At 43.5% G+C, this 71349-nt stretch overlaps 2 protein-coding genes across 2 annotated transcripts in view; one reads left to right on the plus strand and one right to left on the minus strand.

The window, feature by feature from the left end:
• Positions 1–990: 990 nt before the first annotated feature.
• STK26 (serine/threonine kinase 26) lies at positions 991–54950 on the plus strand. Its single transcript, XM_067548013.1, has 12 exons — positions 991–1255; positions 1363–1480; positions 32041–32271; positions 40461–40517; positions 42335–42443; positions 42555–42712; positions 49040–49225; positions 49863–50011; positions 50742–50835; positions 51347–51409; positions 51497–51633; positions 53046–54950. Exons 2-12 carry the CDS (start codon positions 1439–1441, stop codon positions 53068–53070), a joined length of 1251 nt encoding a protein of 416 aa, XP_067404114.1. The 5' UTR covers positions 991–1255; positions 1363–1438; the 3' UTR covers positions 53071–54950.
• Positions 54951–62615: 7665 nt separating this feature from the next.
• Positions 62616–71349, minus strand: part of FRMD7 (FERM domain containing 7) — a 24172-nt gene continuing 15438 nt past the window's right edge. Inside the window, exons 5-12 of the mRNA XM_067549670.1 lie at positions 68955–69052; positions 67386–67500; positions 67053–67200; positions 65201–65296; positions 64827–64990; positions 64233–64301; positions 64070–64145; positions 62616–63650 (exon numbers count right to left, since the gene is read on the minus strand). Of these exons, the coding sequence (XP_067405771.1) occupies positions 62616–63650; positions 64070–64145; positions 64233–64301; positions 64827–64990; positions 65201–65296; positions 67053–67200; positions 67386–67500; positions 68955–69052 (1801 nt within the window). The remainder of the gene's footprint in view (positions 63651–64069; positions 64146–64232; positions 64302–64826; positions 64991–65200; positions 65297–67052; positions 67201–67385; positions 67501–68954; positions 69053–71349) is intronic.

The following is a 71349-nucleotide window of genomic DNA, read 5'->3' on the forward strand; positions in this document are numbered from 1 at the left end:
GAAGAATGAAAGTTGGGGTTTACTCTTATGTTGGAAGCAGCGGGTCAAGCAGAGAAACTGAGCCACAACAAGGTGAGCATTGGCTTCCCCACACCTGCAGTGGCTGGCCAAGGAGCCAATGAGAAGAGAGGACATTGCCAACTCTGCATCCTCCTGTAGGGAGGCTATGGAAGAACTGGGGACCAACAAAAATAGTGGATGAACAAATCAAAACAAGATTTTGCACCCTTAAATGTTACCAGGGTGTCAAGTTAAATATCCACATAGACAAGTTACATACAGGGAAGCCTGTATGAAAGGCCACAGTTACTAAGCAACCTCTCAAAGGATTGCCTACATCTCCTCCATCTTCATGAAGAGACCAAAGGCCATGGAACAGCTGAACATAGCAGGTCTTCGGAGTGGTCATGGATGAGAAGTTTCCTTGCACGGCGAGGGGGCAACACTGAAGGCTGGTCTTCAGGGTGGTCATGGATGAGAAGTTTCCTTGCAGTGGGTAAATAGGATCCCTCGGGAACAGCAGACGGGTGCGTCCTCGCTGCCTCACCTCATCTCTGGGCACGGCGAGCGGGCCCCTGACCGCTGGCCAGGTAGGAAGGGCTTGGCTGGCTCGCTCTGGCTGTGGTGGGCTGAGTTCAGCTCAGGCACGCTGCACCGCCCCAGCCAGGGACCCACAGGCCTGGCTCCTCCGAGGCCAGAGCTGCTTTGGTGAAGGCCCAGGCCAGCGCTGGGCACACCAGCGGGTGTGAGGGGCTGTCTCCTGTCCCCAGGGAGGTGAGGAGTGCTGGGGGAGGGAGAGGGCCACCTGCCCCCCCAACCCCACCGAGCGCCCCCAGGCTCCATCCCCCGGCCCACCACAGCACGCCGGGGCTCCGTCCCCCTCACACCGGCCGGGCTCCCCTCCCCGTGGGCGGCCCCCGGGGGCGGGGGCGGGTGACGCGGGGCCGTGTCCCGGCGGCTCCACCCCGCGCGGCCGGAGTGTGTCGGAGCCGAGCAGACGGAAGCCAAGGACGGAGCCGGAGCCGCCGCCGCACCGCGCCGCACCTTCCCGAGCCTAACATGGCGCTGGCCGCCGCGGCCCCCTGAGCCCAGCCCCGGCCCCATCGCCGCCCCGCGCCCGCCCGCAGCCGGACCTTCCCGCCCCGCCGGGGGCCATGGGCAGAGCGGGCGGCAGCCGCCGGCCAGGCCGGGCCTAGTGCAGCCCAGCGGGCATGGGAGAGCGGCGCTAGGCGCCCCGCAGAGCGACCCCCGCCAGGTGAGCCGCGGAGCCGGGGGTGGCCCGGGGCGGGGAGCGGGGCCGAGACCAGCCCGGCCCGGCCTAACCCGTCTCCCCCCTCCCACCCCCCGCCTTTGTCCTTGCAGGCCCCGCCGCAGGCAGCCCTTCCCGGCCGGAGCCGGAGCCGGAGTCAGAGCCAGCCTCGGGCGGCGCTCGGCCGCCATGGCCCACTCGCCGGTGGCCGTGCAGGTGCCCGGCATGCAGGTGAGCCGGGCCGGGGCCGGGCCGGGCGGGAAATGGAGGCCGGGGAGCGGGGCCTTCTCTCCTCCCCGGAAGCGGCGCTGCCGGGCCCGGGCGGGGTGGGGAAGCTCTGGCAACTCAGCGCCGGGCGTGGGCTGGAGGGAGGCTGCGGCCTGCGTGTGGCGGGGCCAGGCCGCTGCTGGGGCGGCGGGCCCGACCCGACCCGGCCCGGGAAGTCCGTGGGCAGGCCCTTGGCTGGCGAGCCGGGCGGTGTCGCCGGTGTCCCTGGCCCCCGGAGAGGCGTTTCCAGCCTCCCTGGGGGGCGCGGGGCTGGAGGCGCCGGGGCTCCCCTCGCTGCTGGTGAGCGGGGCTTTGGTTTGCCGGGAGCATCTGCCAGGCCGGGGCGGCCCCCTCAGCGCTGAGGCGGGGCCTGGCCGAGCCCCCACAGGCGGCCGCCGCCGCCGCCTAGTCTCCGGCGGCGGTTCTGAGGTGCTCCCAGGGGAACGTGGCCCGAGTCTCGGGGTGGCTGGGCGTGCCCGGGGCGACATGTCAGCCCCGTTGGCGAGCGGCCCTCGGACAGGACTTCCCGAGCGAGCCCCTGGCCCGCGGCCTGTGGTGCAGGTGCCCAGCAGCGCCCAGGCTGAGTGGAAAGAGGGGGCGAAGGTGAAGCCCTGCCCTGGTACAGGCCCGGGGTTGTCATTCTGTGGGCAGCTGTTCACCGCCGGGCCAGGCTGGGAACCAGACTTCAAGGTGTAGATTTCTGTCTATTGGTGGCTGCGGCCCCGCTTAGCGTCTTTGACAATCGATCCTTTTCGTGGCCACTAAGGGCGAGGTGCCCATGACGGTCACTTTCTAGCCTCAGAAAACAGATGGAGGGTGGGATTTTCAATTGAGCCTAGAGGAGTCAGGCACCAAATGCCCGTTTCGATGGGATTTGGGCATCAAACTCCTTAAACCTGTTTTACGCTGGGAAATTAGGTGGTTATAACGACGTCTCATGGGGTACGAAAAATCCACACCTCTGGGGGACTCAGTTAAACCGACCTAATGCCTGGTGTAGACAGCGCTAGGTACCGCCACTCAGGGAGATGGAGTACCTGCTCCTACTGGCGAGCCCCTCTCGTAGGCATAGGTAGCATCTTCACTGAAGCACTAGAGCGAAACAACTGTGGCTGTTTCTATGTAGGCATACCCTTATTTTCCTTTGAAAATCTCAGCCTTGTAATTTTCCCAAATGAGTGCAATGATGCAGAATATTGATGCTAGAATATTTTCCAGACTACAAGCCATTTCAGTCCTTCACTGAGACTTATTATTGGTATGTTTTAGTTTTTGTAAAATAAATAAAATTTGCATCCTGATAGTTACATCTAATGTTTCTAGTAACATCTGTTTCTTTTTTCTCTGTATATAGTTTAAATATCACTTGTTTATTACATTTATTTTTAAGTGATGTATGAAAAGTAAGAGAAATCTTCTGAGATGGTGCATGTCCATAAACTCTGGAAGGCTTTGTGCCAGAATCATAAAAGGCATAGCTATAACAGAAAATACTGTGGCGTAAAAGATAGAAAATGCAATTACTAGTTTCAGATTTTCTCTTCATTTTGCAGTCATGCCTGTGAAATCAAGGAAGCAATTAATACAACAGCTTTTAAGATGTATATTGAATAATTCTCTGTAGAGTAAAGGAGATTTCAGAACTGCTAGTAACAATATCTTGAGTGTGATTAAATGCAGCTTGTAAGTATTTATGGAATGTTTAGCAAAACGCTATAATTGTACATTTCCCAAAAATGGTGAAAGCTAATGAACTTTCAGTAAATTAGGCCAGGCTAGTGATAACATTTATAAAGATAAAGTTAATACCATTATTTCTAATGATTTGCACAATTTTTATACTTTTTCTAAATCTGTTGAATTTCTTTTCAAAGAAATTGCATCACCAGTTTTCTGTTGGTGCAAACAGATGTGAAACCATACTTTCATAACTATTTGCCAAACCAATTTAACCTGCCAATTCACTTGATCTCCATGTTTCAACAATATTATTGATGATGTGTTTTTAAAAATTAGAAGCAAGTGAACTTTGATGGAAAGTGACTGAGAAGTCTTAGTTTGAGAGTTTTCTTTCAGTTACGTCCCATAGTGTGACTTCTTTTCAAATAATTTTCCTGTATTGCTTTGATAAGCGTTTTGGACACTTTCTATCTAAAAATTCTATAATCTGGTTGCCTATTTCTTTATCTTAAAAGCTGTTTAATGTATTGATATTCTACTTTCTTAGGCTGTAGCATAGTCCAGCAAGGCCCAGAAATTAGTTAAAGCACTGTTTCCCATTATTAAACTTCATATAATGGCACATTTCCTTCCACTACTGTGTAGTTAGTTTAACCCAGACCCCTTGATGTATACATGTAGATTTAAAGCACATTTTCCTTTAGTGTTCATAAGTACACCTGAGTAGAATTGATGTTTTCTTTTCAAAGCTTTTTTTTTTTAATGAAGCCAAGTATATGAAACATAAAAAGAGTTTAGTGTGAAATTGTTCTATATGTTATTCCCCTTTGCACGTTTTACTGTTCTGTGACTCTCGTTAAAGAAACTATGAAAGAAGTCATTAAATGATTAGGAGATAGGAATGGTTTTCATCCATTTTTAAATTTTTATTTGTATTATTTAATCAAGGTCACCTAAGTAATTATAAAGTGTTACCTGCTTCTGCTCAGTGTTGAAAAAAGTGCATGACGTTTGATTTAAGAAAGTGTAAGCAGATCCGAATTTGATGGAACAAGATCCAAAAGTTATGTTAAAATTAGCACGGTGGGAAAGTTTGTCTGTAATCTCAAACTGTCATCTATGTAATGTGGGAAAGACTTTGTTGTTGTTGTTGTAGTGTAGGAGTTGGAAACTGAATATATGGTAGGAAATATACTGTAGTTATAAAGTTTTCAGCTGTATTATGATCATAATTTTCCTTTCTGTCCCTTATTTAATTATACATAAAAAGCAATGTGATATAATAGATTATCACTTGCATTCTAATTATGAGACAGAAACTTTGTTAACTTAGTGTTGAGGTCGCACAGTCATTTCTTCTGTTCTTATTAGGAAAAAGCCCTTAAAGTGTTTCTGTTTAAAACAAACAAAAAAAAAAAAATCCAAATGTTGGAAACAGTGGAAAGCACACACAAAGGTCACCAAAGTAATCCTAACTCTGTTCTTATAGTACCACTCTGACAATAGTAGGAGACTCTGAGATATTATTCATCACACAGGTTTATCTCATGAGTGGATACAGAAACAGTGAGTTATACAGTGGGTGCATAGATGCCAATATTTTGTACAGCTTTTACTTGGTTCATGAAAAAACGTGTAATCAGGAATTGCTAAGTATAAATAGCCTGCTAAGTACATTCACTTCTGTAGGTTCCATCTGCACAGATACAGAGCTTTGTTAGGTTTTCTATATATTCAGATTTCTAAGCCAAACTAATAAAATTGTAGCACATAGATGAGAAGAGTAAAGGCTAGCATGGTGATGAAGCATTATGCTTCATATTGAAAACGTGTGTACAATACCAATGCCTTGGAGGTTCAGATTTTCAATATTCTGCCTGCAGATTATATAAAAGTATGTTCTACAAATTAAAGATTAGAAGGGAAAATGAGAGGTTAATGGAGTTACAGGAGCACAGTTAAGGTTGTCATTCATCTGAACTCTAGTTTTCCATGGCTTCCAGGGTGTGTTTTGGGATTTGTTTTATAATGTAACCCTAACTTTAAATTTCCATGCTCTGTATTTTTTTTTTTAATGGAAGGAAGAGTTTAAAATAGCTTTCTGCTGCTAGAATAATTTAGTGTCTCTGTGAAATCCTACTCCACTGCCCTCCCCACAGAAGACCCTGAAGTGAAGTGCTTCTAGTGTATAGATTGTGAGAAGAGGGTTGTTGCACTGGAAGCTGTCTTGCAGTCACAGTTTGGGGGGGGAGAGGAGAGGAGAGGTAGGAAGTTGGAAGAGGGATGTGAGGAGCTGCTAGGAGGAGGGCTCATATCCTACTTCATTTCTTTAACTTGGCAAGCCAGATATGTATTTGGAAGGGTCACATCAAATACAGATGAGCGAAGGGTTTAATATCTCTGCTATACATTTCATTTCAGATGAGTGCAGCCCTAGATGAGCCTTTGTTACTGGGCAGTATTTAATATTTTACTATGAAAATCATTTGAAGTTGGTCTATCCAGCTTTGATTATTTTCTAAGAGTATAGATGGATAACCAAATAGTAACTTGAGGTTGAACCGTGAGGACATTTAAGAATTAACAGTAAAATTGCCTTTAAAGTTCCTTATTGATCATTTGTGCTTTCCAAAGGCAGTCCTTAAACCTTGTGTGGAAAATACAGGTTTCCCTGGTCTTTGTGACTCCCCTTTCCTCCACCAATGGAAGCTCACTTGAGAAATAACATCTCTTAGCTCGAGGAGCAGTTGGTGAACTTTTCCTTTCCTGATTCTATTTTGTGGGTTATCTGAATTGATCTAATATTCAGCACTAGTGAAAATGGCTTGGAATATTCTGTCTATTGGGTACAAGTAATAAGGGGATTACGTGGAGGTGAGGATGTTGTGTGAATTATTTATAACTGAATTTGAGGTCTCCACATCTCTCTCAGGTGGGAGAAGCGTACTGGAGAATATTTGGCTGATTGTGTGTCCTAAGAGATGGTCTGTTTGACATTGTCATCCCCATGTATTATTAGATCATGCTTAATTATCTACCTCCTAGTTTAATTTTTGGTGGAAAACACATTAAAGGTGTCTTTTTTTAAAATTTTAGTAATTTATGGTGTTTTCACTGCTTGGCATATGGGTGTATTACATATAAAAGTAAACATCAATAAAGCAAAAAATTGGAAGTAAGAAGAGAAGTACCTTAGAGTAGACCAAGGGCTCACATATTGTGGAACCACATCTTAATAAATTGTCTTGTGGGCCACTTCTCCTTCTAATCCCAATCATGCAGACAATGTCGGTAATCAAACATCCTTGTTTGGCAAGTACAGCAATTGCATGCATGCAAAAGCAATATTAGAAAAGTAGTCTCCTTTGGTTCTTCATTTCATCTCTTTTTGTGTTCCTCTTTTCCCCTGTACGTGTGTCTCTGCCACCTGGTTCCAGTCTTTCTTTCCCTGCATATCCCTGTTGTCTATTTTTCCCACTGGCCACGTGTTTGCTGGTTTCCCTATGCCATAAATATTCCTCTCCCTGGTGGCTCCTTTGGCATCTTCTGGTCGTTCTCATTATCCTGTGTAGTAGCAGCTTCTGGTGGAGGCAGCAAGGCTGGGCTTCCCCTTGTTTTCATCTCCTTTTACAGGCATGCAGGTTTTCTTGCAATGAAGAGCCTAACTTCCTGTAGAAGCAGGTTAGAGCAGCCAGCTCCATGTGACCTGTCAGCTACTACACTGTGGTCCACAATTTGAGGACTGTTGGACTAATTGAAAGCTTGGCTGAAAAGATGAACTGTACTCTCTGCTTTGAAAATTAACAAACTGGCTCAGCTGGACGACCAGGTCAAAGTATTCTGTGGCTGGAAACTGGGGAGCCTCCAATGGGAACACTCATCCTCCAGACCTTGAGTGCCTGGCTAGGGATACTCAGAAGAGGTTCAGTTGATCTCAGGCTGGGTACAGGAGGATAAGAAGATGGATGGTGACTGTGTTTTGCAAACTACAGCAGAGTGTTATAGATTAAAATTAACACCTTGAACCCAGAAACAGATGGGAAGTCAATCCATAGCATGAAGAATGGGTGTAAGGAGACTTTACATTTAGTAATGAGTAAATGGGGAAAATATTTTAACACCTTAAGCAAAAGCAGGTTCCTTATCAGGTTTGGGCGTTCTATGTTTGGAAATGTGTCAAACTCTTAGTAGCTCTAATGCATCTTGTAGTGTCCTTATACATTGCAGTTATGGGAATATTTTCACTGTACATATGCCTTCCTACCGAGTGTGAGCAGTTTTGGATAAAGTATGCCAATGTACAATGCCTTCCTTTAAACAAACATAAAACTGGAGAAGGATCCAGTCAAATATCTGCTAATTTATTCCTGTGCTCAGAAATTAATTGCATTCAGATGGTTCCATCGTGATCTTGAAGCAGCTTTTAAACTGTTATTGCTTCAGCTTATACTGAGCGCTGTAGAAACCAGAAATTTATCTTACGAAAACTGATACGTCTAACCCTTTAGGACACCAGGTTTTTAAACTCAGATTTTTGGGGTCAGTCAAGAAGTCTCTCCAGTACTATGGTTATGAGTGCCATAGATAACTTTAACTGCTAGCGCTGCAAACTCAACTTGCGTTCTAATAGCCTAGCTGGGTTCTTTCCATCTTGTGCATCACCAATAATAAAAGTTCTCCAAGACAAATCAGGTTTCAGTAACACCTGTGGAGTCTTACTGTCCTCAAATTATGCTGTCAAGCAACCTCCCTGCAAAAAGTAATTGTCTACTCTGGAGTTGTACTCATGTTGCTGATTGGAACTTCGCCGACTGTGCTGTTTATGATGCATGAGATGGGATAGACTCCAAAGCACTCTTATCTGTGGTGTTCTTCAGATTTAATAGGAGTAAAAAGCAGTGAAAACTCACTTGTCAGCAGCAGATCTGCCTCTGAATTCAGATGGGGAGTGGGGGGTTGGGTCTATTAAGTAAGATGATGGTGTTTGTAGAGTCATTTTTCAGGGTGCCAGCTGCATTAATGGTTCTTGGTTGAGTTGCCTCAAAATACACATTTTGAAAAATGTAGACTGATAGAAATGTTTTCATTGCAGTTAAAAATATAACAGTAAAGGCTTTTTAACTAAATCATTCCCAAAACATTGCATCTACGCTACATGAGAATCTGGAAGTGTGCAACTGAATGGTTATTCATCTTATTCACTACATGAGAGAAATGCAAAAATTGTGCAGCATAAATAGCAGAAAGTAAATTAGGATTTATAGTAAATTATTTCAGTGTCCCTTATATAATAATGGAAGTAACCACATATCTAATCTTGAACTTTCTAGTCTGGCTTTAATGAAGTATACAGATTTCTCTCTTCTGGTTTATAAAAGTAAGGGAATCTAAGGCCTTGTCTACACTTAAAAAAAAAAAAAAAAAAAAAAAAGTCAACATAACATAGGCTGACCGCCAGCCACCGCTGTAATTACTGAGGTAGCTGATGTCCACACTGCCCTCCTTGGGTCAGTGGAGTGCGTCCTCACTAGGAGCACTGCTCTGACCTCAGGGGCAATGTGGGGAGCTGAGATATGCGGCCCACAATGGTGAATATGTTGAGAACCACTGCTCTCCAGAATTAAGCTGCGTGAATCAAAAGAACATTTGACTTGGCATGTACATGGTAAATCAAAGAATATGTACAAATGTTTTCTATTCATGGCATTGTAGTGAAAAATGGAAGTTTTCTATCTGAAAAAGTAAACTATTTTTGTAGATCTGCTCTTTATTTTGTTATATCTGTGTGCACATCAACTCTGTGGAAGGGGTTATATTAAATATCTACCATTTGGTCAGTACTTAACATATATTTTGGCATTCATGGATCTTTACACATTTTATCTCTCATTCTGACTGGTAAAGCCAGTACAGGCTTTGAGGGCATATAGACCCTGATTTAGAAAAACATTACTAATTTGGAAGGCTACTCAAGAATATGCTTAAATGCTTTCTCAAGTTGGGTCCCATTTAGTAGATATGGGTTAGTCTTGCGTATTGGTTGATTCTGAATATGAAATTAATTTTCAGTTAGATATTAGGTTCCAATTGCTTACTGAAAGTATGAATGTCTAGGGATTGCCAGAAAACATTATTTTTTTCCCATGTATTTAAAAAGTGTAACTTTATTATATTGACTAAAGGTAGTTTTCATGAGAGGTCTTGGATTGACAGCCTCAAGACTGAAAACTTTTATGCATGGAACAGATGCCATGCAAGCTTTGCTTCAGCCTTGACATAGAGCAACTCTCACTGGAGGTGAAAGGGAAGTGCAGTCCCTAATCTCATTCCGGTCTTTGGCATCTCCGATGTCTCCAATAGGGTGTTAATGGTGATGATTATTTATGTGAGGTGGAGACCTTTAACCGAGAACACAATCATATTGTGTAGGCCCCAGAATATCAAGCACAGAAGTTAATGTTGTTCTGTTGATGGTTTAAGAGGAAGAGGCTTTTCTATGTACCATGCTTCCTTGTACACAAAGAAAAACAGATGCTCATATTGTGTGTCTGAAGCATTTTTTATTAGATGGAGGTGAAACAATTGTGTCTTTTTGTACATCTTCAGTCTTTACAATTGATAGAATGAGTTACCTTATTTCATTTAGTTGGCCTGTCTAGGTTCCTCAGTACCAATTGGGGATCAGGGCTCCATTGTGCTACACACTGTAGACATTGTCAGAGAGAGTCTGCCTTGTCTATTTAAACTATAAACTTTGAGGCAAGGACTAAGAAAGCAATCATATCTCCACTTTGCACATGGGAAATTGAAGCGGAGAGAGGTTATCTGACTTGCCAACCAGGAATTGAATCCAGATCTCCCTACAAATGCATATTCACCTGTATCACTACACTGTTTTGCACCACCTTCCTTTATCAGTTTAGGCCGGGAGATAATTTCCTCAAGAAAGATAAAATTTCCCATCTGAAATTAGGATTCCCACTTCAAGAATGCACTATTATTGTTACAGTATTCTCTAGTGGCTCATCTCATATTCCTATAAAATGTTTGACACTGGTTGTGTTTTGAACTATGGCAAATGTTTCTAATTCTGACATGTTTACTAATTACAATGAGTAGTTTTTTCTATATTTTCTTGGTTTTGCTTTAAAAGGAGGGAATATGCCCTGTAATAAATGTAGCTCAGTAGCACATTGGAAAAATCTTTCATTCAGTTTAACAGTTGACCATTAAACAAGCAATATTGTCACACACTTACATCTAGGGTGGTGGTTGTTTTGGAATGAATCCAAGTAATTTTTTGCTCTTACACTTCATTATATAACTGGTCATCTCCTTAAACAGAGTAGTTTAATATTCATTTAGATATGAATATTTCTTGGTTCTCTCAATTGCTGACATTTTGCAGTATGCCAAAAGCAGGAGTTCAGAGACGGTCAGTAGCTACTTCATACCAGTATTTCGATTCCTTTGCAAGTTCAATATAGCAGGGGGTCTAGTGAAAATTTTCCTTGCAGCAGATGTTGCAGTAGTAAAAATCTTTACGCATCCTTTTTTTGGGTAACTTCTCTGTAAGAGAAAAAACCTAAAATTATTGCTACCTAGTAACATATTCTGAACTAGCAACTAAATTTGTGCACATTGTTAATTTTATTGAGTAATTCTGTCATTAGTTGTCTTATTTTTAACCATTTAAATTTGCATCTAGATGTCTTTAATTTTGGTGACCATCTGTGGAAAGTAGTGAGCTAAATTTCTGTGGTATCTGTAAAAAGCCAGTAGTTTAGCCCCACTTTATCTAGTGCTTTTCCGACTGCATTTGTGCCATGTTTCAGCTTCTAAGCTTGTACTTAATGCACATGTACTATTCAAATCATCTGCAGTACTGTGTACATTTAAAAAATTATCTTTATGTCCATCTCTTAATGATTTCTAACCTGTCTTTGTGGCTAGTAGCTTGTGGCACATGGTGCAGTGTTTAAACTGGATGGGTCTTTAGCTGCTGAAACACTTGTTATATTATGATAGATGCCTCTCAGATATCTAAGCAATAGTTAAAAATAAATTTCAGGGCTCTGTCTTGAAAATAAATCTTTGTCTCACCTCTCTTAAAAGATGAATTGTAAAACTGATTATATGCTCAGTATGCTCTTCAGATATATTTAAAATGAAGTACTGAGAAAGCAGTAATGGGCTACCGTTTCATTAATTTACTTTAATTCTAGTTAAAGATGGGATTTAATAATGGTCAGAAAGATACCGGAAGATTTTTGGATGTTTTTTTCTTTGTTTGTTCAGTGCAAGTCCACGGTTGTAGGGCTTTTCTGCCACGTAGACAGAATCTTCTGGAAAGATCTGACGAGAGCTGCATGCATGCTCTCTTGTAGAACTAAACAGCTGATGAAGTATTATGTAAGGAGCTGCTGCTCCAAGTGCTATTACTTCCTTCCGACTGCCAGTCGGTGAGGTCTGAGCTCTTTGCTTTATTGGCTTTCTAGATTAGCTTTTCATGCATGTATTTTAAGGATTAAAATTTGTTGTTTAAATTATAATTTTGTGTTAGCTCTCATTTTTCAGGTCCGTTCTGTCGGCTGACATAGGGAGCCCATCTTTTAGTGTTTTATGTAAGCCCTGTGTCTTAGCACTGAGAGAGAGAAATCTGGTCAGAGCACCACTTTTGAATGATGTCCATCTTGCTATATATACATATAAAATCCATTCCCTAAGTCTAAACAGACAAAACAAACAAAAACCGCATATTTGGGGTCGGGAAGAAATTTTCCCCAGCGTCAGATTGGCATTGATGCCTTGGGGTTTTTTCCTCCTCCCTTTGCAGCCTACAGTATGGGTCACTGCAGGTTTAAGCTAGTGTAAATGGTGGATTCTCTGTAACTTGAAGTCTGTAAACCATGAGTTGAGGACTTTTGTAGCTCAGCCAGAAGGAGTGAGGTTCTGTGGCCTGCAATGAGTAGGAGGTTGGACTAGATCAGGGGTAGTCAATTATTTTTCATCAAGGTCCAAATTTTTTGGTCAAGGTATAGTCAAGGTCCAGACTCCAGAGAAGAAAATAATAATAATAATAATAAAAAATCAATATTGACAATAACAAGTAAATAAAAAAAAGTCTGGATCTGTTCAAAAGCGCCTGGTGGTCCATATTTGGCCCGCAATCTGCCTATTGACTACCCCTGAATCACGATGGTCCCTTCTGACCTTAGTCTATTAGTTGCTCATAAGGAGGTATTGGTGAAAAAACCAGGGAACAAGATGCTAGTAGTTGACCTGTATGCATAAGTGCCTGTGAGGCCATAATTTTTCAGAAAGACTTAACACTGCTAGTGTTAAGAAAGCATGGGATTCTGCTCTGATCCCTCCTCGTGAAAAAGTTTGAAGACTTGTAAAGCTGAAACGGTGTGATTGAGGTCATGTTTGGTCTTTTCGGTTCCTAGTGCTGTGGCAAATCAAAATCTGGACCTGAAAAAAAAGAGCCCTGATTGAAGTCCCAAGGAGTAAGCTGACTCAGATCTGCCTGGATTCCATTTGCCACAGAGGAGTAGAGAGAGGAAGGAAAGGAACTCTTTTCTTCTGGGTCCTGCTCAGGCGCTGGGAAGAAATCTGGAACTCAAGTCCAGGCTTCAGAGCAGGTGGCCTTTGGAATCAAGGAAAATGAGCATTAAACCCTTCAGTTCTTAAGAAAGTTACTAGCACACTCTCTTGTGCAGGCCCCCCACCTTTGGATTAGAATATAGTCATATATCCTGAAAGCATGTAGTAAAATGACTTTGATCAGTGAGTTTGGGAGGCTTGTCAAAGGGGAAGTGGTTCAAATACTGATAGGCAATATACCTGTATGCAGTGGTGGTGTAGCCAGGTCGGTTCCAGGATATTAGAGAGACAAGGTGCATAAGGCAATATCTTTTATTGACCAACTTCTGTTGGTGAGAGAGACGAGGTTTTGAGCTAGACTGAACTCTTCAGGGAAAGGTACTAAGAATGTCACAGCTAAATATGGCTTCAATACAACTTAACTCAGGCAATAATACACCTTGAAATGACAATATTGTCCTTATCAAATGATTCAATATAAGCATTAAGAAGAAAAATAGATCTATATTTTAAAATTCTGTCACTAAAATACTGTATATAGATGTTAAAATACATTGAAAAACTTAATATTTTTATCAGCTATTATTAAACCTCTGGGAGGAAATGTCTTCTGTACTCTTACTTTGAGATTCTTGTGCTTTCTATTCTTCCTAAGCTATAAAAATTCAGATTGATCTGTTTATTAAGCAGTCTCCCTACCACAATTGAAGCACTTCTCTGAGCTGTTAAAATGCCACAGAGCCGCTTCTGCTTGTTTGACACCATCTTTTAACAGTGGTTGCTCAGCTCTTCAGGTGCACGTGGGAGGCTTGAGGGGTTGGGAGATCACAATTGCTTAATTTCCCCTCTGACAATTAAGTCAGATGTTCTTTACTGTTTGAACTTGTATAGTTTTACAGTTCTTTTTACACAAAGACCTCTCATAACCAGTTTTGGTCAGTCATATTTGGTAATGGGCTTTCGGTACTGACGACCAGTGAAGATTGTTATGCTTCTACTTCTCTAGTATCATGGCCACAGTCCGGCTTGTGAACTGCTAGAACGAAATCAACTTTGCAGTTTAACTGGATTCTATAGCATGCACTACATTTTATGTAAGGAAGAAAATCTTTGTATAATAATGTATTAAGTCTTTTAATATAAAAAAGAGTGATAAAATGTCTTCTAAAATAACATGTCTCTGCCTGCAGAGACACTTCTGTTCATGTAGCAATAGCCATTTTACTGCTGAAATGTAAACTTCTTAAGTATTCAGAAAATATTGCATAAATGTCCTGACTGGGTAGTTTTTTCTTGTTGGCAAGGCTTCAATGTTGCTGTCTCCTGGATTTGAAGCTATTTAAGAGGGTGTGGCAAAAGTAAAAGAGAGCCTCTTGTGAACCGATAAGCACTGTCTGCCAGCTGAAAGGAAATATGTTGCTGTTAAAAGTAAAAGGCAGACTTTCTGTTCCATGCGTCATTTTTCCTTTTATATGCCTTTGCTAGTAGAAGTGGCTTCTGTAATCTGTCAGTATAGTGGGATTTTGAAAGTAGTGCATAAAATGGAGAGAATAATGAGAGAAATTACAGCCAGCAGTTCTCTTATCTTCAGACTTCTGATTTGGATATATAGTGTTCGAATAATTCATCGAGGTAGGCGAACTAACGGTTTAAACATCCTTCTGTTCGACAACGGTCAACAAATGAGACGAATGTTGTTTAGGAAGAGAACAATTTGCTGAATACTGTAAGAAACTGAAAACCAAGTTCAAACGCTGGTGTGGAGGAATCTGTCATTAGATTTAGACCAGGCTGCAGTCTGAAATGACAAAGGGCAGTTAACTTTTTTTAGCTTATAATGTTACTAAATTAATCCATTCCAAATCATCATAAAGATCCAGTAGCATCATTTGCATGTTTTTCATTCCACTCGTTCAGCTACCAGGCAGTAGTCTCCTTAAGATACGAATTTTCAAGGTCCATGATCAGAGGTCAGCAGCATCTGAACAGTAGAGGAGATGTCATAGGTCCAGTAATAAAAAAGGTAATGGATAGATATCTTCCTTTTTTCATGTGTTGGTGTCAAATTATATTTCTGTTTAAATTCAAAGTCAAATTATTACCAAGAACATGCCCCTTGCATCAGAACTCCTTCCTTTGCAACTCCCTCCTTTCTACCTTGTGCACACTGTACAAGCAAAAGCCATTAAGCAAGACACATTTGTGGGGATTTTTTTCCTGGCCAGTCTCTAAAGAACTGGGTGTTTTGGTAAGCTGATCCTCCTGCCTTTTGTTTTTGGTCACTTTCTACTGATCCCCAAACCTCTCCTCCGTCTGCTGCTAAGATGGAAGAATAACTTGGGGCCAGAGAAAGTTATTTGGGGCTGGAAACAGAAACACCTCTTTCATGACCCCAGTTTGCAGCCAACAACCTGTATCTACCCTAGAAAGGTCAGAAAAGTTTTATCTTCCTGTGAAGTTCTGAGAGCAGCCTTGAGTGAGTGCGCTGCTCATTTTAAGAAAACAGTGGTAGGGTGTCATCAGTAGAGTTTTGAAACAGTGGAGCTCTTCTATGCCTGCAGTTGTCTCAGTGAAAACAAAAAGAGTTTTCCGGTATGCAGAGCTCTTTTACAGTGACAGTAAAGCAGGGCTTGATTGCCCAGGAGCCCCACTGTGTCTGCAGTCTGCAGCGATCCAAAGGTCAGAGTATGTTGGAGTTCAGATCTGGTTGCCTATCCGCTATCGGTGTGTGTCTGACGCAGAAACGTGGCGTGAAGCCAGAAAACATGGGTAGGCCACAGTTGCTATGGAAAGTGTATAATTTATTTCAGAATCATCCATCTTTGGAAGAAGATGACCTAAGCCTAGAAGACGAGAGGTTATGTTTACTCTAAGATGGGTCTGACATTTAACACTGCCTTTTTAAAAACCTAGAAAATTCTATACAAAACACCTACATTAAATTAATGTTCTTAGGTTGCAAAGTCAAGCACTTGACAGATAGAAATGCCAGAGTTACAGTTGTTCATGCAACCTGAGTTCTGCTTCCTGGTGCATCAATGCTGTTCATTAAACAAGGCAGTGAGCCTGTGGAAACGCGTAATTAGAGTGTTTCATAATGCATACACAAGTGACAAAATCAAAGGGAATGGGGGGGGGGGGGCGGCGGTTCCTGCCCTCTGTGGTGTCCCCAGAGAGGAGGATGGCTGCTGGGTCTGGAAGCTAGTTCGGGAACGGTGGGAGGAAGGAAGCCTGACTCTCCTCCTTTCTCTCTTCCACTACCTCCAGCTTGTTGCCTTTGGACTAGTGTTCTAAGTACTGTGTACCTAGTGGGTGGTTATCTTTCCCTGTGGTTCTATGTTCTCACTTTAGAATACTCTCTCGGGAACACTTCAGGTAGATAACAATAAAGCCCTTGGATTTTCTTCAGAGAGGCTTAGTCCTTACCTTTTCTTCTGCTCCTTAGGAGAACAAATTGATATTGTGAAGGGTCAGTTTTATTTTATAACATAAGGATGCTAGCTACTGAAACCAGAGTATCTATTCATCCCTGTTAACGGGCAGTTCTAGCCTGAAATGTGACTTTAATGTCAAATGTGCGTTGTTCACCGGAAAAAAAAAAAAAATCTTCAGTTTTCACCCTAGTTCTAAGAGTCAGGCTGGGTTCTTTACTGGCCATGATGCTTGAGAGGAATCTTAGCTATGTTAGCTGTGCTTTGCGAAGAGAAGTAAAAACACCTTTGTGTGTCTAAAAAAAAGTCTATATACAAGGAACACATTTTCTGAGTAAGATTTAGAACCGTTCTTCGCAGTAGAATTGCACTATCAGTTTTCTTTCCGTCTACTCAATCTGATTATCTTTTAGACCTGAAAATTGCTGTTTGCTTTCATTTAAAGATGGGGGAAATCCTTTCCATGAACTTTGTTCATTTTGATACTGCTTTATTAATTTTTTACCTTTATTTGAAGGTATGGATATGCTCAACTGGGGGCTCAAGAGTTGTTGCAGGTATTTTCAGGGTCACCTACGCACTTAAAATAGACTGTAGTGATTCGGTGAGTCTTAAATCCATCTTCAGTTTATGCCAGCTTTACTCACACTTAATGGCAGGTAGTTACTGTTGGAGACCTAGTTTATTTTCTGTATTACAATACTTATAAAGTGCTCTAGGTACGAGGTATGTAGGATATATTAAACTTTACAGGGTCATTGGGAGGTTTGGTTTATTAATGTGGGTATTCTCTCCACTTTAGACAAGGAATGGAGCCACAAGACACCAGGCATGTCTACATGGGGATAAAAAAAACCTGTGGCTGGCCCGGGTCAGCTGACTCAGACTCACAGGGCTCAGGTTCTGGGGCTGAAAAATTGCTGTGTAGACACCCGGGCTCGGGCTAGAATTTAGCCTCCGGGATCTCGACCCTTGCAGGGTCTCTGGGCTTGCACTAGAGCCTGAGCCCAACCCCAGATGTCTACAGGGCAGTCTGTAGCTCTGCAGCCTGAGCCCGAGTCAGCTGGTTGGGGCTGGCTGCAGCCATGCTGCAGGACTGTTATCCCGGTGTAGATGTACCCACTGTGGCCACCTACAAAGTCTGGGCTCTCTGGGTCTGATGCTGTTACAAATCTCATGGTAGTGTGCGTTAGCCACAGACCGTCCTTCCCTCACTTGCTGTACAATACAGATAATAGATTACTGCCGCATCGCTAAACATTCAGCTTTGACTGAGAATCAGATTTCTTTTCCTTGCTAGTTATTGATTTTATCAGAGGCTTGCAGTATGGGAACCATCTGTTAGGCAGCCGCAGAGAAAGATGATAGTGACTTACTACAGTAGCGTCCAAAGTTCCCAGTTTGTACTGGGGCTCTATTGTACCAGGCATGTCACAAACATAGACAAATGGGCAATTTAGTTCTCTAACCAAAATAACAAAACTTTGAGCTTCTGGATGTATTTTATAAAATCTTTTAAATCTGGTTTTTGAGTAATGTCTCTTTATGTAGGTGAACTACAAGCTCTAGTAACTGAACCACTCCTGTATTATAAGGGGGTTTCTGTTAGCGATAAAACCCAGGAGATATAAAAATTCAGAAGATGCAATAGCTTCTCTGGGCGGGGCGTGGGAAGTATTATCAAGTCAACAGAGTAAATGAGGTGATGTTTGGACATCACTCTCTGAAGGGGTCTCATGAGAGTAAATGATACCCAGTTTTTACAAGGCTTAGAAAATGCATCCAGCTTTTGGTTTCATAAGATCAGCCTGTATTTGAGACATTTTGGAATGGTTATTTTCTTGCACTTCTGTTTGCTAGACTTTGAAATTGACTTGAAGACCATCTTGGAGGGGGAAAGTGCATTCTGTGAAGTATCGGTGACAGCAGCCGGTTTCAGGATTGTTCTGCTTTGGGGGATCTGCAAGGTCACCACACAGAGTGCCTTACGTACTTAATTAGACATTGTTCTAACATGAGTATTCTGAGCAGAGGTCTAGCTTTCTCCCTGTTGCCTGTCTGTGGACTGGGTTTTTTGTGAACAGTTAACTCATGTTCTATAAAATTTATATCCTTCCCCTTTTCTTAAATATTTATCACAAATACATGTTACCTTAAAAAAGAACAGCTGATATCCCATGACCAGTTTCTTTTTAAGAGTAGGAACACACCATATTGGGAAGCTACTGGAAGAAGGGAAGCAAAAGGTTGGAAGACTAGCCAATCAAGGCCTTGGGGGAGATTAGGACCTGGTCTACACTTAAATTTTGCAGGCATAGCTATGTCTGTTTAGAATGTGAAAAAAATTCACACCCTTGACTGTCATAGCTATGCTGGCAGAAGCCCAAGTGTAGATGAAGTTGTACTGATAAAAAGTAATTTAGCTAGAATAGTTTTTCATTCAGGGAACTGGTATGAGCTGTACTTGGAAAGCTGCATCTACACTGGGAGGCTTTGCTGGGATAGCCCTTTCCTCTTATTCACAACCCTAACCCTCGCAGATGTTCTTTTCAGGAAGGGCAATGGACTGCATGAACTCTGAACATTCATTTTTATTCACTGTCCAACAGGTATGATCCTTCAGTGTCAACATTTTTTTAAAGAAAATATCATACAGAACACATTGAAGCTTGCTAAACTTTTTTCTATGTGCATAAAGAGCTATGAAAGAACATACCAAATTACTCTTTAGAGTATTAATACTCTTGAAATTTTCCTTTTAATAGCAGTTATACCTTTGTAAAAACTTAGTGGGCAGTATTGCTGTATGCAAATAAAGCTTTATATCATTGCACTGGAATGCTTTGTGCATCTAAGGTTTTCTGAATGTCGCTTGGTTAAAATACTTTCTCTCCATAAACAGTAACAAAACATTGCTGAAAAGTAGTAGCCTGAAAGACAAGGAAAATGAGAACTGGAAAAGGCAAAAGCAAGGCTGTAGCTGCATGTTGCTGAACTTAATACAACCAATGATCTAAGATTGTATCTCAAATAATCCAAGCATGCTTGGTAATTTATTTAACATGGAAAGGCTCGCCACCTTGTGTCTCCATACTTGGCCATAGCTGAACTGGAATATTGGGCCTGAACTGTGCTACAGCTGCTTTTGCCACACCGTGAGCAATGAGAGGATCTCCTCAGCACAGGGAAATCTTTTGAATTATCCCCTCGCCATGCTGCATAAATTGTGAGCACCCATGCAGACTGCGGTGTAGGGGGAATGGCTGGGAGAAAACAGACATGACTGGAACGTCCTTGTACCCTGGCCATTCCCAACTACTGCATCCACCTGTCTGGCTTTGGCAGCTGGTGCGAGTTAGAACAGCCTCTCGGGCTGTTTTAGGTCACACTAGGGAATTAGACCTGCACATAATTGGTGAAGGATTGGGGAAGCCCAGTGGTAGTTTGTGACCTTTGTGCACACAACGTCCCACCCTTCCCCACCTTCAATTGCTTTTTGGACTTCAGTCATGTACAAAGATCTGGGCCACTGGCTGCAGGCATTGAGCTCGTCTACTGTCAGATCCTGCAAGCCGCTAAGAACTCAACTCCTATTAATGTGAATGGGAGTAAAGGGGGCTCTGCATATTTAAGGATTGAGCTCAGGTTGCTGAAGTTGAAGGCCAATATTTATCAACTTGGCAATAATTGAATGGTAAATTGTGCTTGGGAATGGTCAAACCTCTTCAAAATGCCAGAATTACTGTACTAGGTTATATTTTCGTTTTGTTCTTCCTGGTTTTTTTAAAATGATATCTGAGGTATTATTTGCATAGAGCTGCTTCCTGCTTTTAAACAGGTTATTTTAAGTGATTGACTCAAAATATATTTAAAAAAAAAAAATCCTCATCTTGGAGATGTAACCTTAACTAACCTCTCTAGAAATAAATGCTTTTCTGTTAATGAGGAACCCATAAACTTGGGCAGACTTGAGGACTTCCAACAATGTTTGCTTGCTTACACAGTACCCAAAGCCCTACTCCCCTGCTTGATTGTTTTTGCAGTGTATACTTCTGCTATGGCTTCAGTTTGTCATCACAAATTCAGTATTGTGAGCTTTCTGGAAGGAAAGTGAGATCTCTGGATGCGTAATAAAAGTGTGAATGTAAGCCCCTTGGGGCATGGACTGTCTTTGTTCTGTGTTTGTACAGCATCTAGCACAGTGGGGTCCTAAGTGCTTCAGTAATGCAAATAATAATAATGTCTGACGTACTTTACTGGAAACTCTTTTATCCTGCAAGGCTTTATGGCAACTTAACAGCTGCTAACTTCTCATAAGAATTTTAGGTTGCACTCCTTTATGACCTGTCCTTATTCTACTCTGCTAAATGGATTGTTTTGTGCAGAACATTAGTGGTAAACCTCTATCCACAAGGCTGAGACGGGAAAGAATTGACTTCACAGCCATGTAGCTGACTGAACTGAGTAGAACATTCAGAAGGCAGTATTTATAGCCCGTAGTTGGTGATGCATCATGTCACTTGACCTTTGACGCAGCAATAGGGTAAACATTCTTTAAGGCCTAAAAGGGAGTCCACTAAACTTGTGTCAAGGAGCTAAGATCCCCTTCCCTTGGAGGAAGAATCTTCTCAGATGATATCTTCAGAGAAGCAGAATTGAAAGCAACCTGCTTTCCCTTCCAAGATGGGCTCCTGAGAAGCCTTTCCCACCCATGAACTGTGGGGTGAGTGGAAGGGGAGATCTTGGCACTTAGCGAGGAACAGATATCGAAGAAGCACGAGCAAGCCCATGCTTCACTGCCACAGCACACAGGAACTGGGATTTCCTCTCTACTTTGCTTACAGCAATATTGTCAAGTGTGCATGTGAACAATCTTGGTTAATGGTTCCACTGGAAAGTCATGAAAGTTTACAAAATCCAAAAAATTATCAATGACCCATATGCCTAAATTTGATTGAGCAATAGTAATGGAAGAGAAAAGCATTTATTCTAGCCGAGGGATTCTTTCCCAAAGTGTAGATGGATAGAAAAATAAATCTCAGCAGAAATTATGCATCACCTACCTGGTTTCTGTGAAAAATTCTGTGGAAAAGAGAAGCTTCTCATGAAGAAAATAGCTCCCAAGCTTTGCTGAAGATCTCTTGAGTCTCATCCTTAGGCCTGAGGTATATTTCAGACTTTTTTTCCAATGTAGCTGTGTTGGTCAGGGGTGTAATGTATGATTTCGAGGTGCCACTGAGCTGGCAAAACCCCCCGCCTAGTGCAGATGTGGTTATACTAGCAAAACTGCACTTTTGCAAGTTGACTTTGGAGGTGCGGGCAAGGAGGGCTGAAACATACTGTGCTTTTACCAGCACCGCTTTGCCACTATTGGCTGTTCACACTAGGAGTACTTTGCAATAGATATATCTAAATGGGCAAAGCCTTCCAAGTGTAGACATGACCTTAGTGGAAAGTGTCCCTGTGGATTTTATTTACTTCTGCTCTGATCAGTGGCAAGGAACAGTGACCAAGATGGACCTATCACTTTGCTAAGCATGCAAATAAAAAAACTATATGGCAGTTTCTGACCTCTTCTATCAGTTAGGTTCTTATGGTAATCGCTCTGCAGGAAAGATGCACATTCACTCTCATCTTACTCCAAATGTGACAAGGAATAGTACAAGGCATGTAATAAGAGCAGCCTTTCATTTTGTACCTGTGTCTCTGCCAGGTTCCATAGCATCCAGATCCTGGGGAAGATTTGACAGCAAGATTGAGAGTTGGAAATTTCCATCAGGATTTTTAGCCTCCACACACCAGAGGAAACTGAGCTTCATGATTATCAGGTTGTTTCCTAAGGGGGAACAACTTGGCAAGCTGGGATTGTCACACAATCATATTTCTTTGCAAGTTAGACTATGCATTTTAAATACACTGCTGGCCTTTTTTCATAATAGGAGGAATGCTGCTTTTTAAAAAGAAAACCAGAACTTGTGACCTGTATCTCCACAGTTTTAGAGTAGTAGAAACCAGAGAATTTAAATAAACCCATTTCTTAGAAATTATACCTCCTCTTCTGTTTTCAACCATAGTATATACATGTTCTATTTATATAGACATGGAATGCAAATGTGGTAAATGTCCTGTGCTTTATTCATTGATCCCTGTGGTACAGGACCTGGTTTCCTGACACACATTCCTTATACAAAATACATTCCTAGTTAGGAGCATTGGAGTAATTGACTGTTGGTGTTTAGAATTATCTTGTGAAAGAGTAATTATAAATGTACTATTTTTGGCATAATATATGTGAATATATAATCTAGCATGAATATATTGAATTCTAGACTGAAATTTAGAAGGAATATCTCAAATGCTATGAGCATACATTAAATCTTGTATTTCAATAGCTGTTGGAGTTTTAAAGGACATGTAACATTCTGAAATTTAGAATGTTTTAGAAAGTATCAGTTTAGGAACTGCATTAATATTTAGGATTATATGAAGTTAACACTGAGGAAAACTATTGCCCGATCCTTTGCATTTGGGTTTCTGGATAAATATATTCGTGTCAGTTGTCTTTTGACAGGGAGGGCAGCTAGTTGTTTACTGACAACTGTTTGTTTCTTGTAGAGGCTCTAAGAGCTTGAATTCCTCTGGAGCTTGTCAAGAAGGTGACAGTGTGCAAGGCCGTACATCTGGAAAGATTGTGTAATAGCAGGAGGAGTTAGGCGTGGAAAGAAAGTTTGGAGAAGTAAATAGAAAAGATTCCAGCATGGAGGCACGTTTACTTTACATCATGAGGCATTTGACTTTTTTCAGAAATGTACCCAAAGCTAGGAGCTGCTTTTTATATCCTGTTGTGGGTTTTTTCTTGCTTTTAACAAGTCCGTGGGGAAAGGCTGCTACCTTCATCTAGCCGTAGTATGGTTCACAAGTCCTTTTCAAGTAGTCTTGTTAGTAGGGGGAGACACCTAACTTCTTTGAATTCTTAGGCACTTGTGAAAATAGTCTATTTTAATTCATTTGGACTGCTTCCTTTTAGAGATTTGCTGCTGTGGGTTGTCTTCTATGTGCTGTCAGTGAAGGGAAACTTACTAAGCAGCTGTTCTCTGAAGTGCAGCATACTGGTCCTGCAATAACTGAATGAAGCAGAATACTGTGATTCCAAGCATTTAAGACAGGAGATGTGCTGTGTCCAGCTGTTGCCTTGTCTGATCTCATGAGCAAAGCAGGATCCAGCCTGGCCAGTTCTAGACCGATGGGAGTTCCCCCTCCTCCACCCACAAAAGGAAGCAAAACCAAGGTACTTCAGGAAATGCTGTTTGTGATTCAGTAGATCACAAACTCTGAGGCCAAACAGATTTTCTAGATGATTGCTGCTGGGGGCAGGTCTCTTTGGTGAGGCATAAAGTAGAAGTCTTGACTAATTGTGATATAAGTAGGGGTTTCAGATGGTTCTGAGGAATAACAGTGTTTCATAGATAAGCCACACACTATTAATGGTTTGGTAGAACAATATTTTAATCTTCTCTCTTCTCTTCCCCCCATTTTATCCTCACGGGTCACAATAATATGCAAGTGAGCTGACCCTGAAATTCGAGGGAAGGCAGCTGAAGTGCCAATGGAAAGAAATCTCCGGCTGAATCAGACTGGTTGTGATACGGAAATTTTGAAGTTCTATGCCATGGCTGAACAGGAGGGGAAGAAGGGCTTCTCCATTACAGCCATAGCAAATGCAAAGTGTGGATCAGCTGAACTGTTCCAGATGGTGGCTAGCCTCCTTAATTCAGGTGGTCTCTGCTTGGTGACAGCCAAGTACTGTATTCAATATTATCTGAAGTTTTTGAGCTGCTTCACGTGTAAGAATGCTTTGACCCCAAGTGAATTATCTATCTTTGTGGTAGCAGAACCATATTAAGGGAGGAGGAGAACACCAGATAATGCTCATTGAGATCCTGGAAAGTGCCAGGAGAGCTTCAGAAAGCTGGACTCTTATCTTTTTTGCTGGTGCTGAGCCTGATATTAAAGGAAATTTTTGTTATCCCCCTCTGTGAGGGCAATGAATAAGTATTACTTACGAGGGTGATTGATCATCCTCTACTCAGAAACTTTCTCTTGATGTTAACATTCTCTTCCATCTTTTTACTCTCTTGAATCTCCTTTTTGGAGGGAAGGTTATCAAGGAGTTTGTAATGTGGCAGCTTTAGTTGTACGTAAAGTCTCTGGTTTCTTTGACCCATTCAGCCTGGTGTTAAACTTGGCTATGGTACAGAGCTTCTTGGTGTCAAGTGATCAAGCTTCTGTGGTGTTTCTCTCATGCTCTGTTTGTCAGGTCACTGAGAGATTATACTGCATTGCCTCACATGTCCAGGTAACACCCAGCTCTGTCTCCATTTTATCAGGTTCTGCAGCTGAATGCCCTCATCCTGTATTGTGGTCTGTGGGGATGCACTGCTGCACCCACACAGCTCCATTCCCTCCTTGTTTCACCTGTGTGGATCATAATGCAAGACGGGGGCTCTCAGTGTGCGATTGCAGCTCAGGCTTGGATAGCAGAGGTTATCTGGCAGGAACTCAATACAAACAAGACTCTGATGTGAAGTGAGGAGTTGGTAATGTTTATACAGAGTTTTCATCCCTGAATCACAAAAGAAGGGTCAGCATTGTTTTACAGATGGGAAATGGAGGCACAGAGGGGAAGTGACTTGTGAAGATTGTCTGCCTCACTATAGAAGGAGTTTGTCTGCTGTGTGTTTAGATGAACCTGAAATTGCACTGGAAGAATCTCTCATAAACTTCCCTAGTGTGGACACAACCTTAGTTCTTGGGCTAATGGGCATCAGGTGATTTTTTTTTTTTTTTTTTTTTAAATGTGTCTACTTGTATTGTGCACCAGAGTTGTATCTGAATTCTGTGTTCTCATATGCCAACCCAGACTGGTTGATGCAGCTCTCCTTCCAGCTGACGGAGTCAGGGAAAGGGCGTTTGCTGCTGTAAAGGACTTACTATCTGCCAGTCTCTCACGAGTGGAATAAAACTTCTGCTAACTGCTCTGAGGTTTAGGCTATTTCCTTTCTCTTTAGATTCTAAAACGTGCTATCTCAACTCTCTTCTTCCAAAATATCGAAAGTATTTACATTGCAGCTTCATTGCCTGCCAAAGGCTATCTTTGAGTTACAAGAATACAAAATAAGTGAATGTCAGTATTTTGTGACCAAATGAGACTTTCAGAGAAATCTGAATCACAGAAATCACAGAATTCCTCTGCAAAACACATCTTTTGTATCACAGGCCTTGTCTACACTCAAAAACCAAGTCGAGTATGTCGACTTACAGCAACCGGTGGCTGACGTCCACACTGTCCTCCTTGGGTCGGTGGAGGGCATCCTCACCAGGATCATTTCCACCGACCTAAGAAGGGCCATGTCAGCTGAGAGACCGGGTTCTCAGTGCCCTGCTGGGAGTCCCACAGGCAGGCTCCTGTGGCAGGGCTGTTGTCCTCCCTCCCTACCCCCGTTCCCATCAGGAGCCAGCCCTGGGCTTCTCCCATCCCTGTTCCCTGTCGGGAGCCAGGAGAAGCCTCCAGGGGCTTCCCTCCTCCCTGTTCTCAGCTGCCCCCACTTCTCACCCATTCCCTGTGAAATTGACAAGGTTGCCTGGTCAGAGAAGCTGCATAGGGCTTATTCCTCCCTGCCCGGAGGCGGACTCCAGCCCACCTGTGACTTCCCCGGTCTCGACTCTCAGCTGGGGGACAGGCTCCAGCCTGCCCGTGGCATGCAGCAACCCAGGCTTCTCCCCACAGAGCAGGAACAAGCCGCCCCAGGCTTGGGCCTTCTTGTCAGTTTCACACTCCAGCTGTGAAATTGACAAGAATGACAGTCCACCTCCCATGTAAGGGGAGACAGTGTCTACACTGACACTGCCTCGCCCTAGCTATGCCGACAAAAGCCCTACACCTCTTGTTGAGATGGTTTTATTGTGTCGAAAACACAGGGCAGTTTTGTCGGCAGAAAGTGTGGGGTGATTGCGGTGTGTACACCAACGCTGCTTTTCAACAAAAGCTGACTTTTGTGGACAAAACTCTTTTAGTGTAGACCAGGCCTTAGACATCAGCCCATGGAAATAGAAATATGAATGGAAACTTAATTATAACATAGAGAATGTTTGCATTGTGATAGTCAAGTGAAATAAGTCTGCCTGCTTGCCTTGAAAGCAGAAGTCCAGGGTTAAAATAGATCAATTTATCCACAGACTAAATATAGTCACACAAGCTTTCCTATTCTGTCTTGCCACTGTGTCTCATCCTTAACCTGGAGTATCCATTTCTAGGCATAAGTAGGCAATTCATTCTTCATGACCACTTCATCCTTGGAATCTGAGGCAGCTTTTATTCATTGACATCTGCTTGCTGGGTGGACACCCCAGCTTGCTTCACGTAAGGTATGCAAGATCCATTAGACTGAAAGTTGCATACAGCTGCATGTGTGCATAGCTACACCCCTGACGTCAGGGACTGTGACACTTAAGTGCTTGTCACACAGTGAAATGCCTTCACCAGGAGACATCTGCCTCCTGGTGGGAGGAAGGTGAGCTGGGGGCTCCTCCTGTTGTTGCCTTTACCTCCTGCTAAGTAGGCGAAGGAGGCTCCCAGTTCTTGTTATTGGCACACTTCTTTTTGAAGCTCCCCTTTTCCCTTTGTGCTGCTGCTGCTGCAATCTGAAAAACAGGTGGACAGAGTTAAGGGAAGGAAAAAATGTTGGTGGATTGGGTGGGGAGCTATAGCAAAAAAACAGAACAAAACACTGGAAATCTAATCTGTTCTTGTTCCAGTTTCTTAATTAAAAACAAAATTTAGTTCATTACTCATGTCACCAGTCTCAGTTTGCGTGAAATGGGGCAGAGGTTTACTACACCCGTATGCTCAAAGTGGGGCTCTACAAAAAAAAACCTGGTAATCACTGGGTTAAATCTATCAGTCAGCTAAAATACAATCAAAATACTGTCAGCCATTCGTGACTTTCGCCATTTTTATTTGAAGGTACCAAAAGGAGAAATTTTAATCAAATACTTTTTACTATCATGATGACAAGAACAAAATAATCAGGTTCAGCTGGGGGAGACAAAGAACAGTTCCCATCAGAATGAGGAAACAGATTTTAGTCGTGGATTAGTGTTGACAGGCTTTGAAGAAGTGAGTTTTTCAGGAGGGGTGTGAATGAAAGGAGGATGGTGGTTTGATGCAGAAATGGAACGAGACTGTGCTGAATAAAAGAAGTAAAAAGTGATGAGTGTGGAAGAAAATTAAGGCAATGGCTTAATGGGAAGCTTGTTGACACCTTAGTTTACTCTTGGGTTTAGTTTTCTTTGGCAACAGAGGATGACTTTATTAACACCCAAAGAGGTTTTGCATAAGGGTAAATGAGGCATCCTTTCATCTTTTCATGGATTCCTTGTTCTCCATATTATAGTAATCTGATAATTGATTTAAAAAAGAATGAATTGTGTGAAAAATTGTACTGTGGAAATCACTTCCATAGGAAGTGTACCAAGAATGCAGCAAGATTCAAAAAGGGTTTGAACACATATAGGGATATCAAGAATATCCAGTGTTGTCATTATTAGTATCCCTTCCAAAATGTTTGTCATTAAACCTTATGCTTTCGGGCTTACCCTAATTATTAGGTATTGGCCTATGTCCACACTGCCACTTGGGGCAAGTCTCCGAACACAGATAGACAGACTTGTGTTATCAGGGCTTATGCTAGCAAGCTAAAACTAACTGCATGAATGTTACGGGACCGGCATAGGTTCTGGCTAACCACCAAGGCTCGGACCCAGGGGTTGGGGAGGGCTTAAGATTGGGTGGCTCTCCTGAGCCTCCATGGAAGCCACAACATCTACTCAACTTCTTTTATCATGGGAGCTTGAGCCCTGCTAGCACGAATCTTTCTATCCAGGCTGGGAGTCTTGCTTCCAGCTGCTGTGTAGACAAACCATTAGAGATCAGGATGAGATCTATTGTAGGGGGCAGATTATCCAACATCTGCCTACTGCAGGTTTTGCACCTTCTTCTGAAGCACCTGTTGCTGGCCACTATCAGAGACAGGATGCTGAACTAGCTGTTACTTAGATTGTAAGCTCTTTGGAGCAGGGACCATCTTTGTTCTGTGTTTGTACAGCTCCTAGCACAACGGAGTCCTGGTCCATGGTAATAAATATAAATAATAATGATGATAATAATAGACAGGCCTTGGGTGTGATCCATTATGGCAATCCCTGTGTTCTCTAAAGAGAAACACCTTGCCTCATGACCACATCTAAGACTGTCACAGCTACACATGGGAGCACCCAAACGGCCTCCAGCATGTGAGAGGCAATGGATAGAACAGGTGTTTGTGACCACAGCACTATCTCTTGAAGCCCTGCTGTAGTTTTGCCTGGCTGGTTAGGAGGAAAGTCTCCAGTCACTTTTCCACAAATCAACCAATGCTTCAGATATGGTTGACAGACAAGAAAACAGGCTGTCCCGGTGTTTGGACAGTGGTCTTATGCAAACTTAATGAAATGCTGTTGTTGGTGTTTATCTGAAGATATCCTTCTTATTCTGTTTTGGCTGATGGTACTGGCTTTGTACTCTTGGGGGCTTTTAGCTTGTCAATGACTTGGTCGTATGTTTAGTTTTGTTCTCAAGTGTAATATAAAATGTCACTCTTGCACCTAGTTTAAAGACTGAGAACGGAGACTAAATAACTATGTCATATTCAAGTATAAATTCTAATGCTGTGGCCTTCCTAGTGTGAAATCTTGTTGTGATCCTAAAAAGTAGCACTGGTCTAGTCTGCTGTTGCCTACTCTGTGATGGTGGAGATGATGATTTTGGTTCCTGGTTCCCTTTCAAGATAGTAGAGAATAGCCTGATTAGGCTAGAAAATTATATATTTGGGCCATGCATCTTACCTGCATCAGATCCTTGAGTGTGCTTTGCCCCATATATTGGCATGGTCTTGTTTAAATTCATTGCAGTGGTAGACTGTCCTGTAAGCACTGAGGGAAATTAATGTATCCTAAAAGGCAGGTGGACTGGGTTAAAAGCTGTGTTAAACATGCACGTTTCACCATCGTGTTTTGGGACGCAATGGTACTTAAGTATAATTTTAAAGACAACCATTGACATAAATTGCTCTGTTTTGTCTACATAATCCATACCTATGTAATGTGGTTTAGCATGCTGGTTTTTTAAATCCCTGGGAGTCAAAGCATCAAAACCCCCTTCAAAATCATCCGGATACATTTTCAGACCTAAAGGCAAAGATTTTGTCTTGAGTTCATAACAACACTTCTAGCTTTTGAGACCCTCTACTCTAAAAAGAGACTTCAGTCAGAATGATGAATAGGTCTGTCATGAAATACTATGCCACAAATTTGCTTGTCTTGATCTTTTCAGGAATTCTTGATACTCAGGTTATCTCAGCTCCTGAGTCTGTTTCTGCAATAGATTGTAAATGGATGAGTAGCAAATGGTTTTTAATCATTGCCATCGTGTTCTAATTTAACTAGCAGTCCAGTGTAGATTGTGGATTCCTCTTCTGAAAGTTCAATTGTCTCAAAGGTATCAGCTAAAGTTTGAAGTTACATTCCTCTTCTGGGACCTACAGTAGTAAAATCTTTAAGCTCCAGCATACAAGCTGGTAGAAGGCATTGACACAACATACAATAACATGAGTATCTTGTTTAAATATGGCTTGCATGTCATTTGAACAACTCACATTTACTGCTGTACTATCTAAAGTTTAGCTAATCAGTATTAAGCTCTTCTGAGCTCCCCGCTCTCACCATAAGTCCCTAAGGAACTCCTACTCCCTTTTAAGCCTACTTCAGGTGTCTCAGATTCTAAGTTTTCAGGGTCAGCAGAGAGTACGTGGTTTGCCATCTTTATAAATCTGATATACTGTCACTCTTGCTCACCTACAGACTTGTTTGTCAGTGGCTCCATCACCAAACGCAGTAGTAAACATAACTTTCTGCATGCACTTTTGCACGAGACTGTTTCTCCAAAGCATTTCACTCTTTAGAGTTAATATAGTTCTATCCAAGATCAAGTCACTTTTGGCCTGTTTGTTGCAGAGTGTTTAAAAATCTCAAACTAAAATCATGTTTAGTGATTTCACTGGACACGTTAAGACAAGGTGGCCAACTGCTCTTCCTTGTGTTACTATACAGTTCCAAAATAAAATAAAACAGGTGTTTCTTTTGTACAAAAGGACACACATTTTGCTTTCATACACTTATCGGGAGCAGCAGAGTGGCCATATACATGTAAGGAATCCATTCTAAAGGTCTTGACTTACATCCACTTACAAGGAGATCTGAGAAGCTTTCTGAGAAGTACATTGTGTTTAGTCATGGATATTTAACTTTCCATGTATTCTGGGAAATGTGTTTACACTTAGAATATCTCATTCTTTAGGATAATCTTCTGTGCCATATAGTTTGTGCTTACTTCGTCCAGGACTATCAGGGTAACTCACTGCTAGTTCAGAGCGACTAGGGTTTTTGGATGGAAAAAATCAAATGGGTGGTTCTGTTTGAGACATTTATTTCAAATATTGGTATTCTATCAACTTAGTCTGTTAGTGTGTGGTTTTTTTTATGGAAATGTGTTTTAAAATGGTGTCAGTCAAGGATTGATTTGCACATTGAATTGCCCGGCCTTGACAGTAGTAACTAGTTCATAATTGCAAGGCTGTAACAAAATACTCAATTTCCCTCAAAATCAAATTGTGTTTTGTAGGAATTGTAATGACCTCAGTTTTGTTTGGTAACAAACCCTGTTCTGGTTTGTTGATACATTTAAACTATCACTGGTCTTTCTGGCAAAAATAACTGCTTTTGAATTATTGGACTATGGTCAAAACCTTCTTATTCATATTCTTATTGAAAATCAAATCATCTGTGTCATGCAACAGCCACTGCTACCCTTGCTGAATTTGCATGGTTCTGTAAGCTGCTACACTGCCTACTCTGGTTTGGAAGGAAAGTGAAATTTGTTTGACTTCTGTTTTTTTCCTAACAGCATGAATGTAGCTGAAAATCTCCAAAACAATAGGAAGCCCTTTTATTTTTCCAGATATTGATAATAGCATTTCTTCTTGCCCTAGGCTTCTAGACTTTTCCCAGACTGGTGCATCACTACACAGTTCTCTTTAGGGCAGTGTTTCTCAATTAAATTTGGCCACGGAACCATTTTGAACTCGATAAATAATTGCGGAACCCCCCAAACTCTTAACAGTATTTTTACATATGGGGCCAAAAAAAATGTAGAAATAAGCAAATTATATACAAACAACTAGGTCAGCGTTTCTCAATTAAATTACACTTAAATTACACTTACACTCGATACCCTCCGCCAAAAAATCTGGGACATCTTCCCTTTTTCGGCAGCGTGGAGAACAGCTACTTGTGGAACCCCAACAGTGTTCCCGCGGAACCCCAATTGAGAAACACTGCTTTAGGGGACACTTTGTGGGAAACTCAAAGGTGAATTTTCCTGCCTGCCTTGCTCCTTCCTGTGGGTTGCTTATGGGAGCGGGTGATCAAGTCTTTCCCTTTACTGCACAGCATACACTGTAATGAGTAGCTGAACAGAAGTTAAGCTTAACTATCTGATCCCAATGTATTACTGCATAGCATTACCATATAACTTTACCAGTGCATCAGGGAGTGTGGATGATCTGCTTTTTGGGGACTAAGGAGGGTTAGTCCTTTGACAATAAGCAAAACAGCTTGTTTACAATCTTCCTTTCCTTTCTTTTTTTTTTATAGAACCATAGAGCAGACCCAGAAGAACTATTCACAAAACTAGAACGCATTGGAAAAGGCTCATTTGGTGAAGTCTTTAAAGGAATTGATAATCGGACACAGCAAGTGGTTGCTATAAAAATCATAGACCTTGAGGAAGCAGAAGATGAAATAGAGGACATACAGCAAGAGATAACTGTCTTAAGTCAGTGTGATAGTCCTTATGTAACAAAATACTATGGATCATACTTAAAGGTAATGTATACTGTGGCTCCAAGTTCACTGGGAAAGTCTTATCCTGTCTCTTAATTGTTTGGAAAGAAGCAAAATTAAGAAAATTCAAAGTTAAAGGAGCACTGTCCTGTCCATTTGAATTTTTTTTTTTTTAAATTTAAAAACCTAATAAGTTTTCTGGCAGTGGATAGAGCACCTTATCAGTAGTATGCTGTGGGCCTCTTTTCACTGCTTTTATTCAGGTTTTCTAATTCTGCTGCCAATATTTTTTAAGGGTCTTTTGGAATGTTCCAAAGCCACAGTAAAAAATATGCTGGGGCTTGCTCCTGTCCAGCAACCTTGTGTTGTCTACCAGGTGTCTTCCCTTTCATTGACCTTGGCAGGCAGCACCAAACCATTCAAACCCGTGGTCCTCCACTCCTCCCCACTTTTTCTGCACCTCCCAGTGAGTGATCTCCTGTCTGCTCCCCCTACGCTGGTCTCTGCATGGATGCTCTTGCTGCCAGAGTTGGCTCTGAGACAGGAGATGTCTGCTACTTCACCCGGGCCAGGGAGGACTCTGGCTCCTGGGAAGGGAGCTGAGCAGAGGATCTCTTCTGCCCCTGCTGTTGCAATTGGCCCCTGGTATTCCTTGACCCATATAGGGCTCTCATGTTCCATGGCCCTGTAATGGCGCTCTCAGATGTGTTCCTTCTCGACCCCACTCACCCCAAGGACCTGCCTGTTTCACCTTGTGCTCAGGAAGAAAAGATGCCCTCATAGGCTAAATTTTGATGCTGCAGAAGCTCTGCTGGGTAGGTAAATACTGGTCAAGGCTTTAGGAAGAGTGTGTACATGCCTGGGTGCTGTCTTCAGCTACTGCATGAGACCGGACGTGACCAGCAGTAAAACAGTGTAACTGCCTATGCACACGGGGCTGTCAAATGCACAAAGTAAACAAACTAGAGGAAAGCTAGGGAAATCATTTCTTAGTTTTACTAAACGTTGCTTAGGACCTACAATAGGTACAAAATGTTTACACAGAAATGTGGTGATTTTTTTTTTTTGGTTGTGTTTTTTTTTAACGTAACCAAGGTCCTTTTAAGGCTGAAGCCATTGGCAGCATTCCAAAGGGGAGCGGGGGGGGAGTGCTGTCTTTAGTAAGGCAGCACATAGCTCAGACTCTGTTTAGGGCATTCTTGACATTCAGATGGTTCCAAGGACAGTAACTTAGACTCAAAGACTCTAAGGTCAGAAGGGACCAATGTCATCGTCTAGTCTGACCTCCTGCACAATGCAGGCCACAGAACCTCACCCACCCACTCCTGTAATAAACTTCTGACCTATGACTGAGTTATTAAAGTCCTCAAATCATGGTTTAAAGATTTTAAGGTATGGAGAATCCACCAGCAAGTGACCCATTCTACAGAGGAAGGCGAAAAGCCCCCAGAGCCTTTGCCAACCGGCCCTGAGGGAAAATTCCTTCCCGACCCCAAATATGGTGATCAGTTAAACTCTGAGCATGTGGGCAAGACTCACCAGCCAGACACCCAAGAAAGAATTCTCTGTAATAACTCAGAACCCACCCCATCTAGCATCCCTTCACAGGCCATTGGCATATCTACCACCAGTAGTCAAAGATCAGTCTCTTGGTGAGGTTTTTCTTTCTGTTTAAATAGCCAAAACATCCTAACCTAACTTAGCTAGCAAATGCCTCTGGTTTTCAAAAATCGTGTACTCTAAAGAGCTAATGCTCAGTTCAACCCAAAGGTAAAGCCATGAAGAGTTCGTTGTTTCCTTAGCTGTTCCCTATTCCACAGGCTTGCTTGCTTCCCCCATCAGAAGTGGATGCACAACATCAGTGATGGTTGTTTTCAGCTGTCCTGTCCTGTCCTGTTCTTAAAGGGTACAATCACTGGCGTATGGCAGTAAAGCTCCAAGAAGGAGCTGAACTTGCCTATTCATGCTCTGTTGTTTTAGTGGCAGCAGGCTCTTCCTCAACTGGCTGTGAATCCAGCTGGGAACGCCCCCATTAGAGCAATGTGATGGGTACTACTGTAGCACTGGGCTGTAATAATCTGCCCCCAATTCCTTATTTCCCCGTGCTTATCCATGTCCTGAGTGTCCTCCTGCTGTGAATCCATCATGCTTACTCTTCCATGCTTTAGACACCCAAAAAGCCAGATGTTTGCTCTGAAGAGCAAGTAGATAAAGGTCAATGTTTCGGTGAAGATCCTCTACTTCTGAGTCCTGTGTCAGATTTCTCCATGGTACATAGTTTTCACAAACTCTAAACTCTAAAACAGAGAAAAAATTTAACTACAAAACTAGCTTTTTTTTTTTTTAAAGCCATGAATGTACAAGGAGAGGGGAGATATGCATCTTTTTGTACTAATTCTATTTAATAAAAGTAGGTATTAGGGGAAAAACATACTCCAAATCTGGGAAAGCTAAATCTGATTTATACTTCTATATTCATGAGCCTTTTTTTTTTTTGAAGTGCAAACACACCCATCACTGTTGAAGTAGCCTTAAAAGAGTCTAACTCAAACTTCTCCTAGGCCTTGTTAAACAAGTTTTTCACACTTCAGTATCTTCCTCTTCTGACACAGTGGAATAAGAGAAAAGGGAGGAAGGGAAAGGGGATCTTCCCACAGTACTCTAACAGTTGTAAACTTTTGGCTGGAATTAGATTAATATTTTTATTCCAAAAATTACAGAACTACTTTTGTGGCAATATTTTCCTTTCCAGCATGAGTGCTTTCAGTTTTGCTGTTACTATACTACTCACTAAATTCTGAAATCTTTAAAGATTAATCCTAGCCTATTTGATACTTTTCATACTTCCTAAATTGTCTTTGGGTGGAAAAAAAAACTTCTCTATTGTATGGAGCGTTTTTTGGGGTTTGGTTACTGTCTAGCTCCTTCTTGAGAAATTTTTTAAGGATGTGGTCAACAAAGATTTCTCTCATCCAGTGGCTTCACTGGCGCACTGCCTCCTGCAGTCGGATGAGTAAATATGTCCACGGATATGACACAGAGACGGTTACATTAAAGGGACTATCAAATCAATTTTGTTTTAAAATTAACACATTTTAAAAAAAATTCTGACCCAGACCCCTTAAATAATGTCTTGATGTAGAGGAAAAAATATTGAAAGGTTTTGTTGCACCCCAGCTACTAATTACAGGGATCTTTTCAGCAGGAGGGAGAAAGTTACTGACCACCCAAAGGAAACAGTGGCACAAAGTTGGCACAATGTTGCCAAATGCACAAAGCATTTTTTGTTACTTTTTAGTTTTAGTAGCAATAGGTGTTTTAGAAGGAAATAGGACTTTCATGTTATCTTTCTATTGTTTTGGTACCTGCCATTGATCAGTTGTCTTATGGTGCTTTTCTGACTCTATAGATAGCTATGCAGGGAAACTATGAGACACAGTAAAATCCTTGCAGGTGTAAACTAAAAAGATTTGAAATGTATATGTCTAAACAAACCGTAAAGGAATGTAAATATGTTTTAACACCTCTTTTTGCATAGGCTCCGTGGAAGACAATGAAGCAAGGATTTCACCTAAAGCGTTGAAATAATGTTACCACAAGAATCTGTGTTGATGAAAAATGTATTCATTTTGTATTTAGAGATCAGCAGAAATAATCCTGGAAATAAGGGAATTGAGTCTGGGCAACTGGGATTAATGAGGAGAGAGCTAACTGCAGATGAGGTCCCTTTTTCTCTGTGCATCTCTGCCTCTGTCCTGCAACCTTGTGTGATTGCTTATAATAAACCTATATGATATAAATAGCTTTTTTAAAAGTAGTCTTTAAAAATGAATCAGCAGCTCAATTTGGCATGCTGCCAACTATAACCAATTATTCCCTTGAAATACAGCATATTTGGACTGTTAATTGAGTTTAGCATATGAATAAAAATGTAACATGAAAAATTGTGAAATTCAAAAGACGTGCACTGAGTGTTGGGGATTTTTTTTCTCCCTCCCATCCTCCGCATACCTCATTTAAAGCTTTTTGAAACAGGCATCGTTGTTTCTGCAGTGGATCCTTTACAGTGTGTTTTTTGAAGCTCAGGAGGCAGAACCAGACCTGTGATTGGCAGGAAGGGAGTGGCCCAGCCTGAAGACTTTGCTGGTTTTATCTTGCCTGCTGCAGAGCAGAAACTGAAACGAAAGTGGGTGTCTCCACTCATTATGGCGAGAGTTCTGTGACACCTTAAAGATGAACACATTTATTTGGGCATAAACTTTCATGGGCAGAAACCCACTTCGTCGTACAAACGCTTATGCCCAAATAAATGTGTTAGTCTTTAAGGTGCCACAGAACTCTCGCTGTTTTGCTAAAATCAGACTAACCCGGCTACCCCCGGGAACTCATTTACTCATAATATTTGACATACTGTATTTTAAACTTCTGCTGGGCTTTGTGGGCTTTCTGTAAGCTCCAGTTTTTATACTGGATTAAATGGCTGCACGTGGTCTATACAGCTTGCACCTCTAACTGTGAAAGTATGGACAGATGACTACCACGAGTACTTCTTGTCTTGTTTCTAAACTTGTCTAACTATTAGACATGGTGGTCTTTTTAAAACTATCCTGAATACAAGATAAGATCTACCTCCCTGGTGATTCTTGAGGTGAAATTGACTCCGGTTTCCAGACATTGTGATAAAGGAACAGACCCTTAAACAACCCCAAAATTTCCAAGTAGAAACTTTTAATTGGCTTCATCTGAATGGCTACTTATTAATTTTCCTTGAAACATGCACAAAAAACTTCTAGTTGCTATAGAGTTAATCTTAACATTTTGAAACCCTAGCTATTTATATTAAACTTTCAATGGAGCCTTCGTTGTCCCCAGTTGAAAGTTTGAACTAGTCTCTAACTGTGATGAACTAAATCAGTTGTCTGTCCGTAACATGTATCTAGGGTGACTTCAGCTCATGTACTTAAAGACTGCATTGTAGTGAAGGAACAGAATAAAGTCTCTGAACTTTCATAATGACTTTCTCACTTTCTGATCCCTGAATGCTTAAGTGTAGACTCCCAGCTGTATTCACAAAAGTTTTTACATGTAATAAGTTTGTAGTATAGTTCTAGCCCTTTATAGGACTATGTAGAGTAGATTACCTGGGTTGGATTTGTCTGATCAACCAGTACTTTATTCTGGTTGAAGATCTCAGCTTTCATCTCATTGTAAAAAAGAGAGAGATTCAAGCACTTATGGTTGTACAGAGAAGCTTCCAAAGTGGACAGCGTACAGCAATGCAGTGAAGTCTGCCTGAATCTGAAGACTGATGAAAAATAGATAGCTGAGAGGTGTCTGTCATCTCAGCGAGTCTTTCCCTGAAGCCTAATCATTCAAATGTCAACATTATAAACTTTCGCTTCTAATCAAAACATGCAAGACAGAGGGATAACGGTGCTATAAGAGCAACAGCCTGCATGTGGCATCCTCTTAGGAACACAAGTAGATGAAGCTTGGGAGAGTACCTCCACTGTATTTTCAGTCTGACCCCTGTAGATCTAAATCTTTTCTGGAGTTAGATGGCTATAATATTTGTGTGATGGTGTTCTTCCTCCCCAACCCTCATGTTGGAAACTAGAAATCACATGTTTGATTCTGTACAGTAGTTCCTACCATGGCCAACACTTACTCATTTTTATTCAAGATTAAGACAAGCTCTAAGTTACCGGCAGTTAGTATTGTTTTAATTTGTATTATTGTTATTTACACTTCTAGTAGCAGCCGGAGACTCCAATCACAGTTGAGGCCTCTTTGTATTAGGTACTGAACAAGAACATACAAAGATGTGGCTCTTGCCCCACAGAGTGCGCACATGCTTGCTCTTTCTGAATTTATATATTTTCTTGGCCTAAAATAGCTGGAAAAAAGGGTTATTGCATGCCTGAGTGAAAATTATACATGCGTAGTTATACTGGATAGTAACAATTTCTTTGAGACATTATTTTAAACAGTACTTATTCATTTTCACTATGCACTGTTTTCAAATAAGAGTAAAATCCATTGAAACATATCTATGAGACCACAGTGTTTGCCTGAAATTTGAGTTCATTGCAAGTTTTTCCTAGCTTACAAAGTTGGGCTTTATGAAAAGTGCTAAAATTAGCGAGCCCTTTCCTGCTGATCTCATAATATTGGAATAGACTCGTAACATAAATGCAGTGGTTTTTATAAATTCAGTACAAGTCTTAACAAAGTGTACCCTGTTCAGTAACTGGGCATGGTGCATTCAAACACTGCACCTTTATTTGCTTGTTGGGTTTCCTTTAGATTTTTTTATCTATATTCAGGAAATGGAGTAAAGGAAAAGCCAACACAGAGCATAGAAAGTCTTTTGGGAGTAATGATATCAGAAGCTGGAACTGTATTGAGCTAGTGCTTGTAAATGAATTGCTTGAGATCTACACAGCATACTGTAATACTGTAAATGTCTTATTTGTGTTGTTTGACTAATGGTATAGATTTTCAATCAGAATATAGGGGGGTTTCTTTCTTCACCATCCCAATACTTACAAGAATTGCAGCCCATAGGATTTGCTCATGTCTTAACACTTGAGCCTTTCTTCTTGGATGTGAAGGAAAAAATTAAATAAAATGTGTTTGCAAATGTATATTAGTAAATCTGACATCAGATTGTTGCTTTTTATGTGAACCAGCAATCTTCTGAAACTACTGACTAAGGGCCACATCAGAATTCACAAGTGAGTGTCTTAAGAACTTCTGACTTCCTGTACATGGTACTTTCAAATGTTTACTCAATATTGAAGGATCTGGTACTGCAGGACGCTGACATCTCAACAGATTAAATGCCAAAAATTTCTGGGCTGTCACCCAAATTTAGGAACTGGGAGTTGAGGATCAAACAGGCCTTCAACTGGTGCTAGTGAGGGCTGCTAGGTTGCTGAGAAGCAAGTTCTCAAGAATGCACAATTGAAAGGTTTATCTTAATATTATTACATATGACCTCTGAACGGACTCATATCTTGAACTCAATGTAAACAACAATTATTTGTGTTGGTCTAAGGTCCAGTATCCGTTTTCTCCTGTACTGCATTATGTAGGACTGCTCTGCATCACAAAAGTGGAGCCACTTACACAGTGCCAGGATGATTTCACTTACGGGAATGTCTCTTATGTGGTAGGCATGCGAGATATAGACATGTAGGAGGAGACAAGCTCTGCTTCAGAGAGCACTTAGCTACATGATTTCGCTACTGGTGTGCTCTCTGGATGCGGGCAGTAATGCACAAGAAAATTGCTCTGGGGAGCCTATTTCAAACGGCACCCCTAATTGTGAGCTGCTGAGGACGAAACCAGCTCATTTGTTGCCATACTGACTGCATACATAGGAGCACAGAGGACTTGGTTGTCCCATTCACTTTGTAGATGATTGGATCCATTTGAAGCACCAGTTTAGTCTATGGCTTACTAGTGTACCTGCATCTGAGAGCTACATCTACTTCTTGTTGCTGTTTGAGCCTGCCCTTGGAGTTGCTTCTAATCTCTCAACTTCCGTGGAAGGGATTTTTGAGAGTCCTACGAAGTACAGCACTCACACGGGGTTTTATATATAGTGCCCTGACTGAACGCATACAAAACCACACTATTTGAATCTAATTTGAGTGACAATAACCATGTCTGAGTCACAAAAATACTCAAGCTTTGTAATTCCTTACAACTCAGTAAGTGGCATTTGACTCAACTGATAGATTTCAATAAAGTTCATTCACGTGTGTGCTGAAAAATTGTGTGGCCCTTTTATTGCCATAAGTTACTAATTATTAGTGCAAAAAGATAGAATTGAGAAGTGGATATTTTAGCTGAATTCTGGTTGGGCTGAAAAATATTTTAAAGAAGCATTTTCCTGTTTATTAATCCACATTGCTTCAGCTAATAGCATGGTAAATATAAAACATGAAAAGTTACTTTTGTGCTCTAGAAACAAAGTTATTTTCTTTGGTATTCTGAGCATTCTTGGAGGAGGTGCTGCCTATTAGTGTCTCTTACCAAAAATAATGAAAAATAACTTGGTAGTTACTGGACGATTACATTTGGGGAGGGATCTGTTAGTTAAGTACAGTGTGTGAATAGTACCGTGAAATAAGTGACTGTTTTCCAGTGCCATAAAAATAATTCTTTACAATGTTCAAACTATTTTATGTGCCTCGTCTCACCCTGTATTTCTTTCTTTATAGGGCACAAAGTTGTGGATAATAATGGAATACTTGGGTGGAGGATCAGCTTTAGATCTTGTAAGTATTTTAATTTAGGGCAGCTTGTTGGTTTTTTTTATAGTAGCACTTTCACTATTTTTCTTATTAAACAGAGAGAAACATAATACTACTTGAAGATTGTGGTCCCTGTTGGAAAAAAGCAATCTATTGTCATCTGAATTCTAGAGTGCTGGTCTAGTGGGGGAAAATGTCTTGGACTAAAGATTATTTAGATGCTGGCTCTTCATGCTCATCTTTGGGTTCATATCCACTCTCGTTCTTTAAGCTAGCAGTCAGGTTTTGTGTTTATTTCATTGTGCGTTTGTATGTCTTATGAAGTTTGGACTCTGGAGAGAGTTAATGTTGTTTTAGTACTGCTGTACGACATTCCTAAAAGTGTGAATATGTGCACTGGTTATGCCGAACGAGTTTTCCTGCTGAATGAGTTTGATTGAGTTAAGGTTTGTTGTTTCACTGTTTCTAAATGCTGAGAAATTGTGGAAATTTTCCAAACTTACCATATAATTTAAAACAAACTGTGGTTTCAAGAGGAAAAATATGATCCTGCTTCCTTTTTTCAAAGCAGAATATTTATTACACTTCGGTACATAAAATGTTTTCTTTGGGAGTGGGTCTCGGGGATGTTGTGTGCACACAGAGTACAGTTAATGTTAAATGGTAAAACTGAGTTGGGTTTTCCATTTCCAGCTGTTTAAATTTAAACATAAAAAGTGCCTTTTTCTTAAGATAAATGTGGCATTCATGAAAGATGCAGCTTAGGAGGGACTTAGAAGAGCATGTCCTCTGTGTGGTAACGTGTGATTTCCCTCAGCTGTGAACTTGAGAAGACCTACCCTTTCCTGTCAGATAACAGAGCACAGTGCTTCTGCTTATTAGGTTCTGGAATTTAAGTAACAATTCTGTAGTACCCCAGATCATTTTTTCAGATGTTCATTACGGTCTGTGTGTGTGCTTAACGTTTTTTTTACAAGTGGTCCCTGTGACTTTAAATAAACTTGTTTATGGAATTCTGATGTAATAACTCAACAACTAGTACAAAAAAAAAAAAAAGGAAGTGTCAGTGAACAATTGTCAGCAGCTCTGAAACTAAGCTCGCTCTCTCTTGCTCTCCTTTAAAAAAAAAAAAAAAAAAAAACTTTTAGCCATTGTGGTGGTTAGAGAAATCTTTCAAAAGTGTGAACCACGTGTAAATGAATACAATTGTTTGTGGAGTCTGTAGAAATCATGAAACAGCCCTCACTTTCCCAGCTGGCAGCATCTCCACTTACTGTGTACAACCTTTCTACAATACATCTATCTACAATATGTTGGGTTTTTGGTTTTTTTAAACTGCAACAAATTTAAAATGTTGGGACAATGAACTTAAATGAATTTAATGTCAAAATAAATAATGCAAAGTTTGTATTGTACTGCTTGTATTTTTATGTTTAAGTGAATTGTAAAAGGTAAAACCTCAGTTTCTCTGATGGTGCAGAATTTATAGTCTGCTGCAGAAACCAGGAACTTTTGCACTTAAGTCCAGCTTTCCATGTAGTACATGGCTGGGTGGGGAGTATACTGTACACCGTTTTACCATTTAAACATTCTTTAAGTTATATAGCAGCATTACTAACACTGCTAGTATCCACTCCTGCCGTAGCTGTTTCTCGAGGAAAGTATTGTTAATCTACATATATAGAGTAAATCTTCGTTTTGTGCATTCTGATAAAGCAACTTTTTATAGCAAAAAAGTTGAAGTTTCAAGCGTACAACTGTCCTACATTGTAACAATGACAAAGCAGGGATTACACGTGAGATAGGAAGTATTATTTTAATTTTAATGTTTCCCTCTAAAGCTACGGGCTGGTCCATTTGATGAATTCCAGATTGCTACTATGCTAAAGGAAATCTTGAAAGGTCTAGACTACCTACACTCAGAGAAGAAAATTCACAGGGATATAAAAGGTACATACAACTTGAAATATACATTTAATAATGTCTTAAAGTAATAGCAGCAGTGCAATAAACTACATTTTACTTCATCTCTCTCTCCTCTTCTCCCTATTTTCCCCCCAGCTGCCAATGTCTTGTTGTCAGAACAAGGAGATGTTAAACTTGCTGATTTTGGAGTTGCTGGGCAGCTGACAGATACACAAATTAAGAGGAATACCTTTGTAGGCACACCATTTTGGATGGCCCCTGAAGTTATTCAGCAGTCGGCTTATGACTCAAAAGTAAGTATTACCATAGAAATTGTTCTCATAACTAGCTTCAGAAGAAATGAGCTTTGACTTCTGCTTTCTGGCTAGATCAGTCCTGGTACAGTACACTTTAAGCTACAGAGCGTTTTGAATTGTATGTAAATTACAAATAACTTATTCATTTTATATTTTACTGTAGAACTGTAGTAGTCACTTGACAGACTTTAATTTTATTTCTGCAGACCATAGTCACAAGCATGTGTTTGTGTAAGCACTTTAATTCACATTTGCGGTAGCTAGAGCAATAGACATATGAAGATATGGAAAACTTGCCAGTGAATAACTTGTATAAAATTATCAGAGAAGGCAAGTGAAAACCTCCAGGTAAACTACGTACACTGTGTAAATAAAGGAGGCACAGTCCTACCTCTGTAAAAGTGAGAGAGCTCTAGCAGGGGTCATAAAAACCCACATAGTGAGTTTGAGACTGTCGTTTTAGATTAATTTCTTTGTAGAAGATCACCCCAGCGTACTGTCAAGGTGTTAGATGTTTTCTTTTCCGTGCTCTGTTATTGGTATTGCAATCAAAAGGGAAACGTTCAAAGGTTAAAAAATGACTAGTGGGAATCTGCTTTTCAAAAGAAACAAAGTAAAAAATCGTGACTGAGAATTCACTGCTGCCATTAGCTTCTAAAAGTATTGCAGTCTTTGCAGGAATTTGCAGAGTGCAAGTGTATATCCATGTGTACTGACTAGATGACCTAATAGAGCTCTTCCATCTCTATTATCTGTGGTTCTGTGGCCTATATCGCTGTGCCCAAGACATTCGGGGAGGTGATACGTAAGCAGAACCCTAAAATATTTTTATAAACATCTCTGTGTGTAAAGTTCTTTTTTAAAAAGGACTCCTTAGGACAATGGTTTTCAACCTTTTTTCATTTGCGGACCCCTAAAAAATTTCAAATGGCAATTCAGACCCCTTTGGAAATCTTGGAGACACCATCTGTGGATCCCCAGGGGTCCATAGACCACAGGTTGAAAACCACTGCCTTAGGACATATATGACACCAAAGGTTTTAATATAGTGACTGCATCTGAAAAAGTAACTTTAATCACGGTAGGGCCGTTGTTGCTAACTATGATGATGTAGTCATAATCCCACTGTGCATATGCCTGCCTTTCATGTGGCTGTTGGCAGAAGGCTCCATAGTTTCGGAGGATAGCCCCTCCACTACTTATTAGCACATGGGAAGTTTAAGTCTGACATGTCAGCAGTTGGTGTGGGACTTGAGGATGACAACAGGTACTGGATATGAGCTTCGGTGATAAGAGTCAAGAGGAGTGGCAAGAATACCCCTACCTTTGCTCACAGTTACAGTGGGCAGTTGTGGGAAGGTGGGAACTCAGCCAGTTGAACCACTTTCAGTGATGGTGTCCACGGATGGAGGGAGAGAAATATACTTGGTATGGACCATGATGATACAGCTAGCACTGACAGCTGGTATTGTAATCACTGCTGTGTTGAGACACAGGCTTTTAAAAAAAATACAAAAGCATGAGAAATCTGAAAACCTTTGAAATATTAACATTTTTGTTTGAAGATTCTTATTATGGATACTGCTAGTTTCCCTGAGATGTGAAGATACAAACCCGATTTTAATAGAAGTCCACTGAAAACTCCTAGGAATTATGGATAGTTATACTGAGTCCATCTGCTCTCTGATGCACACTTTCCCAAAGACAATGAGACTAGATAGGAACATGTATTATGGACAAGAGTGGTGGGGAAGGTGGTTTTAATTTTCTTTTTCTCTTTAACTGCTCCTGGTTGACTAAGAGGAAGCATAAATATGCAATATCGAATCCGCAGTGTAAGAAAACTGTGTCACAGACAATTCCTTCCCTAGGAAAATTTCAGGCCTTCCAGCAAAGGGTTACATTTTGATTACCAGACTAATACAGATAGAAGTGCTTTGGCTGCTAGTCTGAAGTATCCCCTCAAAATCGCAGATGATACAATGAAATAAACCTGTTCTCTGTAGTAGATTATTTTACAGTTCTCCCTTCTCAGAATTACAGTGGGGGGCCCTTGTTGATTATCTGTTGTTGAAATGTCAAAAACCAGTTTTATATTCAGATTTAATATAACAGCAGAATTGCATGTGGATAGAAAGGGGGAAGCTATAGAGAGACGGAAAATATGTAATCTTGTTATAGTAAATGGGATGGTTGGAGTTATAATTTCTCCACTGAATGTATGCAGAGTTGCACTATTCCTGTTTGTGGATTTTCTCTTCGGGATAGGCACACTCTGTACACACACAATAAGGAAAAACAGCTGAGTCTGTTTAGAAGTTACTTTCCTCCCTGTGGTATGTTGGTGTTGGATTTTTTTCCCCAGTCCTCCTTTCCATCTCCCCCATGATTCCCACATTCCATTTGTCTCCCTCTTTGCACAAGCAACGTTTGCCTTGGTTTCCCAGGATAACCCTCTTTACATCCTCGTTCTTTAGTTGCTTCAACTGTGATTGTTTTAGTGAAAAACACTTAATAGCCTCACAATAGCCTCTGCTTACACTTAACCTGGAATATGATTGTTGTGATATGATCTTCAGACTTGTAATAAACACTGTAACTGTGTAACTCATCTTTTTGTTAAAAGGCTGTGTTATCTTAGAAATAGCATGTCGCCTTTTTTGTATTTTGAAACACTAGAATACTTGGGGATTCCCTGTTTATCAAGAAAGCAGAATTTTTATATTATTATTATATTATATATTATACTTGGAGGCTTAATATGTAAAACCCACTAAATACTGTTTGTCAGTGCAGGAGTCATTTGTAACTTTAAAGTTACCTCATGGTGGTGGTTCTTTTTACTCATTATTACTTGCACAGTAGATTGCCAAGCAGGGTGGATAAAAATCAATGATTTAAAAAAAAAATCAATAAAATATTAAAATTCTCTCTTGTTTAAAAACTAACAATTACAATTAAATCTCATCACAAACATGCTAAACCTACACTTACAATCTCATAACAATGAATTAATGGCTCTAGTCTGTCCAGCCTAACTACCAGTTCTTGCTTCTTGAAAGTTCTGGGCTTTCAGTTTCTGTTTCAGTTTCTGTTTCTCAGCAGACTAAAGTCACATGTGCAAAGAAAAACACGGGCTGTGCTTGTGTGGTGGTGGAGCTGGGCCAAGCAAGGCAGAGGAGTTAGTTAAGACACTGTCTTAAAGACAGAGACACAAAGGACGGAGGCAGAGTAGAAAGGAATAGTGGAGTGGACTGGAAAGAAAAAGGGAAGACATTATTCAGTACACACACAGCTTCCTATATTCATCCACACTTTTGCCACAGAAAAACTGCCATGGCTTCTGGGCATAAGAGAGACCCTATCTGGGAATATTTTGAAGAGATTCCTTCCCTGGGTAAAAAAGGAAAATGTGTCAAGTGTAAGCAGTGCAAGAAGAAGAGATAGGACCAGCAAATACCAATAAGACACCACAGATGAAAAGATTGCTCGGTTCATTTATGCCACAAATTCTCCTTTTCGCATTGTTAACAATAAACACTTCATTGACCTGGTTGAGTCCTTACGACCAGGCTACACTCCACCTGGTAGAGCAGACATTGGTGGAAGGTTGCTAGATACAGTGTATGAGAAGGAACCTGAACAGTGTGCAAGAAATACTGAGGGGAAATTTGCCAGTTTAAGCCTTGATGGGTGGAGCAATGTACACAATGATCCAGAAATATGTGCCTGTGTGACAAAAGAAGATGGGGTTGCATATCTTTCAGAAACAATAGATACATTGGGAAACGCCCACACAACAGAATATTTAAAAGAAGTGGCAGTGAAAACTGTAATAAACTGAACAAAAATTCAACTGTCGTGTGCAGTTTTGTCACAGACAATGCTGCAAACATGGCAAAGATGGGAAGATACTTAGAGGAAGAAACGGAAGGATGGTTCTTAATAACATGGCTGCAGTGCCCATTTAATGCATCTTTTAGCCAAAGACTTAAGTACGTCTTCTCCAGGAATAAAAGAAAATGTTGTCGAAGTCGCAAAATACTTCTGTAACAACCAGTTTGCTTCAGCTTCACTGAAGAGAGCAGGAGGATCCAAACTCATTCTCCCTCAAGATGTTCGATGGAATTCTGTGGTTGATTGTTTTGAACAATTTATTAAGAACTGGCCTATTCTCATGAAACTTGGTGAAGAAAACCGTGATAAAATAGATGGAAGTATCTCATCCAAAGTATCTAACACTGGATTCAAGAGGAATGTAGAGGGTATGCTCAGTATACTGAAGCCTATATCCATAGCCTTAAACAAACCTCAGAGAAGTTGTTGCTGCACTGCTGATGCTGTCAAAATTTGGACGGCACTTCAAGAGACATTGAAGAAAGAAATACCTCCCCAGAAAGTTAAATTGCAGGTAATAAAGAAGCGAATGGATCAAGCACGAACTCCACCTCATTTTCTTGCAAACATTCTCGACCCCAGATATAAAAGTTAGATGCCTAACTTCTGAAGAAGATGATGATGCTGCCGTGGCCTGGGCATCTCAAAATCACTCCTCAGTTATGCCAGTCATAAGAAATTTCAGGGCTGGAGCGGAACCATTTAAACAATACATGTTTACTGATGATGTTTTGAACAAAGTCACTCCCCTGAATTGGTGGAAATCATTAGCCAGGCACCTTGAAACAAAGTTCCTTCAGTTGCTAAGCCAAGTTTTCACAGCAGTAGCTTCCACTTCAGGCACAGAGAGAATATTTTCATCATTTGGTATTATTCACACAAAGCTAAGAAGTCGACTGGGAGTTGAAAAAGCAGGAAAACTTGTAGTTCTGTTTGTCTGTCTATGAATAAAAATGACAGTGGGAGCAGGGAAAATGAGAGCTGGTTGTAGAAGTTTTAAGGACAGCGTATGTTTAGTGTTGTGATGAATTGTCTGTTAGAGTTAATAAAATTTGAAAATTAAAAAAAAAAAAAAAAAGTTTAAGGACAGCCATCAGCCGGCTACCAGGAGACTGCTACAATTGCAAATGTGAAACATGGATGTAACATTTAAGATTTAGTTTAATAAAATATAAGTGCTATTGTGTGTGAGATTTAGTTCTTACCATTCCTAATGTACTGCTGCTGCATCTGCAGCTTGACACAGGTAATGAGCATTATGTACTATTTCCTAAATTAATAAAAATCAAGTTATCTAAAAAATGACACAAAGTGTACCCTCCTCAATGTTGTAAAATACTGTATTGAGTTGTAAATTAACATGTTTTAGTGATCAGATTTGCACCACTGTTTAAGAAATATGTGAAGAAGTATCAGTGGGAAACTTGATTTAAATCAATCCACCCTGTTGCCAAGTGTGAAAATTAATATCGTATCATAAGGGGAAAATATCTGGAATGGGAAAAAGGATTAATTCTAAAGAAACACATTTAAATACAAAGATATCTACAGTTCTGACATCTAATTTACTATGGATACCTGTGAGTACTGTAAGATTTGTAACCATTAACTGGGACTTTTTCCTTTAGTTCTACTCTAAAGAGACTCTTTCAGTAGTTACAGGGCTCAAATTTTGAGAAGTATGGTGTTTCAGACCTTTCTAGAACTGTTTGGTTATTTCAGGAAATAATTAGGAAAATACAATCTGCAAAGAAAGAGAAAATGATGAAAATTCATTGATGGATTACTTATTTTCTCCCATATTGAATTATGACCAACTCTGAGCCTCTCTTCCCTTCCCCCCACCCCTACCCCAAAAGAAAGGCAGTGGGGAAAGGTTAAATACTAGTGTTCTTCAAAAACTAACTTAAGAACACTAAGTTCACCTTAAAACCAAACAATTTTTTACAATTAATTATGCAAAATAGCTTATTGTAAGTTATGCTGAGCTTAAAAACAAACAAAAAAAAATCAAGTGAAAATGAAAGGTTCTCAGAAATACTATTTCCTCTCCAAAAACATATGTAGCATGTGTCTGGTGCTCAGACGTATGTCACCTGCATCATGGAAGGGAGGGTGATGCTGGGTAGACTTGTTCAAAAGCACCGAACTCCACTTCGGCTCCTAGGTCTATTCGGTGGGTTGGGACACTTTACCACCGACAGCATTTTTTAAATTTCCTGACCCTTGTTTTTTGTTTTAAGATATTTACCACTTTTATGTTATGTTAAGTGTGTAAAATATGTGTAACCATGTTTAAAATAATATATGTAATTATTGGGCTGTTAGGAGCTCTTACAGAACTCTCTTTTGTTGGATATACTATCGAATTCAGCCTTTGGCTTTAGATTCAGTGAGAATAAAACTTACTTTATTTCACTTCCCCAGGCTGACATTTGGTCTTTGGGAATCACTGCTATTGAACTAGCCAAAGGAGAGCCACCCAACTCTGACATGCATCCGATGAGAGTTCTGTTTCTTATTCCAAAAAACAATCCTCCAACTCTATTAGGAGAATTCAGCAAACCTTTTAAAGAATTTATTGATGCATGTCTGAATAAGGACCCAACGTTTGTGAGTATATTTTTGTGTGTGTCTGTCTTTATGCTTGCAAGGCATTTTGATTGTGAAGTACATGATATAGGTGGTGGGTGTAACGTGGGAGTCTGAGACTTCTTTTGCTTTTCCATTGCAAGAGGAAGTACCTTGCCCCTATTTAGACCTTACTCCTCCTCCCCCTCCCCTTGCCCTTTCCCCTCTAAAGGTATCCAGATGATTAAAAAGAAGTGATGATGGGCTACAGAGCCATCTTCCTAAAGCACTCAAAGAACTAGTGTAACTCAGTATCTCTAAAGAGGAGGAAGAATGGACCAACTTTGCATGATACCCCAGCAAAACTTACAAATATTATATTTATCCGACTTATTCTGGGTTACAAACCTCATTATATTGGAGATGGTTCGTCAGTCAGCTTTGTCCAGGTGCCTGTTATCTAGTACAGAAAGCATTAATTGATAAATTCTGTAGTTGCTGTACGGGGTAATCATATTAGAATATTATAAATGTTGGTTGTGTTGGCTTGTTAAAAGGCTCCTGTTACTATATGGACATTCGCTTCTGGGCTGAGCTGAGGAGATCATGTTTTTCAATAGCATTTAAAATCACAACTTTGTGTAGGAAAAACTTAATACATCTTTGTGTCTTTTTATAGCGCCCTACAGCAAAAGAACTCCTGAAACACAAATTCATTCTGAAAAATGCCAAGAAGACCTCTTATCTGACAGAACTTATTGATCGGTTTAAGAGATGGAAGGCAGAAGGGCACAGTAGTGATGAAACTGATTCAGATGGTTCTGATTCGTAAGTGTTTTAGCAGTTAGTGTTTTAGTATGGCTTTCCTGAAACTTATGAAACCAGTCGTATTTAATGTGTGTGTTGAGTTGTAACGTACTGCTTCTGTTATATTATGCTATCATCATTCTGCATGGAACTCTGCTCTCAAACGAGAGCCTATGATGTGATTTGCCTGTGTACTAGCCTCATCTCTGTACATTTAAATTCCAGTTCTTCTTCTGTGACAAGCATTTCATGGGATCAGCCTAACCCCCTAGTGGACGCTTTGTCCTTGCTTCCTAATTACCATACAGTTTGGTACAACTAGTAGTCTTTGCTCAGGAGAGCCCCCAGGGTTGAATTAGTAGATGTTGCAGGTCAGGATTGCAGTGTGTATGGAAACCTGCACAGCCCTCACCTGCCAAAATTCTGTAAGTCTTCCATTTCCTGGACATCAAATCATTTTCTTAGGTAACTGTAAAGCACTTTATTGGGCCATGTAAAATGATGTCCTTGCTCCACAGAGCTTGCAGTTTACATGAGCAGGAACAAACCCGGTAGGGATGAGTTACAATTATAAGATCTTGTAAAGTTCACTTAATTTATTTAACAATAAAGGTTCAATAGACAGGAATTTTTCATTTTTAAGGCAGATGACATTAGCTATGCTGTTTCATTTGCATGCTCATTCCCTGTGCTGGTGAAGTTTGTGGTTTGACGACTGTTATTATAGAAGGGATCCTTGTAATTTTTTTAGGGAGTCCAGCAACAAAGAGAACTATTCTCATCCTGAATGGAGTTTTACTACAGTTCGAAAGAAGCCAGATGCAAAGAAGCTGCAGAATGGAACGGTATGCACTGTCTGAAGAGCTCTTTATTCTTGGTGCTGATTTGAAGCTATTGTAAGGATGTGATATTTAGTAACCAGTAGCCAGTTAAACTCAAAATAGTCTGGGGACTTTTGGCTTCAATCCTTAGTTTTATTTTTCATAAGAGAGTACAAAAAATCTGCTAGTAAAACCCCCAAACTAATTGATGGTGAAGTTCAGTGACCATGGCAACTTAGTCAGAGATAATCCTGTGCACTCATGGCACAATGTCTGTCTATAGATATTTTAATTTTAAAGGATTACATAGAATTAATCTGACCGAGAAATGAACTATAATATATTAAGTGGCATTGCTTCAGAAATGTCAGGCCTTTATTTCCAAATCACATAAGATTTGTTGAGGTAATATATACATTTTTGTGATTTGTTGCAAAGGGTCTGTTGAATATCTAGTCTTTTAAAATGATGAAGCAAGGCATAACTGATTGCTATGTATGAATATTTTAAATATATATATTTTGCTAACTTTTAGGATCAAGATCTTGTGAAAACCCTGAGTTGTTTAACTATGATAATCACCCCTGTGTTTGCTGAGGTAAGTCTTTAATTCAAAGGTCTCTTTGAAATTTGTACAAGAATTTTATAGATCTTTAACATACATCTGTGTTGGTCTTTCACTTAGCTTAAACAGCAGGACATAAATAATGCTAGCAGGAAGAAAGCAATCGAAGAACTCGAGAAGAGCATCTCTATGGCAGAAACTACGTGTCCAGGAATCACAGATAAGATGGTGAAGAAACTTATGGAGAAATTTCAGAAGTAAGTGGTGGGGGGGGTGTATTTTTTAAAAAGTATTTCGTACATAAATTATATTAAAAATGTTGTGTAGGTTGCAAAGTTCTGCTCTCAAATTAAGAAATGCCGGTGTTACAGTTACCCAGACAATCCTGGTGTATCCATCCTACATACTAAATGAGACTAGTATGCTGTGGAAATAATCCTACACCATCAGGTAGTTAGACTTTTTAATCATATGCATACGCGTAAGAGGGGACCCAACTTGGTTTGCCTTCCACCCCCCCCCCCCCCCAACCTCCCCCCCCCCCCCCCGCTCTGTGCCCCATGAGTTGGAGAAACTTCTACCCCACGTGCTGCCCCCAGAGGGAGAGATTGGCCATTGATGCTGTTTGTTGGGTGTGGAAGCTAGTCTGGATGACCCTCGCCAGTTTTGCTCACTCGATTCAGAGACAGCAGTGTCCAGCTTAGAATGTTGATGATGAGTTATTTGTTCGAACTACGTGAAATCTTCCAGGAGGATACAAGTGACAGATGAGAACCAGGGATCTTCGAGAGATTTCATCTTACCAAAACATGTACAGAATGTCAAGAAAAAGACATGTCCGTTGCCTGAGGGCTTTGGAAAGTGCTATGTCCCCACTGATTTTTATGTAACCTAATAAAATATAAGACAGTAGCACCTATATGTTAAAACATTATTGCTTTTTTAACAGACTGAGTGTAATCAAAGACATTTATGATCATTTATAACACATTGTTTAAGGTGGACTCCTAGAAGCTGGGCCAAATGTTTTCCTGTCCAGTGTCATATAATTTGGTAGGCATATTGCATGATATATAATGCCTACATTACAGTAAAAATGTATTGTGTATTCCCTCTATCTGCCAACTTCTGATTCTGCCATCTGTACATGCTGAGCACCTCTGTGCAAGCAGTCTGTTGAGGTCAACAGTGTCACTTGTGTAGGGAGAATCTTCTTCTCAGCATGAGCGAGAGTGGCAAAATAAAGGGAGACTCTATTTGAAAACTTCATTTCTTTCTAGAAAACTTTCTGGTTATTGTCGTCATTACTAGCAACACTTCAGATTACTATAAATGGAAAATGAATGGTAAAAACAATTATTCTCTGTGTTCTTTATTTACCCTTCAATCTTAAGATAGATGTTGCCTGTGGTTCCTTGTTGAAAAGACATTTATAAACTTAATCAGGGGAGCAGATAAACACTTGACTACTTTCTTTAAAAGAATTTAAAAGAAAATTTCATGGCATGTTATTTAAAGGGTCTTCTGTCGGAAACAATGCCCCTGTGGTTTTTTCCTCTCTCTGAAGGCAGTCAGGTTAAAGGCTAACTTTTCTGAGATAAGATTAAAGCACTTGTTTAACGCTGGAATAGAGTGAACACCGTTCTTCTTTGTGTGTTTTCATGTATAGGTTTTCTGTTAATGAGTCATCCTAAGAACCTTCCCCTAAAGGACTGCTGTTTCATACGGACCCAGTGAAACCCACCAAAACTACTTCAGGCTTGGCAGTGCTTAGCTTATGAGCTCCTTGTGCCTTTTGGATCTTTGCAACATGGTGATGATGATGATGATCAAGGACTTGGAAGAACCTACTTAACTCTTTTGTGAGGTGTACATGGTTTTATATTTTCAGGAAATTATTTTGTAAAGAACAACTTTTAATATTGTAGCTTCACCTGTTTAACCTGATAAATGTTGAGGTGCAGTTTTGCTTTTAGATGTGGCCATTACTTTAGTGGATAGGAAGTGCAAGTATAGTATGTTTTGATGCTATTTTGTTACTGTACATCGATGGGAACGTACAGGTCTTTTGTATTCATAAGTTAAACTTTTGTAAATCACTAACAGGTTTCAGAAATAACTTTTTCACAAGCATATTCCAAACATTTAATGTAGTGGGTAGGATGTTGCTCTAGCACCTGCTTTGATCACCATAGTTTTATCGTACCCTAAAACTAAACCTGCGACAATATCTATTATACTTCTAAATTGGTACAGTATTTTAGGCAGCTCTATGATTACATATATTTGAGAGCAATATGTCAGTAGTTTGCAGGTGATATGTAGCAACAGGTTTATCCTGATGTACAGTATATGTATTACCTTTTAGAACAGATTTAGAAATAGTAAATAAATCTTATTCATCATGGTAGGAAATTGAAAGCAATACAGTTGCAGGGTGGGGGGCCTTTGGCAATAATGGACAGAAATTGAAGTCCGATTTCATTTACATTTGTTTTCTTTTGAGTATAAAAACAGCTCGTTGTATGCTGTAGGTGGGAGGTAGCCAGTGAGAAGTCAGGCGTCATGTGATACCTGCTTGCGAGGTATTTATCAGTATAACACCAGCGTTTTGTCTGATGGTGGTGTTTTCCTGTAAAATATTTATACACTTCTGTTCTTAAAGTACATTAAATGCAGTACGTCAACATCACTTGTTTATAATTTTCTGAAAGTGTATTTTAAATATGTATTTACCAGTTAATATGCAAATAATTGAGGTATAGATATTCATTCACAAAAGGTAGTACTGTGCAGTACAGAGTGATTTTTTTCATAAAGTAGGTAAGACTATAAAATTGCTTTCAATGATATATTTATGGTACTGCTCGAGGGGCAATATCCTTCTTTCTTTTCAACCCAGTATGTATAGTATGCTGAAGTTTTACCTGGGATTGTATTTCAGTACTTAGCTGTGGAACTGTTGGTGTAAATTTATTTTTGATGAAGGCTGGATGTGTTTATTTTAGGGTCCTGCACATTCTGGTTTTGCACAAAAGTCATTTTAAAGAATCTGAAATATATCTGCCAAATATTGAAAAAGTAACGGTGTGCAAACAATTCTGCATTTTTAGTCAAAAGTGGCCATTACATCGTTTTTATATAAAGGACACTTGTGAGAGATGGTGGTTAGATATGCCAAGGACAATTATCTTCAATGGTGCCTACACTGTAAAAATTACTTTTAACTCCTTGTTTTAATTTTAAAGAAATGTTTCTGTTTAAAACTTTCATCTGCTATATAACGGAAATTCAATTAGAATTTATATCTGAGAAAAAAGTCTGGAAATAGTTTTGAAAACAATAATGTTATGGATTAAAGAAATATTTTTATAAGTGTAAAAGCAGCAAAAGTTGTATATACAGTTGATCCGACGGGTTACCAAATAACTGCTTCATAGACACAAATTGTAGTGCTCCTATAGCTTATGTAGTTGTTAGTCCTGTAAATCTGTTTATAGATGTAGCTTATGTCAATGTTTTGGGGTTTAAAATGGTTTAAAAATAAATATTTAAGTTCTGTAAACTTTCATGACCCAGCTTTGTTGTGCATTTTATTTTGAATTTAACTAAGTGCAAAAAATGGTTATATCATTCCCAAGTTAAATGTTTTTCTTTAAACAAAAGTGTTCTTTGGAAAGAGTTGCCCCTTAATTTAGAAAACGGTGTTTTTCCCCAATGCTGTCCTTGTCCCAAGAACACCTGTTGGAATTTAGACAGCATGGAATGCTACATATGTAGAGCAACTCCAGTGTTGGGTTTGATCTCATTCTTGAAGCACACTCTTCCACTATGTGTGCGTGCAGACGTAGATACAGAACCATTCACAGAGTTGTAGAAGCTTCAGAACATCAAAACGTCACTGTGAACTCGGATTTCAGATTCAAGATGCAGAAAGAAAGCACTATGCCACAGGTCAACTCTGTACTTGTCTGATCTCCTCACCCAAAATCTCACTGAAGAACTCCATACTCATGTCTCAGAATTTGGTATTTTTAGTTCCATTGTCACTTCCCCTCAAGATGTTTTTCTGTGGGGTGGAGGGTTGGGCACTAGAGAGGTGACGTGAGTCCTTTCTGAATTTAGTAATTGAAGGCTACGCCCTCATCTTGATGCATGGGGCTTTATTCTAGGTAACTCTAAATGAAGCCTGTTCGGAGTGGCTAGATAGAGCAGTGGGCTCAGTGTCAGGGAAGTTGAAGTTCTGTTCCTGGCCCTTCCCACTCCATACTTGCAGTGTGACCGTAACCAAGTCACTGAGGTACTGTGCCTCTCTTCCTTGTAAAATGGGTATAACGCTTACCTACCTCAGAGGGATGTTGTGGGGCTAAATTCATCGATGCCTGTGACAAGCCTTGGTCTTCCATCGTGCTGTCCGTCGGCGGAACTGAAAGTATTGTATTGCAAATGGGATTTGCTCTGCTGAAGTCCTGTGCACCACAATGAGACTATAGTATACTTTTTAGTATGCATGGATATCTGTATTACAGGTTGCAGAGAACAGTTCTCTTTTTTCCCTCTCAAATGCTACAAATATTGATGAGCTCTGTAACTTAATCAACAGTATTAAGTAGTTGAAATCTAATTAACAGAAGAATGTCAAAGCTTTCATTAAGGAAACCAGCCTCTCTCTAACTTGTGTGTTTTCCCCATTGCAGTGAGGACATTTTTGTCACTTATGGAAATAGTCAGAATTGCAGGATAAAGAAATGTATTATATTAGTCAGACTTGGCGATCCGAGTCTTTAGTCCAGGTAATCATTCCTACAATCTTTTAATTCTACTTGTCTCAGATTCCTCCAAGACTTTGTACAGTGTACATGTAGTAATTGTAAAAACCTGGTCTGACATTCAAGTGACTGCTTAGTGAATAGAAAACAGAGATTCTTAATGTGTTTGCACAAAGTTTAGCAATTGTTAAAGGTCTGGTTTTATCACACTGTTTAATGACTTAACACTGGAATAAATTTTTTCCTCTTTGCAAAGCCTTAGTGGTATGTATGTTGTTTTGGTAATTTCATGCTCATCCAATAAATGACCTTAAACTTAAACTATGGAGACGAGTTACCTGCATTCTAACCAATTTGCAATGACCACCAAAAATAAAACACAAAACCCCTTAGATGTTGTTTAAAAATGTGTTGTGTAAAGTTGCATCTTGCCCCTTTGTTCACCATTATGTGGGTCTGTACAAGAGACTGCTGGGTCTCATGTTGCTAACCCTTGAAGTTAGATACTAAAAATACTGCCTGCCTTTCAGATATGTCACTAATCAAACTCCATTTTCTCTCTGCGAGACACTAAGCCTCTCTACCTTCTACATTTTGTTCTCTTACTCCTGACAGCACCAAATAAATTATTAATCTGTTAATGATGTGGTCAGTTTAGTGTGTCCCTTCTCTCCCCTTTTAATCCAGTTACATTTAGGAGAACTGTAGAAGTCACCATCCTTGCGGAGTCCTTCCTTCGTCACGGATGGAGTGGGCAAGTCATCGGTGGGGCAGGGAATGGACCAAAAGCATGCAAATACTGGCCAGGAAGCATGCAGGGTGTAGGCAGCAGAACCAAGCAAACATTCTCTTGTGCTCTGTGTCTCAGGTCTGCCAAGGGTAGTGATGTTAGCAAGATGGCCCCGTCTGAAGCGAATGCTTTTCTCTAACACGTACATTAATCATGCCAACTATCATTAATAATTTTGAGTACTTCAGTGAGGTGCTGAGGTTGGTACATCCCTTTTGTTTGCCAGGAGTGTCTTGAATCTCCTTTTAGTTGGAAAGGATATGATCCCAATATCTGCAGGTGGCAGGAATTTTTTTTTTTCTGGTGCCACATAGTCATTCCATGGTGTAAAGACAATGAGCAATGGTTTACGTACTCCTGTACGTGATTATGTGGGAGGGTGTTTAGGCAGTGGGCCAGATCCTGCTTAAAGAAACTAACTTGATTTGGCACCAATGTCCCTGTTTTCTCTCATTTGCTGGGAGTGGTTTGTTTCCAGAGGGACCCTCCTTGTTCCTGTGCAGAGCGCATTAGTCACAACACGCCCTGCATGCCCCACAGCGCTCAAATCGAGGGAAAACCTGAAATGAGTTAGACAGTCAAAGCACTCTGAGAGTTTCCTGATCTTGGTGCAGTTAATCCAGAGAACCCTCCCCAGTCTCTTGTTTTGCAGGATTGTCTTGTCTTTCTGCTCTTTTTCCTGTTCTCAGGCCCTGTTCTCCCTCCTTGGAGGTGGTTGGGATGTGGTTGCAGTGTGCACACTTGGCCCAAGCCTTCTGTCTAAACTATTTGATGGATAAAACTGGTTTAGGGTGGCAGCCCTTCTCTCCCTTCCCCGCACCTCTGCCACTATTCCCCCATCCACAGGGGTTAGAAGAGATTTCAGGTTTGCTTACCCATTTTCATTGCTCCAGTTTGGACCTTAAGACCTCACCTCTCAGGCCAGCTGATATGTGTTTAAAAAATGCTGTTTCTCCCTGGAAGTCCATGTGGCTGGAGCCTTTTAAATTCTGCGCAGAAGTGCAGGCTTCTCTTGTGTTCTGTAGAATGGAACTAGTCAGAATTCTGTTCGACCACAAAGTGTTTTAAAATAGGAGGAGGAGACGTGGCCAGATGGGTGAGTGAGGCCTGTGTCAACGAAGGGAGGGAAGTTTTGTTCAGTGTTGTGTGTGCGTAAAGTGTTACACTGTGAGTTACGTCATCCGGACTGTGCTGAAACTGGATGCGGAAGACGCGTGCCTCGGTCCTCACTCCTGTCTTAGAGCGCCAGCTGCTTCTTTTCCCTAACGCAAGAGCGGTGCTTTGTGAGGGCAGGTCCAGGGAAGGAGGGCGTGTGATTGGAGTCCTGCTGTGCTCCAGCCATCTTGGCTTGTTACTGTCAGCACAGATTGGAGCAGCCTCGCTGCTGCTCTAAATTTGTGTGCGTGAGGTCAGGAGCTGGGGGGAAGTGGCAGAATACAACCCATGCACCTGAGAACTTGGCCTGGAAAAGCATTTCTCCATCCCCTGCCAGTTCCAGCCTGGGTAACAGACATTGCTGAAGTAGGTGGCCTTTAAGATGCCTCATAGCGGCCCTCTCTCAGCCCCTCCTGCTCAGCTGCAGTTGTGGGGGGTGGGCTCTGAGGCCATGGCAATAAAGGGGGTGTGTTTGGAGCCTGCTGGGTTCTGTCTGGATCAGCAGCTTCCACCTCTGACGAGGGGCTAGCTGCCAGAGCAGGCATGTTGCGATCAGTCCTGGCATCTGCCACCACATCTCCAATACTGTCCATGGAGCAGTGCCTCCCTCTGCTGGGCTCGGTGGGGGCCTCCATCCTGGAATGCCCCACCTAGTCCGTCTTTTCAAACCATTCGCCCACCGGGCCATAGCTAGCTGTAACCTGGCTGCTTGCAGCTGTCAGTGATTCTTCCATGACATCCAGGAAAGAGCCTGGAATTTCACAGAGATCCACGAGACACTGAGTCTGTGCTGAAGAAAGCCCCGTTGGTCTAACTAGTAGTGAAAGGTGTGTGGAGCCAACGGAGCAGTGCCTGCTACCTGTCCCCACCCCCACACACACACCACAAGCGCTGGCAGCTGACAACTCAAACTGCTGGGACCCAGAAAATCTGCTCGAAACAACCCCAAGCGCTAGAAAAACCAGGAAATGCAAATTTAGGAAAACGACGTCCTTCCTCCACCTTAACTCTGCCCCGTGGCGCGGCTGGTAGAAACATAACCACCTTTCCCATCCTTAACAAAGCTGCTGCTTGCTCTGGATCCAGCACAATGCCAAGTCAGGGCTCCTGTTCATACACGTTCACAGCCCTTCCCTGTGTGCGGGAGGGCGCCAAACGCCACTTGAAACAGGTGCCCAGAAGTCTCAGGGGCCCCTCCCCGCGCTCACAATTCTGCCGCGCAGGAGCCCTGTGACCCAGGGGGTGGTGTCAATAGTAACGGGAATAGAACAATATGCCGCCGCTTTCATCCGAGTATAAGACTGGCCATCCTGCACCAACCCAACCGTCCACCTGGCCCAGCATCCTGGCATCTGACAGCAGCCAGTGATCAAGTGATCCCTGTCGTCCAGGCCCAGCATCTCGCAGCCAGAGGCCTAGGGACACCTAGAGCATGAGCTTCTGTCCTGGACCATCTTGCCTACTAGCCATCGATGGCCCTATCCCCCATGAACTTACCTAAACTCTGTTATACTGGTCACTGCATCCCCTGGCAAGGAGTTCCACAGGTTGACCGCACTGTGTGATGCAGTACGTCCTTATGTTTCTTTTAAACCTGCTGCCTAGTAAATTGGGGGTGACCCCCTGGTTCTTGTGTTATAAATAACACTTCCTTAGTCACGTTCTCCACACCAGGCATGCTGTTATAGACATCTAGCATAGCTACTCCCCTTAGTTGCCTCTTTACCAAGCTGAACAATCTGTCTTGTTAATCACTCAGCAGCTGGAAGCTGTGCCAGCGTCTAATCATTTGTGTTACCCTTCTCTGGAACTTGCCAATGGGACGCCTGCATGCAGCATTCCAGGTGCATCTCTCTAGAGCCATGCTAGTCCCTGTCTAATGGTGCCTCCAACGGCCTTCTTAGTCACACGCCCATGGCTGCCGTGCTGCACCACTGCCCCAGGGATCGGTCGCACCATCCTTTGTGCTCAGTGAGTGCACGCCGGCTCCCTGGGGGCAGGATATGCCACTGTGTTGGACCTGAGGGACACTTTAGGGCATTGCGTGAAGGGGGCAGCAGAGTCCATGCCAGGGCGTCTGGCTGTGTTCTGGTTGCTCAGGTGTGCTGGCCAGGGCTCTGCGGTGTCCCGTGCCTTCGGTCTGGGCAGCTCACTCACAGACATGGGCCGGCAAGCGTAAAGCCCTTGTAACACAGTTTTTTGTTAGCCACTGGCCCTGGTTTTCTGAGGGGTTGGGACAGGCTTTGCTGCCTGTTAGCTCCCCTGCTCCTAGCCCCTTGATGCCCGCTGAGGGGCAACATTTAGCAACAGGACTGCAGCGTCCAGGCACCAGCTGACGGCGCGAGGGCAAACACCTTGGGCCAGCCGCAGGTGTCTGAGCACAGCGCAGCCACGCCTTGCAGCGCCCGTCAGTGCAGGGGCACGAGGCCTGCCACAGCCACGCGGGGATCCGCGCGCTCCTTCCCCTGACTGGAGCGCAGTTTGGGGGCCAGGAAATCAGGGCTCCCTTTCCAGCCACAAGCAGCTGGTGGGTAGGCGGGGCGGGGGCGGGGGCGGGGGGGTTGCCTTGCCAAATACATGGGCTGCCACTGTGCCCCCCCCGGGCAGTGTCTGGGCCATGCACCCAGGCTGCCCATCTCCGCCCGAGTGAGACGTGGTTGGCCAACACCCAATGAGCTGTGTGAGGCGCACCAGGCCAGCGGGGTTGGCCCCCTCCCGCAGGCGGGCGGGCAGGCCGGGCTCTGCTCACATGATGGTGCAGGGGGTTAAAAAAGCACTGGGGGGCCTGTACCGTCTGGGGGGAGGGTGCACTAGCTGGGGGGAGGGTGCACTGCTGTGCTGCCGCTGGGGCCTGGGGGGGGGGGGGGGGGATCCTGTCCACCCCCCACTGTGACGGTTCCAGGCCCCTTGCTCTGGGGCCTGACACCTGCGTGGGCAGGCAGGTGCCATGTCAGCTCCTCCCAACCCGGCCCTGCAGGGGGCAGGAGAGGCCCTGGGGGGGGGAGAGGGGGACAGGAAGTGACACATGCACAACGGTGGGAGGGTAGTGATTGGTGGGGCGGGGCTTGGGGCACTGAGAAAGCTGGCAACCCTAGCCCCTCCTCCCGGGCTCATTGCTGCCCCCGCCCAGGGGTCACGCCCTTCCTTTGAGGCCATGGACGGTGGCCCGTGCTGCCCTCTCCTCCCCGCCTCGCCCTGCCCCGTGGACAGCCTGGCACCGTGCCCAGGGGCAGGCACAGGGAAGCGAGGGTGGGTCTAGGGAGCTACCAGCGTCCCCCGCAGCGTGGCCTGCCTTTTTCCTTTGGGGCGGCTTAGCCTCCCCCTGCCTCTTACAGGCGGCGCCCATGAGTGCGATGGGCGTCCTCTGCTCTACGGGGGTAACCCCACCCATTGCTGCGCTGTGGTGGACCCGGGCGTCCTACGCCGGCTGGTGTGTAGGCTCCCCTGGGGCAGGGGAAACAGCAGCACCACCCCAGCGTCCACGGGGCGTCGTTTGGTTTATTCTCCAGTGTTGAAAACGAAGAAGAGAGGCTGAAAACTCCAGGGTGGGCAGAATCCTCTCCCCCCCCCCCCCCTCGTGCTGGGACTGCTCCGCTCAGTTGTGTGGCTTTGGCGGGTTCCCAACAAACCCCCCAGCATAGTGAAGGGCTGCCGCGTTTGCCTGCATCTTGCTAGCCACCGGAGTGACCCCAGCGCACCTCACACGCTGCCCTCCAGCCTGCCCTGACAGCAGAGGCGGGCAGACCCGGGGGAGAGGATGCTACAGAATCCAGCTCCGTTGCTGTTGGGGGCTTTTATTCTTACGGAGCTTTCGTTTGGTTTGAGGGGAAACTGGCTGTTTTAAAACCTGAACCACCAAGTTAAAAATCGGGCTGTCCACGTTCCTCGCCCTGTGATTGTAAACACACGCGCTGGGCATGAAGCTGCAACAGCTGAAATTGTTCAACCGGAAAAAAAAGGCAACGTTTTCTGCACCAATAACTAACTCTCGCCTCGTCCCGAACAGGCGCGCCCTGGCCATGGCACCAAAGGGGCGTCTCGCTCGCTCGCCAGGAGAAACAGACATTGGCGCATCTTTCATTTAATGGCGTCTATCTCTCCCCCCACCCTCGGAGCAGCACTAACGTGCCGCACCCTGGCAGCTTGCTGCAGCTGCGCGCCGCTGTGGGCATGCCGTCGGACGGTGCATTGCCACCTTCCATGCCTCAGGACCCCTGTTCCCAAGTGGCTCTGAGCTGTCCGGCGCTTGGGGAGATGCCTCGCTGACCCCTCTTCGCTGAGAACCCCTGATGTAGTGTGTTTTGCTGGGGTACCCGCTGGCGGATCCTTTTTCTTGCCGGTTGCATAGATCTTTATGTCCTAGAGCGCTTCCCGCCCCCGTTCATCGGTTCACAGTCTCTACCGCTAAGTGCACTCACACAACACTAACCCGTCACAAGGAGGAGGGAGCCACAGCGCACAAAAATGTCCTGTTCCGTCAGGCAGGCTCTGGGCGTCTCTGTGCTCGCGAGCGGCTTGGGGGTGGTTACGTGAAATAGTTGGCCATGCCCGTTGGAGTCCTTCCTTCGGCGCTGCTTGTAGCAAAGGACACCTCTTCATCCTCTTCCTCCAGCTGGAGGCTACCCGAGGACAGCCGCACCCTGGCCATGGGCGCCTTTCCTGCCCTGCCGTACAGCGGGTAGCGATCTGAGTTCAAGAGCTCCGAGTCGGAGTCGCTGGACTCGGTCCCGCTGCCCAGGCAGCGTTCGGGGTTGGAAAGCCCTTGCTGGGCGAGCACGGACCTTAAGATACTTGCTTTTCTACTGCTCAGAGTCGGGCAAGGGCCCAGCGGCCTGAACTCTGATCCGTATGGGAAATGGAAGGCCTTCATGTCACATTGGCTCCAAGATCTTTTGGGCAACTGCTCTTGAACGCCATAGTCAAAAGCCGCCGGCAGGACCCTGCTCTCCTCGTCCAGGTGTCTGCTAACGCGGCTGGTCCCGGGCAGGGCCCCGGGCTGCGGTCCCATCATCCAGGCTGGGCCTGGGCCTGTCTTGGAAGGTTTCATCGACACCGGGCCAGGTCCGCTCAGGCCTCTGCCTGCTGCCTCAGCGGGGGCTGGCCCGCGGCGCGGGACCTGGGGCGGCCTGTCCACGTAGAAGAAGACTTGCGGAGACGCCCTCGCCGGCGGCTGGCTGGCGGCGGGGACGCACGGCACGTCCGTGTAGCTGAGCTGCCTGGCGCCCGCCTCCCGCACGTTGCCCGCCGAGGTGCTCTTGCCGTTCCCAGCCAGCTTGTGGCTGGGCTGGAAGGAGGTCAGCGGGCTCCTCCGGCCGAAGGCGTCCGCCGGCTCCCACTCCAGCTCCAGCTCGGCGTAGACCGGCGGGAAGGCCGAGCTGCTGTAGGAGTGGGGCAGCAGCCGGGGGTCAGCTTCCGGCTGGGAACGCTCCAGCTCGGCAGCGAAGGTCACCTCCACGGAGGAATTCCGCCGCCGGCTGTCCAGCGTGGGCGCCGAGGCGTGGGCGCCGTTGGTGTTCCAGTAACAGCCTCTGCCGCCATAGACCAGGCGCAGCTCCTCAACCTGCGGAGACAGCAGGGCCCGTCAGGGTGGGGGAAAGGACCGGGGGCAGGTGGAGGGGCTCGCGCTTTCCCGAAGAAAGCCAGCAGCTGAGTCACCCTCCGAGCTGTCAAGGGAGCGTTCATCGGTGAGCCACGGACAGGTTCCCAGCCAGCCCAGGCTGGAGTGTTTCCCACCCCGGTCCAGGGCTGCCTCGGGGGGGAACAGAGGAACCAGTTCCACTTCCCATCCCCTACTGGCAGGGACAGAACGGTTGGCACGCTCTAGCTCCCCCAAACCCCCGGGGCCCTGGCCCAGGCTGGGATCCTGCCCAGCTGCTTGTCCTCCACTGAGCACAGCAGTGGCTGCGATGGAAGGATCACCCAGCCCCGGGGGCCAGTGTCTTTGCTGTCTTTGCGCAGCGAAAGCAGCGGGAGACGTACCTGTTTCGACACGTCGGTGAGGAGATCGGGGGACGAGCGGCACTGCCTCTCCTGGTATCGAGCCGCGGCGTGTTTCCTGCAAAGCCAAGACGCACGCGTCAGTTTCCCCCTGTGCAACGCGCCCCGGAAATGCCACCGAACCCGGCTGCGCCCGCTCAGATACCTCTCGAAGGGTGTGCTCTTCGCCTTCCCCTTGCGCCCGTGCTCCAGCAGCTGCCGTTGGGTTCTTCCGCTGGCGTGGCGAGGACAGAAAAGGCGCGTGAAAACCCAGTTCTAAACTTACTCCCCGCACAGCGCATGGCTGTAACCACTGCTGGGGCACGGGCCGGCTCACTATTTGCACGACACGCCTGGCCAAGGCAGGCAGGACTGGCCCTGCTCTGCTGTGCTCACACCAGGGGTGGCTAGGCGAGCTGCGGACGGGATGGGTATACGGGTAGTCGGCCTAGGCTGCCTCCCTGGGGCAAGGAGGAAGCCAGGCAAGAACTGCAACTCAGAGCGGTGCATCGCTCAGGGTACGTCTACACAGGGATCGAAGCCCCGGGCACGGCCGTGATTGGCTCGGGTCAGCTGATTCGGGTGCCGGGGCTACCAATCACGGTATAGACACAGCTTCTGGCACGCTGCCGCCCTCCCTGTGCTCTTTACACACGGCTCATCAGGCTGTGCCGAAAGGGCATGGACCCACTTGGCTCCGCACAGCTAATGCTAGCGAAAGTCCACGCCTTTTCTTGAGTGTATGAAGCAAGCGATTTACCTGTACCGGAAACTTGAGCCTTTGCTGCACAGGAGGGCTTTGGGCTTGGATTTTGGTTCTTCGGAGAGTCTGAAAAAAGCATGGTACTCAACACACGTCTTCCAAAAGGCTTTGCAGGCATCTCTGCTGGCCATGGTGAACTCTAGCGTGTCCTTGCACAAAACCTGTAGGAGACACGGACATTTCACACAGCGCCGAAAGGGTCAACCCCATCCAGAGACCACAAACAAAGACACGGCCCATGGGAACCGATTTTATTGCAAAGAACTGACCTTTAGGGCCTGCCAACATTGACAAAGACCTTCTAAATGGTCCTAGAGGGATACAAACCTGTGCTTTTCAACCCTGGCTTTTGGCGGTAAGGCGATACTTACAGAGATATTAGCGTGTAGTTTGATTAGAAAATGTTTCCTCTTAAAACTCAGTTTCCGAATTTTGGCCCAGTTGAACGTGTTGATCTTCGTGTTCCCCTGCAATGACAGACACTGCAGATGTAGAGCAACTCGTTACTGGACAGGGCCCTGAGCTGGCAACATGCCCTCAGCTTCTAATCCTCCAAGGATTTGGCCTCAAACCCTGCTCACTTTACTCAAGTTGACCATCCCACCGATTTGCCAACACCTGTGTAGCCTGACTTCAAGGGGATGGAGTAAGACAAGCCGATTTGGACCCAGTCAGGAAGGACTAAATCTATGAAGCCTGGGCCTGTGTTAACTGAAGTTAATTGCAAAGCTCCAAGAGTCTAGATCCAAAGGCCCCTGATGTCACTGGAAAGGCTACCATTAATTTCAGGGGGGTCTATCTTAGGCCCTTAATGAGGTGAGCTCTGGTCCCTGTCTCTTGGGCAAAGCTCAGTAATTACGTACATTACTCAGACATTGGCGTAACTATAATGTATCTTACACTGCAGTAGCACGTCTTCGCTTCGGGCAGCAATCTTTACAAATAAATCATTGCCAACAGAAGCAGCAACACAATTGTGTTACTGCCACATGTATGACACCCAACACTGTGTTCTTACACAGAAAAATACTAGGATTTACGGGAGCCGTTTATGCTCCAGTAACGTGTGTGGGGCTCTGGCAAAACAGCCAGACAGCATAGCATCGCTCGCCTTCGAATACCACACTTCCCTGAGACTATGCTACGCGTGATGCTACTTTTTAACAATGGGACAATAATGATGATTTCCTTCCACCACAAGATGCTGTGGAGGTTGGAATTAGTCTAGGCGGGGCAGCACCACTTTATACAGGAAACACAGAGGTATGTATTTACTCCACACACATGTCATGAGTATAGTACGATGTAATTGCATAGAAATTAGATGGCTATTTTTGCTTGAAGATTATATGGGACATGTGTGGAGCTGCTGTGGAACGTGAATTTCATACTTCTCAACCACTGTAGTTTACAAGGGACAAACAATAATTCTCAAAGCGGTGACCTCCCACATCAGTGGGAAACCATGTATGGAGATGTAGGATGTGATGTGTCACTCTTTAGCACCAGTGCTATGCTGGCAGGACTCCAATCAAGTCAGTGGAGTCAGTCCAGGACAGAGCTGGTGTATGGATGAAGGCACGCAGGCTTAAAGCTGGGATTTTTTTAACCCCAAACTGTTGAAAAAAAAGGCTAGGGGTTCGGTGACTTTCCCAGCTTGAACAAAGGGAGAGGATAAAGTTTCAAAGTTGTCAAGACACGGTGTTTTGACATTTCCAAAAGCAAAAATTCCAGTTTTTTGGTTCAAAACAACTTTCTGTCTAGAAATTTAAGCTAATTTGGCTGAAAAAAAGTTAAGGAAAAAAAGATTAAAACAAACAAAACATTTCGATTGATGCAAAACGAAAAATATTTTCTTCCATTTCTGACTATTTTTGACTTTTCAAAACAAGAAACAATTTTCAACTCTCAAAAGTGTTCGTCCTAGGATGGGAAAACCACTTCCTCCAGCTGTAATCAAGCTGCTTAGTGGTAAACTCTGACGATACTGAAGTGCTTGGATTTCATATGCTTCAGAAAGGGGCCTACAGAGAAAACTGTTCATTTCCCTTATCTACTCACTGTAGCTTCTGTCTACCTCGTGTAACCCGTCCCTAGGGTGATTTCTCGGTGTAGAAGGAGGCTAAAAGGCTAAAAGGCCTTCAATGAGAAGGAAGACAAAGCTCTTCCCGAAGGCTCCCATTGCATTTGACTGTTAGGAATTTAAAAGGGAAATGACGTTACCCGTAAAACCAGCACTCCCATGTGCGTGACAGCCAGATTGATCTGCGTCCCTTCTCCATCGCTTGCAGGGTGCGGTCTAATTCCATACATGTCTAACTTCCTGGCTATGTCCAACAGGTGAACGTCCGACTCAGCTGGCGTCTTCCCACTGGGGAAGGAAGAGGTTTGTAAGTCTAATGACATTAGAATAACCCGTCCCCTTTAAAGTCCTTGGATGCCTCCCTCCCATACTATATAAGATAGCCTCTGTTTACAGGTATTTAATAGCTGTGCAGTGAAAGGAGCCTCTGCACCAGGCGGTGACTAGGGCATGAGTGCAGGTGAGATGCTCACATGTGCTTCTGGTGATAATGCATGATCTTGTTCTCTAAATGTTGCTGGTTGGGTAAATACTGGTGGGTCTCCAGGTGCTTCTGACTGGTTTCTTCATGGAAGTCCCCCAGCTCAGCTGTATTGAGAGAAACGAAGAGCGGCATTCAGAAATTCCCACTGAGACGACAAATCGAGCAAGTGTTCAGAGACCGGCAACGTCTCTGCTTCCTGCCAGGATAGCGAAATGGGGCATGGGGATTGAAACACCAGAACGGAGAACACCAGCGCCCAGCACTCCCTGGCCGTGGCTTTCCTGCTGGAATGGCTCCGAGGAGCCGATCCTGCGGGACCGAAGAGCCGTGGAGCTGCGCTTCTGAAAACAGGGACCTTCCTGCTTCAAGGGCTTTGAACCTTGTCGGGACACGCCGCCCCTCCGAGGATAGGGGCCCATCTAAGCCAGGCTAAGGGCCTCATCCCTCAAACCTCGCTCGTGCCGGCAAGGATTGCTCAGGTGATTGCGGGTCAGGAGAGCAGGCTCTGAGTGGAGAGCCAGAAGCTGTCACTCGACCTGGCCATTTCAGCCCATCAGTGGTGGCCCTTGGCCCTGTGGTTGGGAAGCCACGCAGGCTCCCTGCCGTGCCCCTTAGGGCGTGCAGAAGCCCAAGGGGACAAGCCAACTGGCCATGGCGCGGGAGACTCGGAGAGCTGGTCTCCCAAGGGACACTAGGCAGCCTGGGCCACGTTGCCAGCCAAAGACAGTTTCCATTGTGGCAACGCCCTCCCCACTGTTCTGAGCGGTACAGGCGCTTCCAGTGCAAAAGCCCAGGGGAGACAGCTGGTCAACGGCTGCAAACGAAGCACTGACCGGTCTTTACAAAGCCACGTTAACCCGACGCATTTAGCTCCAGGCCAGCAGATCATCCCTCCTCAGCCAGCACCTCGGCATGGGCCTACTTTAAACACGGGCTAAAGTCCCGTTGCTTCAGTGCTTTGCTGAACTGGCAGCCATGGGATTGGCCTAGCTTCCAACACAAGCCAGGGAAAGAGTCCCAGGGTCGTCAGCGGAAACTGGCTCAGGACCTTAGACCCCGACCGCAGCCCTCTCGCGTGAGAGCAGCGCCCGATGGCCTCTGGTCGGCCGGCTCTCCTGCTGCCGGCTGCCAGGCCAGCCCTGATGTACGCTGCCGTGGCTGCCCTCAGAACCCTGTCTGTGCAGCGAGATGGTGGGCTACAGCCGTGTTTCTACTGCAGTCGGGGTCTGCCACCCCCAGCCTCAAGCGTCTACTCTCCGGGCAAGGAGCCGGGCAGATAGCGGCTGGCAGCCGTCCAGCGCTTTTCACCGACATGTGATGCACAGGAGACAAGCTAAGCCATGGTTTGGAAGTTAATATTCGGAAGAGGCAGCAGCATTTCCTACCCTAAAACCCCGCTTTGAATAACACAACAATGCACCGTGTCTCTCTTCATCAGGCTCCCGGCTAGGCGGCCAATTGTCATCACCTCTCCACCCGCGTCACACCCCGGGCTTCCCTGCCGCAGTCACTTGGGGTCCAGCAAGCGCGGACCTCGAGCACGCTCTTGTCTCCTTACACTGTAAGAGGTGAGCCACCAGCAAAGCCGCGCTGTTGTCACTGCAGGAGAGCCGTCCCAGGGCCAGGTCCTTCTTGATTTGAAGGGTGAAGAGATACCTGGAAAGGCAGAGGACAGTTTCCTGACCGAGAGCAAACCTTTGCTTAGCATGCTGCAGAGCTGCCCGCCCCCCGTTCAGACTAGTAAACACAGCCAGCCCACCTACTGCCGTGCGGGGGCTTTGCTGGGAGAGGGGGCCCGCCAGGAATCGGCGAGGCTTCACCCATGCAGGGCCCAACCCTGCAAGGAGCGGAGATCCTTCACCTGCTGTCTCCGCTCCAGGGGCCGTCCCAGGGTCAGGGCAGAGGTTTATAAATCACCGGCAGGTGCTCAGATGGCAGGCAGTACCCGCAGGCCTGGTACATCATGTGCACCGGGACCCCGCCCATTTCACATCGGTTACAGACATTTTTGCCTCGCCCACCTCCCCTGCCCAGGCCCCAGTACAACTGCTCCTATTCCCCCGCCAGGGGGTCGCCGGCAGTGTCTCCACAGGGGCGGATGCGCTCTGGCTCAGACCTGGGAGTGCTCAGAGTCACGGGATAGGGGCAAGCGCAGGGCTGGGGTCCCTCCTTTTGCTCCTGGAGGGAAGGGAAGGGAAGGGTCTGTGCATATGGGAAGCAGAACCAGGCTGGTTCCCAGCCCTGTGTGAACGCAGTGGTTTCCAGCAGGGCTCTGCTAGAGAACCGTGGAATGGATTGTGTTCATCAGACAGATCCACTGGAGGATGTTCGAGAAATGAATATTATATGTAAGAAAATAGAAAGGGCTTTTGCTCTTGATTTCAGAACATAGCTGAAACAGCTTCAGAGCTACGTAGCCATGAAACTAGCTGTTGTCTCTTAGCTGTAAAATCCTCGGTGTGTGCAAACAGCAGGGTGATGCAGAATGTCAAGAGGAAAAACGTTAGCTCCGGGAACATCCTCCCCCTTTCCCTCCCAACAGGTAAACCTAAGCCCACAAAACATAGACCAGAAAGAAGAACAAACACCTTTGTAGGATCAAAAGCACTGGCTGGGGCCGGTAGTGTTGACAGCAGAGAGTAGGGATGACAGAAGTAGACAGATAAGCAAAAGGGTCTTAGCTTAGATTAGTTGTTGTGATTTCTGCATGAGAACGTTTGAAGGAGGGGGTTAGAATAGAAAGGTTCACAGATGAAGCAAACTGAGTCTGCTCAAAGTTACAGAGCAGAGGAGAAAAGAGAAATGACTGACACCCAGAGTGGAGAGGACACACGGGAAGGATGCAACAGAACCCAGACATTTGAAAAAGTTGCCCTGTTCCCAGGAAAGGTCACTTCACCCCTCGCTGTTCCTGCCTTCTCTGGTGTATGTCATTGCGAGGTGATCACGGCATAGTCTTAACACATACAGAACAAAGGCTAAATTGAAGGACCTGTTCAAGCCCCAGTTGAAGGGGATCTCATTTTACCCCAACCGTTCTTTCATTACCACAGTGGGCAGGGATTTCTCCAAATCAGCAAACTCTGGCTGTGAAACCAACATAGTGAGGGCCTGTGGAGGGGGTCACTTGCCTCGTATTCCCTGCTAGAAGTCAAGACAAAAGCTGACAGCTTCCCCGGAGGGAAGAGAAGGAGTTAAAAGGGACAATGGGAAAGAAATACGGAAACCAGCATGGGAGAGTCTGGCCAAAGGAATCTGCTGAGGGCTTTGTGATGTAGTGTCCTGGTGTCATCGCCAATGAGATACAGGACTGGAAGGGACATCCTGGGTAACTGAGTCCAGTCATCTGCTACCGCAGACATGTAACCCCCTCCCCGTTCATAAACTGATCAAACTCCATCTTAGCCCTACCTCCTGCAGGAAAGCCGCTGGGTCCCGGGCACTCAGGTGCACCCAAGGGAAATCCCGGGGCAGCGTCAAAGCTATGAAATACCAGGATGATCAGCCCAGAACACCTTGTGTGATTTTGATTTTAAACTCAGATCATTTTACGTCTTGAAAAGAAGCCCTGTAGACGCGAGTGGTTTTATCAGCAGGGTCCGGAACAACGGAAGCTTTCGACACCCAGTGCGTGGGAAGCAGTGTGGGATTGTGAGAGGAGACATGCCACGTGGCTGTTTATGGGAGATGTAACACTGGCATTTGAACGGCCATCTGTAGGCTTCAGAATGAAAGCACCACGGAGAACACTGGGGCAGGTCACACCGCTCAGAGCTATTTTCTCAGGCTGGCTGCAGACTCCGCATGAAGCCATTGCATTGGTTTTACACGTGGTTCACGTCTGTCATGTGTCCCACAAAACATCCAGGCTAGAGAAGTAATGTTTAAAGAAAAGCTTATATTCTAGAGCACAGTTTTGCAGTGAAGGGCAGGACTCTGCAGCGGATTTACAG

The sequence above is a fragment of the Emydura macquarii genome, unplaced genomic scaffold, assembly GCF_026122565.2.
Source record: "Emydura macquarii macquarii isolate MOO-44397 ecotype Brisbane River unplaced genomic scaffold, CSIRO-AGI_Emac_v2 contig_1253, whole genome shotgun sequence".
NCBI lineage: Eukaryota > Metazoa > Chordata > Testudines > Chelidae > Emydura > Emydura macquarii.

What these genes read in the sequence shown, in the direction of transcription:
- STK26 (XM_067548013.1), top strand. Translation starts at nt 1,439, where the DNA reads ATGGCCCACTCGCCGGTGGCCGTGCAGGTGCCCGGCATGCAG. An exon ending in TGAATAAGGACCCAACGTTT is followed by an intron (nt 49,226 to 49,862) that starts GTGAGTATATTT and finishes GTCTTTTTATAG; the next exon opens with CGCCCTACAGCAAAAGAACT. An exon ending in CTTATGGAGAAATTTCAGAA is followed by an intron (nt 51,634 to 53,045) that starts GTAAGTGGTGGG and finishes TTTCATGTATAG; the next exon opens with GTTTTCTGTTAATGAGTCAT.